This window comes from Castor canadensis, chromosome 16, assembly GCF_047511655.1.
Source record: "Castor canadensis chromosome 16, mCasCan1.hap1v2, whole genome shotgun sequence".
NCBI classification, from domain to species: domain Eukaryota; kingdom Metazoa; phylum Chordata; class Mammalia; order Rodentia; family Castoridae; genus Castor; species Castor canadensis.
The window spans coordinates 69,197,540-69,269,628 of record NC_133401.1 but is presented as its reverse complement, the minus strand read 5'-3'; the positions used below and the strand labels follow the sequence as shown (position 1 = coordinate 69,269,628).

Below are 72,089 nucleotides of genomic sequence, written 5' to 3'. Positions count from 1 at the left end.
CTCCATCATTTACCCTTTACAATACTCAGTTACCTTTATAAAAGGTGAGTTCAGTTCACACTGGACCCTCACCCCTATTTGCGATAATTATTGAATAAAATCCATTCTTACTGCTCTAACAAGTTTTGTACTTTATCCTTGAGAGCTAGAAGTTGGTACTCTATTCCATTCACTCATCCCACATCAATTAGGATGATTAGCTGCTTTAAGTGAGACACTAAGTGATGGTGGTTTAGAGAAGATAGTCTGGAACAGAGGCCCATAATGTCTCTGCAATTCTAAGTTTCAGACTCCTATTATTCTGCTACCCATCCCCTCTGTGCAACTTCCTTCTGGTGGTCCAAGAAAGCTGTCTCAGATCCTGCCATCTGGTCTACATCTCAGTGAACAGAAATTTCCTGAAGGAGTAGGAAGTGGCACATTTTTCTGGGATCACTTACCACCAGCCAGAACTTGTGAATAGTGAAACACTATTCTTGTGTCAAAAGAGGAATGTAAATATCAGAACAGCTAGGTCCCCACCCCCACCTAGTACTTTAGAGGTCTCAGGCATATATGTGGGGAACTTTAGTGGTACTGATGAGAAGTAAAGGTCTAGCGCATTCATGGTGAAGACCTTTCATGGGGAAACCCTTGTGACTGCATCTGAGGATGGGATTTTTCAACCTTGGTATTCTTTTCCTGAAATTAAGAACTGTTTGCTATATATATGTGAAAGAAGAATTGGGATGAGGAGGAGTAAACAAGCCATCTGTGTGAGGAGCTCTTGATATCACCCACGCCTTCATCCAGGCTCCCTTTCTTGAGTAGGAACAATCTTGGCCAGTGGCGGAAGTTATAGCTCTGAGGTGTAACTAATGTTTTTGGCTAAGTCACCTCACTGTTGAGCTTATTCATAAAATGGTCTTCAAACTTCTCTTTAAACAGAGGAATTTTTTTCTTTTTCTTCTTCCTCTCCTTCTCTTCTTCTGAGACGGAGTCTCACTATGTAGTCCAGGCTAGTCTCAAAAAACTCAGTCCTCCTGCCTCAGTCTCCTGAATCCTGGGCTTACAGGTATGCCTCACTACATGTGACTAGAAACTTATTTTCAGATAAAAACTTAGAGGAACACTACTTAGATGAAAGTGAACTTCTCAAGTAGAGTGGGGGAATTAAGTTATTTTCCAGTGGGCCTTACATACTCTCCTGAGTCATTTTAAAAATATTTTTGGCAGTATTGGAGATGGAACTCAAGACTTCCCACTTGAGCTATGCACTACTGTTCCAATCAGTCATAAATGTACACACTAATTTATAAATTGATGTAGGACCCCAACCCCCCAAAATTAGAAATTTTGATTCTATTCCTTTTTCTTCTTATACTTTTTTTCCTGGCACCTTTCTTTCTTCACTCCTCTTTGGCATTCACTTTTATTTGGTGTGCTTAAATGAGTTTTCCCATCATGTCCATGGAGCATCAGTGGCTCACGAACGCAAAGCGTCTACAACTACAGCCAACAGCTAAGCACCAGGATGTGGCAAGACTGCATGACAGCAACTCACTCTGATGAGGAATTTTTTTTCCTGTAGAGATACTGCTAAACCTCAGATGGAAGATACGAAAGACTGAAAGCCATCTGCAAAGAGGAAAAAAAAAAAAAACAAAACAAAAGTGCTCAGTGAATCTTTTTCCAAATTGAAGACTTAATAATAGCTTCCATTTACAAGTCAGCTGGGGGTTGAGGTAAGACACCTCACATGATTTTAAATCTTCACAGAACTGCTCAAAGTAAACATTTTTATCCCATGTTAAAAATTAGGAAACCGGAGTTCAGATGAGTAAGAGACTTTCCCAAGATCATACAGAATTTGAAACCAACTTTGACTATTTTTTTTCTTCCCATGCAGCCCAGCCTCCAGCTTTATATGAAAAGTACAGCAATGAAAACTGGCTTTGGGACTGATGGAATGGTTTAAATGGTACAGTGCCTGCCTAGCAAGCATGAGGCCATGAGTTCAAACTCTAGAACTGCCCTTCCCCCTCAAAATTTCAAACACTGTCTTTAGAGGATGTGATGGTCAGTTTTACATGTTAATTTGGCAGGACTATGGTATCCAGATTCTAGAGGTTTCCATGAGATGTGATTAATATTTAAATTGGTGGATTTCGAGTAATGAAAATTTTCTGAGTTTCTCTGTGACTGGCATAGCTACACACACGGTTGTGGTGTAAGCAAGTCAATGTAATAGCAATGCCTCTCCAAGTTTATAATGGTGGATCTGTGAAACAGTTACTTTCTCTGGATTTCTAGGATTCCTTTTTCCATTCTCCTTTGCAGTGAGAGATGATCATGGGACTGAGTTATGACCAATGAAATTTAGATGAAAGTGATTTAAGCTACTTCTTAGATTGGTCCAGAAAGTCCTCTGTAATCATCCAGTTTTCTCTTTCACTATTCCAGTAACAGTGGAACATATTCAAAATGAGTTGAATAGAAGACAGAAGAGGGTCACCAACACCATATTAGACTGTGCATGAATAAGAAATAAACTTTTGAGCTCACTCAGTCACTAAGACTTGGTATTTATTTGTTACCTACTCTCAGCTATTCTATATTGACTAATAAAATACTTATCTCTGTATTGGTCAGAAGAGGCTAGGTTGGTCTAACAGTTAACAAGACAATGACTTAAAGACAGAATGACCAATTTATTTATTTTATAATTGTTCCTATGTAATTATTTTTACAGGTATCTTAGTTTGTACGATAAATTGTATGGACACTTACTGAAAGAAAAAAGAATTATGTATCTCTCTTGCTCCTGGCAGCTGTCTCTATCAAATTCTTTTAAGTAATTATTGCTCTATCATACTTATAGTTGAAGTTGGGCTGTTGCCATGCCAAGTTATCATCACTGACTTTTTGATATTTTTAGTCCTCTGATTCCCATTCTGGACTATAAACACAAAATGAGGATCCAAGTTTTTATTTTTATAACTGCTTATTTGAGATAATACAGATTCATATGCAAGTAGTTGTGAGAATACAGAAATCCTGCATATGTTTTATCTCAATGATAACATCTTGCTAAACTATAGTTCAGTATCACAACTAGTATATTGACATTGGTACAACCCAAGGATCCTGTATTTCCCCAGTTTTACTTGCACTCCTGGGTGTATGTGTGCCGTGTTTAGTTCTGTGTAATTATCACAGGTAGGTTGTGTAGCCACTACTACATTCAAGATACGCAGAAGCCAAGTTTGTTTATGCTGTCACTTTTCCAAGGCCTAGCACAATGCCTTGCACAAAGGCAGTAAATACCTGTTGAATAAATGAATGAATGAAGTATTAGCTAGGGTTCTAACATACTATTACTGAGATGCAAAAAACCAAAAGTGTAAATCAGATACATTTAACTAACCAGAGGTAGAACTGGTATCTGCAATCCCACCATGTCCCCATATGGTGAGATGGGGAAAGGCATGGTCCAGTCCTGGAGGTTGTACACATCATGTCCTCTTCATATCCTATTGGCTGTAACTTTGTTCCAAGTATAGGTCAAGCTGCAAGGGAGGCTGAGTTTGATTGTATCATTTGCCTGCAATTCTTCCTTCCCTCCTGCCCTTACAAGTTTCACCAAGGTGGGCAGCAATTCCTTACCCTGCTGATGGGCTTTGGCCAGTGAAATATGGGCAGAAGTGACAATATGTCAGTTTTGAGCTGAAACCTTGAGAGGATCCCAAAAATTTCTTTTTGTGTTTCTGCCTGCCCCACTGGAACTGCTGTCACCTTCCATAGGAAGAGCCTCCCATAGGTAGCCATTGATACAGAGGATCAGGAAGAAGCAATACAGCTCTCCATCAGTTTATAGCCTGAATCAGAGCTGCCTGTGCTGACCTGTGAAAAAAATAAATGGCTTTTTATGCTAACCCACTGAGATTTTGGGACTGCTTTTCATGAACTCATCCTTAACTGAGCAATTAGTTTCACTATTAAGGAAGGGAAGAATGAACACTTGTGGACTACATTCTGCAGGTATGAGAAGGGCCCTTCCCAAGATGAAGCAGAGACAACTCCACCTATAGAGAACCCTTTAGTTCAGAGCAGAGCCTAGCCAGCTTGGTGGCATGCATATAATTAAGACATGCCTTCCTGGTACTCTGTCTGGGTGAGGGGGACTAGAGATCAGCTGACCTGGGTCAGCCAGAATGGTGAGCATACAGTGGGAGTGCTTTTGCTTGCAGGCATTTTGGGAATGAGGACAGATTGAGTGGTGGGAGGAATGAAGGTAACAGAAAGTTGGGTCAAAACAAAACATTAACAAAACAGGTTGGGGAGGTTTTCTCAGTGAGTGAAGAGTTGGTACTAATAATAGAAGCCTGAAATGAGTGTGCATTTTACCATATGAAAAACTTAATCCATGTCTTATTGCCAATACAACTGTAGAGAATGATGCTGTTCCTACACAAGATTTGAAATGCATGGAAAAGATGACTGTACCAGATCAATTCAAATTTACCTCCAACAGATAATTACTTCCCTCACTCACAATGTGCTAAATGCAGCTTTCCAAAGGAAGCAGTACTCTGAACTACTTGCTGATTGCTCTGCCAACAAGAATTTGGGTGTGCTTTTTCTACCTGGAAAATTGCTAGAGACATGCAAGAGGTAAAAAGCTTTTGGGAGCACAGCAATTTGGGCTTGAATATCCATTTTGATGTACATTAGTTCAGGATAAATGATTGGCTGCTTACATGAAAATGGCTAAGGAAAATAAAAGTTTAACACATTTCTTCAAACATGAATATATCCTAAATTTTACCTGGTTTTCTTGATATTTATTTTCTTACTTTTTATTATGAAAATTTTCACTTCAATGGAAATATAAGTGCCTAATTTAGATCCCCCAGAAACACATACACACATACCAGTTTTGAAAATAATTTGTAAACAGGATGCCATCCCTAAGTGCTTCAGTATGAACTTTCTAAGAATAAAGGCAATCTCTTGTGTAACCACCATACTATATTACACATAAGAAAGTTAATGATTATTCTATTAATAATCACAATAATCAAATCCATATTTAAAATTTCCTAATTATCCTCTAAAGATTTTTATACAACTTCCCTCCATGATGTAATCAAGGTTTGGGAGTTCCATCTGGAGATGTATCTGAAAACTTCCACTTTTACTTCTATTTGGTTTTGATTTATGACTCCGACTTTTGAAGAGTCTGGACCAGCTGACTTACAGAAAGTTGCACATTTTTTTGTCAGATTGTTTCCTGATGTCCTTTTATGTTTCAGCATGTATTTCCCTGAAAATGAATTATGGGGACTTGATTGGACTTGGATATAACAACTTTTCAAGACTATTTCATAGATATCACATAAGGAGTCTCATACACTGGGTTTTTCCAGTAGGGATGTTTTAGGGTAATGATTTGGTCAGGAAAGTAACTGCCATATCTCCATAGAAAACTGTCTCTGGCTGGAAACTGAGATTGAAGCAAAGTTTACATGCTAATACTTTATGAAGAATACAATCTTATGAAAGCAAGGAGCAGGGAAAAGAACTGGGGCAGAAAAATGGCAGGGCATACAAAATGGTCCACTGCCAAGCATACTTCATAAGCAGCGAAGCTGGTCACTTGGCTAGGTGGGACATCTTCAGAAGTTCTGAGCAACACTGTCTCATCTCAGAGGAGTCCTTCCAAGGGACAAAGTTCACAAGTGTTAATGCACCTGTGCTTCTGAATTCTGTACTAATTGCTTCTGGGAAGTCAATGGGAAAGCCAGGGCAATGGTTCCTGTTGTCTTGAGCCTAGACAGACAAGCTGTTACAGCTCCCACCCTGGCAGGTATAATGGCAGCCTTGCTGTCCTTGTGGGAAGTAAGGTGGAAGTTGGATTTTTATGACCATCGCTTATACCAAGGACATCAAGGTAAGAGGGTCCTCAGGGACAGGGAGGGCCAAATGAATGTGAGGGTGGGCATAAACTGCATCCAGTACAAAAAGAGTATTTTTTTTCTCTTTGAAATTACTGAATGATCTGTGAGGCATACTTCCATCCCTGTATGACTAACCTATTGCCCAATGAATTTTCATGGCTTTAATGTCCATTGATTATTCTTGCTTGTACCAGTTATTACACTGGGACATACAAGATATGAGGACCACTTATGCTCATTGCCACTAAGATGTCATTGCTTGCAGATTTTTTTCAACACTGGGGCTTGAACTCAGGGCCTCACACTTGCTAGGAAGGTGCTCTATCATTTGAGCCACTCAACCAGCCCTGCTTTTAGACTCTTTTAAGTACAGAACTATATTATATGTTATATACACAAACACGCACACACACCTATACATAATGAAATAGCATGACTTCATATTGCTTTTAGAATTTAACATAAGTTTTTCTTAAATTCTCTTTTACATTTTATTTTCTTCTTCTACTGAAAATTTCTGATTCGTAGTAATATTATGTATAGTCAGAACAGTTTGTTCAACTCACCCAAGTTAGCTTTTTCTTTCATTGTTGGTTCAGTGATCAATTTTATTATTTTACTTATTAAAGTTTTTGTGGTCCTGGAGATGCAACCCAGGACCTCACTGCATACTAGGCAAGTGATCTATCACTGGGTTATACCACCAGCAATCAATTTTATAGAGTTAGGCTAAAGTTTGTTCCTTTTAAGGTTCGGTTTTAGGGCATATTCCTTTGTAACTTCCTTTTATTTCTGAATATATAAAACATACAGTTCAAAAATCAAATTTGCATAAAGTAGTTTAACCAGAAATCTACCTATAAGGAAAGATAATAATTTTCATTAGTTTCTGGTTTCTCCTTTCCTGCATTTTCTTTAGCAAATATGTAAACACATCTTAATTTCTCCTTTCTTACAGAAAATGCAGTATACTATCTATTGTTTTGTGTCATTTCTTTCTCCTAATAAATTATATGTAATGTGATTCCATATTAGTTCACTAATACCTTAAATACTAAAATTCATTAACTGTTTACCCTTTACACACATACACACACACACAGGAAAGACAGTATGCTAGGCAAAGCTACAATAAAGGACAAACCAAGCAGCCTACATCTCAGTGCTTTCTTCTCATTTATTTATTTTTTGTTCTCTTTCTTTGACTTTTGCTTTTCCCAGTGGCTTTTCAAATGAAGGTTTTCTTGATCATACAGAGTCCTTTGTGGATTGGGAAAACCTCCTTTGTCTTACAGCCTCATCATCAAGAATATGTATCCACTGTGGTACCCTGCTGGCCACAGCCAATCATATGGACCCAAACCAACTACAAGAGAAGTTGAAAACATCTAAGGAGGAAACTGAAATGGAATTTGGTGAAGAGTAGCACTGTCTCTACCACACTAGGCCTTAACGTTTATTATTTCCTATAAATCCCACAACAGCTCTGTAAGTTAGGAACTTTCAGTATTTCCATTTTACAGCCAAGGATAAATTTTTTCAAAATTATAGTATTCCTCTGTGTCAGTACTTAAATCCAGGAGTATATATCTTCAAAGCCTATACTTGTACTAAATTCTACAGTCAACTTGTATTGCCTACTAAAAAGGCATGGCAAACCCATTTCATCCATGCAGAAATGTAAGATCTCCAATACTGGAGATCAGAGTAACTGATACAGAACAATAAATATTGAGACTTAAAATTCATATATTTCCTATAAAAGTATAATATAAAAATGAAATAACTTGGAACAGAGAAGACACAATGTTTCCGTATAATTGGATGAAACAGTTTTATTTCTAATTTGTGAATCAAGAGCTAATTGTTACATGAAAATTTTAAAGTTCAAAGTGAGACTGTAAAGTAAAAGCATCATATGTTTATTACATGGGAGAGAAGTTATGAACCTTCAAAACCATTTGCAGTAACTCTGAGGAATTATTTCAAACTATCCCAGGATTTAAAAATTGAATCCTTCCCTTTATAGGAAGAAATTAGAAAAAAAGAAATCACCATGGTCACTTGCCTCTCAGTATCACTTACACTGATTGTCTAAGGCTGGATGCAATAATATTAGACCAAAACATATACTTTTAGAAAGCAAAATGAAATGTAACTGGGAACCCTGATTTAAATGAAACATTGACATTTGTATTCAGGAACTGCAGACTCCATAACCAAGAGAAGGTGGTTCTAGAGAGTGATTTTTCCAGAACAAGGCAAAGCTTATCATGACCTGTGACTGTGATATAATCATCCTGGCTGCTGGCCTAACAGTTTTCAAAAATAGTGCCCTGAAAGTCTCAATGTCGTATTAATAGCTTTAACATTTTGATTTTGGTCTGTGACTAATCATTAAGAAATATCGTTAGCTGCAGTGTATGAAAGAGTCACTCACAGGCATACTGAAGTTTTATGGGGGCATGTGCCGGTTGATCATGCCTATAATCCTAGGTACTTGGGAGGCTGAAATTCAAGACTGCAGTTCAAGTCCAGTCAGGCAAAAAGTTCATGATACCCTCGTTGCAACCAATAGGTGGGCATGGTGATATGTGCTTGTCATTCCAAGTTATGCTGAGATCTGGAGGATCACTGTTTCAGGCCAGCCAGGGCAAAAAAGTTTGCAAGACCCAATTTCAACAGAAAAAAGCTGGGTGTAGTGGGCATACCTGTCACCCCAGCTATGTTGGGAAGCATAAAATTGGACTGGTCCAGGCCAGTTTGGGCAAAAAGACCTTATTTCCAAAACAGCCAGAGTAAAAAGGGGTGGAGGCATGGTATTCAAGTGGTAGAGCACCTACTTACCAAGTGCGAAGCCCTGAGTTCAAACCCTAATACTGCCAAAAAAAAAAAAAACATAGTATTTTATGGGACAAATTTAGGCAATACACTCGGATCTTCTACTTCATCCCATCCTCTCCCCAACTTAACTGTATTCTAGCCAAAATGTTGCCTATACCTGGATTCAAACCCTATGAATTGCAATTTGCTGCTGGAAACTCCTGGGTTACTGCTTACTACCTTGGCTTGCCAGTCACACACTTATAGAATATGTACATTTTTTCATTCCACAGCTCCCACAGGAAAGTGGGACTCAGTGCTTGGAAAAGGAATTAGTCATAAATCCCAGAACCTGAAGACACAGCAACATTTGTGGAAGTTGCCACTTCTTCTAAGATGAGGTTCCACCACTTTAAACACATCTTTAAAAATGCCAAGGTTCACTAGGGTTGCTAGATTTAGCAAACAAAAAAGAAAAATCTGGATGCCCAGTTAAATTTGAGTTTCAAATAAACAATGACTTATTTTTACTATGTCCCATGCAGTAACAATTGATTTTTTTTATCTCAAGATCAAATTTAAGTGGGTGTCCTGGTTATTTTCTGGTAATATGACTGATGGCACAGTCTAGCCTTTTACTTTGAAGGTTCTAAATTTCATTGATGGGTCCAGGCTGAAGAGAATGTGGGCACTGCTGCTGGAAGGAAAAAGACATATGGCTTAGTACCTTCTGCTCCTGTTTGCACTGCTGGGCACATGCTTGACAGCCCCATGCAGAGATCCTTCATCTGGCTGGTAGCCCTTGAACACAGGGTTGGTTTGGTTAGGTGGCATAAACCTGGCCTCTGATGGATGTGCTTGACTCATTGGTCCTCCTGGATCCTTGATGTGCCAACTGTTGGGAATGCAGGCTGCTCCACTGCAATCTCTGCTCAGAGGCAAAGGACAGAGTTGTCCTTTTCTTGCTGAACACAACCCCAGCCTCCCTTTCCTGCAAACTTTTGCTCCTACTAACAATCATTTCTATGAGTGAAGGCAACACACAAGAAGGACCAAGAATCCTTTCTCACTTCCCACTCCATTCCTGAAGGGCCTACACTTCCAGCCTCCCTTTTGCTTCCTTCTCTTTCCAATTCTATATACCCAAATTTTTTTATCATTCAATATTTATTAGATCAAACCCCTATTAAACAAAAGCACTATGTTTAATATACGTATTATTCAGACTCAGAGATCTAGCTGCTTAGGGGGCATGATTAAAAAACATCTCAACCACAGCATATCCCATAGAATTCACTGTCCCCTGCCATCAGCCTTTCCTGCTGTCCCTTTCTCCGGCACCTGGTAACTCAATGCTCCCTTTTCCATCATTAATATGTGGTGAGTTATGGTAGTTAATGCAAGGAGTGGTCATATATGACTGTTGCAGGGAAGACTTATGACCCCCAGGCTAGTTATCTCAGGGCACTTCCAGAAAATTGTAGTGCTACACTATTCATGTAATTGTGAGAGGAAGCACACAATGTAGCAGAATGGTTACATATGCAATCTTCGGCAGAGCCTGAGTTTGAGTCCTGGTTCTGTTATTTGCTTGCTATACAATATTGTGAAAGTTATATAAACTATCTGTGACTCAGTTTTCTTATAAATCAACTGGGTAAAACTGTGGCACCTAAATCATTAAGGTTATTGAAGGCATCAAATAAATTAATAAATATAAGTCCCATCATGATTTTTTGAGTGGCTAAGGGCTAGATCATTGTGTCACATGAATCTGAGTTGGAAGACCACTTGAAGCACTTGAACTGAGTGTGAAGAAGGCAGTTCCCCAGGGAGGGATAAGGGTAAGATTACAAAATAAGGTGAAAATAATGTAGGAAGACAAATCAAAAGCAACTCCCCTCTACACATAGGCAATAAGGTAGATGACAGTGTCATTCATCAAGATACTGAGTACAGGAGAAAAAGGCTTTTGGTAGGGAGACATGAATTTGTTTTTGAATACACCGTATTTGAGATAATTGCCTGAAGGCTTTTCAATGAGCAGTCTCACTAGCGACATCTGAGCTGGAGATACAGATGTGGGATCTTCATCACATACACCACATAGGAGGTAGTATATGTCATGGGCATAGATACAATTGATGGGCAATTAAGAGAAGGAGAAAAGTAGAGTGTGGGATAGTGAAGTATGTAAAGGACAAGTAAGTAGGAGAAGCCAGCAGAGACAAGTCAAAAGGCAGGAGTATTCAACCTTAAAAAGATAAGAAATTCTAATATATGCTACAACATGGATGAGTCTTGAGGGCATTATGCCAAGTGAACTAAACTGGTGGCTGAATGTCAAATACCAGAAGATTTCACTTAAATGAGGTACCCAGAGTACCTCATATGCGCAGAGAGAGAATAGAATGGCAAATGGGGAGTTACTGCTCAATGGAAAGATGAAACGAGTTCTGGAGATTGGTTGCAGGATACTGTGAATGTACTTAGCACTACTTTAACTGTACACTTAAAATGGTTCAGATGGTAAATTTTATGTGTATTTTACCAAAATAAAAATGTTCTTGCAATGGTGTCAGAAAGCTAGGAGCTATTAATGTCATGAAGCCAAGAAGGATTTCAGAAGACAGTGATCCTCAAAGTACTTTATACGCATGTATGAAAACAGAATAATGAAACTCATTAAAATTGTTTAAAAGGGGGCAGGGAAATGAGAAAGAATAATAGAGGGGTGGATATATGGAAATACATAGAGGTTTCACAAGGAAATCTCTTTAAACAATTAATATATAAACAGAAGAAAAAAAAAAAAAAGAAAAAGTATGATCCTTAATGTCCAATACAGCAGAGACACCCTGGAAGGAGTGGCTAATGAGATTGGAGTAGAAAAACTAGATTGGACTAGAAAAACTAGACTTCAATGTCTCAAGACTCTGAGTTGTACTAAGAAGCTCAGGAATTTAGACAGCTGATTAGTGAAAGGAAGAACTTGGAAATTAGTTTTCTTCACCCTGCCTTACCATTATGGATAGATTTAAGACCTAGAAATGCAGCTCCAAGCAGCAGTATACTTCCCAGATACAACATAAGGGTAACAGGGGACCCTGAGCTACTTCCAAGTCAGTGAAGCCCCAGTTACTCCTTGTGGCTCATATCCACCAGGCATATAGTTTTGTCACATTCAGGCAGGTGTGAGTTATCTCATCCAGAAAAGGGATATAAGTGGGAACCCAAGGGCTGTCAGAGTGGCTCAAGTGGCAGAGTGCCTACTTAGTAAGCATGAGGTCCTGAGTTCAAACCCCAGTATAAACAAACAAGTGAGGACACAACCCTATTTGGGTTGGATACTTTTCATTTGACATTCCCAAAAGCTTTCTAAGCTAGCTCCTCTTTTACGATCTTCATTTTATAGATGAGGGTCTTTTGGCAAGTTAATGTGCTGAGGTAAGGACCAGAACTCATATCTGCCTGACTCTGGCTTAATAAGAGACTCCACCAGAAAGTACCAGGCAGTTTCTGTTTCCTGAGTATTTCTTTCTAGATCCACACTCTCTTCACCATCATTCCTTCATCCTAGCAGGAGAGAGTACCAAGAAGTGGTTCAACATGCCTCTTCCCTAAACTACTTCTTCTGGTAAAGTGAACCATGGATGGAGAATTACGAAAGCATGGAGATAATCAGAAATTTCCTTCATCCCAGTCCCTTGCCAACCTAAACCAAAACAGATTCTAAAAAAAGATACCCCTATATGCTTTAATTTCCTAATTTTCTCCTAAGAAAATTCTTGATTTTCCATCAAAGTACTCTGTCCCACATAGACCAAGTCTGCCTATCCTCTCTGAATTAGGACCTTTAGACTTAGTTTCCTTTTCTTCACCCTACTATTCCCACCCCCCTCCCCAAGCAAAAATTAGAAGATCAATTATTGTCTGAAACTGCTTATGACTGGCTTAAGGAATTGCTATGAACTCCCCTATCTGTTCAAGCTGTTTCCTTACCTTTAGCTAAAGGAAAAAGTAAATGTCACCTAGTGATCAAGGTTTTTCCAAGTCCCCAGACAGTGAGGCCCTTGTATGTGGATTCTGAAATCTGGGGTTTTGCAGGGCCTCTTCCATGGCCTGGGGAGTGCTGTGTGAGGCTATTGACACATCTGTTCCAACAGGCTATGAGCAGCCTGAGGACAGGGCCTTCTCCCTCTCCTTTGTACCCTGTTGCTTAATGTTCAGCATGGGGTTCCATACGTTTGTGGAATCAACACACAAAGAAGACTCTGCTGCGGCCGGTCAGAGAGAAGCATCTGCAAAGTGTAGGCCAGGGGCCTTGGGGCCCCTTCCTTTTACTTCTACCCAACTGTTTCAGACCTTTCTCCCTCTGACTGCCAAGAGCTAGCTAGTCCTGTTGACCAGGCCATGGTTCCTTCCATACTTCCTCTAAACAAATGGTCAACTGGATCTTTCAAATTTCATTTAATAAAATAACACAGTATGGGACTAGGTGCCAGGACTCATTACTGACAACACCTCCAACTCTCACAATACCACACAGTAACAATTATTATTTTCCCACTTGCACGTAAGGAAATCTGAGCACAGAGAGGGTAAGTTTTTCTGTGGTCACAGCATTGTTGTGTAGCAGTGTTTGAAGCCAAGGCAGCAGGCATGTGAGTGTGCTTGTAACCACTTTCCCATAGCATCTCTCTACACAGGCTAACATCATGCTTATGTACTTTTCAAATTCTACTTCCTTACTTTTTAGTGAGACAAACAATGTCTCATCCTTGGAATGTCTATTTTTCTATTTTCCATTACCCCACAAACTTGGGCCCTTTAGCTCAAACTTGTACGATTCACAACCAAGTTTCTAACATTTTTCTTGGCTGCATCTCTCCTCTAGAGATTTCTTTTTTTTCTCAAACTGGAATCACTAAACTTCCCTCATATTTTAGCCCAACCATTCTACCTCATCCACGGTATCACATTCCTCTTCTCATCTCGAAACTCACTAGATTAAATCTTCAACATTTTATAACTCCTCTTTCTTAATTTTGATTCCACAGTCCCTATGTGAGGATTTCTACACAGTACTCACTAAAAACTGATTTTCTTCTGTGGGTGGTCCTATCTTCCTTATCTCTGGGACCACTCACGCTTCCTTTGAGACCTCTTCAGATACTATGGGTGGTGTGGAACTGAAGATACAGAAAGGAGTGGGACCAGGAATGGCTGTATATAATGAATTCCAATACAAGGCAAGGACAAATCAGTGTTTACTGTGCATTAGGTTTCAAGGAGTGAGTGGCATTTTAAGGTGGTAATAAAATCTGGGAGAAGGAGAGATGATGCCCCAAGCTGAAGGAGGGGAAATGAGTCTGGAGTCTCCATGTCTCACAGGTCAACCATTCTGATCTTCTCCCTAAAATGGACAGCCTGTGGTGTTCCAGATATTGACAAAGCCAGAAAAAGGTAAACCGAGATTTTTTTGTTCTTGGAGTTTTTTCGTTCCATGTTGCAACTGAGCAGCTCTGACCTATTTTATACAATAAAATTTTACTCAACTTTCCACTGAAATTCTAGCTGTTTTTCAACCACTCAAGGCATGTCAGAATGCAAGCAAGGAAGCTTGATGTGCCCACAGTCATGCCCTTAAATGGTTTGGGTTTTTTTTTTTTTTTTTTTAAGTAGGTCAACCATCTGAATCAGCTCTTTTTACAATTCCTAGGAATAAACCACTGGTGACGCATGCAGATGTGATTACCACACAGCAGTGAAACACAGCCGGGAGGTGGCAAGCACAGTGGTAGATCAGTAACTCCCAGAAGCCTGTCCCTCTACCCCGCCATCACCACCATCACCACCACTTGCCTAGAACGGTTTCCAGAGGCTTCCTAATGAGAGGGTGCTGGAGCTGCTGGGCTACCTTTAACTCACATTCTCCCTTTGTTTTGAAGGAGCCTAGAGTTGACTCTAACAGGGGGTCATGTGGAAGACCACACTTTTGTCCTAGAGGAAGATGGCAAAGAGTGTATCACATACCTGGTAAAGATTAGAGAATTGTATTTGAAAGATGAAAGACTGACAGATGTTTCCTCTTGTTTACAAAAATCATTACAAACTTAAAATGTTTTCAGCAATTAGAAATGGTTGTTCTGGTTTAAAAGCCATTTCAAAAAAGATAAAGGAATTACAGGGTTGAACTAAGGCTTGGTGTAATAGTTGCAATTGTTTTTCTCAAAGTACTTTTCTTTTATTTTTTCCTTTTTTTTCTTTTACCAAAGTACTTTTCAACTGCTCCTTCATGAGATGTTTTAGAGAGTCAGAGAAAAGTTAAGGATTTGGTCAGGGTATGTGATGAGCTGTCACTGGAATGAGGACCAGATTCCAAGTTCCTGACACCAGACCCAGTTTAGAATCTAAGGAGCACAACTATTCCAGTTTGAGGCTTATTCTACTTGAAGTAAAGAACGTCCCCCAAACCAGGAGTGTCTCTCTCCTTGTTTCCCTTGAGACCCTGCTGATTACTCACCTCCCCCAGGAGATAGTCCTGATTAATTTTGCATCTCTCTCAACATGTCTGTTCATCAGCACTTAGAACTGACTTCAGTTTTTCACTTATTTCTTTAACTCCTGAGAATGAAGTTTCCCCTCTTCATGTGACTTAAAATCTGCTGAAGGCAAAAAGACGTGTCTATTTCTGACTATGCTTGGTTGATCACTTCCCTCTTCCCTTTTCTCCCTCTGCACCCTTTACCCTCTCCCCACCACTACCCCATACAAGTACAGGCTCAGTACAGGAAACCTCAGCCTGCTGGCATCAGGAATCAAGGTTTCAAATACTCATTATATTACCAGGACAACCCCACTGATGGAGCTGGTCTAAAGAAATAAAGAAATGGGCAAATACTGTTGGTTTAAATGCAAATTCAGATCTAAACAAATCTGGTGATAACCAGAACTTACATTTGTTAAAGATAGGTGTTTAAGAACTGCCTGCCTTCCGCTATGATACAATCACACTTTAGGAATCCTGGGAAAAGAAGAGGTCAGGTGAGAAACAGGAGCAGCTTCCTTAGAGAAAGAATGCTCAGGGCTCTCTGTTCCCAAATGGAGAGGGCATTGTGAGTGCTCCCCGCCTGAAAGCTCCACGCACACTAGCACCCTGGCACTTTTGATTGCTATCTGTGAACTTCTGAACACTAAAGGTATTTACATAGTGCTTTCCAGTTTTAAAAGGGTTCCCACATCCATGGTTTCATTTAATCCTCATGAATACCTTGCCAGGGGTAAAGGACAAGTTTCATTATCCTTGCTAATATAGGGAAACCAAATCTCTGGAACCCACAGAAATCAGAGGAGCCAGGATCTGGGCCTGTACATAAATATTCATTGAGTTGAACAAATATAGAAATATATAAAGGTTTTAAGGTAAACAGTGTCTGCCCTTAAGAAGTTCGTAATCCACTTGAAGAGAAGTGTTTAAAATAAAAATAATTAAAATAACAATATGAGGATTAAATAAGGCAAGACCAGACACAGAATAGTAAACACATCTTTCAGGGTGAAATGAGGCAAGAATGTACTGTGTGTATATATTTGCTTGTGAGAATGGCCTACAAGGGAATACTCTGCAGCTACAGTTAAATATGCCTCCCCTCATGGAACTTAAATTCTAGTAGGGTAAGACAAACAATAAGTAATAACATAGTAAGTATGTTAGGAGGCAAAAGTGTCATGGAAAAAAAAATGGAGCATGGTGAGGGAACCTGGCAGTGCTGTGGATAAAAGGCAGTGTTAAGTGATTGGTCAGGAAAGGACTCAGTGACATGACATTGAGAAAAGTTTTGAGAGGCAAGAGAGTGGATCATGGGAGTATCTAGAAAAACAGCTTTAAAAGCAGAGAGGACTGTCAGTGCAAAGTACCAGAGGCAGGAACAGCAGAGGATAGCATGGTTTGAATAAATAAGTGAAAGGGAGTGAGTCAAAGAAGTTAAGTACTGATATTGGACTCTGTGGGATATTGTAAGTACTTTGACTTTTTATTTCAAGTGAAATGGGGAGCTCTTGTGAAGTTTTGAACAGAGAAAATGCCAAGACACCTTTGACTATATGTGGAAACTTGGCTATGGGGTGGGGCAGACAGACCTGGTTGTTAAGGTGAAGGATGAATGTAGCTGTGGAGATGCTGAGGTGTTGGATCCCCGACATAATCTGAAAGTAGTGCAAACAGGACCTCCAGTTAGACTGGATGTGAGACAGTGGGAGGATGTCCCTCTGGGTTTGACCTGAGTAAATGGAGTTGCAGTTAGTTTAGATGGGAAACACTTTATTTGAATAGGCGTTCTGGGTAGAAAAAGAACTTATTTGTGGACTTGTTATATTTGAGGGTAGTAGTGACATAATTTTGTTTTTTAAAGAATGTTCTTAATAATATGGCGACATTGTTCACCATTTCAAGACTCCTGGTCCACGACTACTAAATTCCCAGTACTGAAAATTTTCACTGAGTTCCTGATCTTGGGAAATAACATGGATGGAAAATATGTCAGAAGCTTGGGATCTAGGTTCCAATTTTCAAAAAAAGGGAAAAGTAGAGGCACCAAATCCATTCACAGTCCTGGCAAAATTCTAAAATATGTCATTAATAGGATGGCATATGAACTCCAAAAAACATGAGTGGCTGTCATTATCAGCTTAGGCAGTTTAAGAACTGGTGTTTAAGTTTAAGTCTGGTGTTTTTGAAAAGACTCTTTCAAGGAGGCAGGTTGCACTTGATAAAAGGCAGCACTGTGTGCAGCGTTACAGATATGGTTAGGCACTGCGACTAGAAGGTTCAATGAAAAATTCAAACGGATACCACAGTATCCCTGCAACCTGGGTCATACCTCTGTCGCTCTGGGGAAGGTATTTAGGATCCCCAGCTGTGGGTATTCAGTATTTGTAAAGCGCTCGGAACAGTGCATACACAGTGAAGGATAACTGCGGGAAGGGGAGAGCTTCCTCCTTCCTTCCCCCTTTTCTCTTTTTAGACTAGGAAGGTCCTGCCTCATTCAGACATGCAGCGGGGAAAAAGTAACCGATGGACAAAGTAACTTTCCGCTTGTCAGCATAGGATCAGGAGGACTAGCATCCGGAAACCGGCCAGGGCATCGGAAATCAGGTCCGATAAATAGCTGCTAAGAAACCCTGGCATTGAGAAACAGGGTGAAGACGCCTGCCGAGTCCGCTCCCGCGGCCCCCAGCCCCGCCCCCTTCCCGCCCAAGTCCCGCCTAGTTAGGCAGTCCGCCCACCAAAGCTCGCGACAGGCTGAGGCCCCCCCAAGACGCATGCGCTCTTCTTCGCGCGCCGCTCCACGTGACGTACGCTCCCATTCTAGGCCGTAGCCTCTGCCCCGCCCCCTCATGTACTGCAACTGGTATGAGCCCTCAGCTTCGTTCTCACCAAGACCTGGTTCTGCCAGCGAGTCATCTTCCATCTTGTGAACAGTGACTGTAGAACAACCTCAAGTCCTGCAGACCCACTTCCCGGGTTCCCGTGGTGGTGGTGGTGATGGGCGGGGGATGGGGGCGACAGAATAGGAAGGATGTGAGAAGACAGCCATGGCCATGAGCCCACTTCCGGGGGACCGGCGGAAGTGGCTGCGGTGGATGGTGGGAGGGGGGAGAGAGAAGTGGGAAGGGAGGGCTGGGCCGCCGCGGGCCGAAGGGGTGGGGTCTGGACCGGCAGTGGGTCTGGGCCTGGGGCCTGGAAATTTATCCTGGGAGATCCGTGGCTCCTAAAAGAGACGGAGTGGGCAGGATCCAGGTAATGACCCAGCGCAGTTAGGGAGAGAGTCGTTCGCGCGGCGGAGGGATGGGGTTCGGAGTACGGTGAGGGTCTGAGTGTTACTCATTTGCCGTGGGAACACAGCACGGATTTCGGAGGGGAAGGGTGGGAGGAGTTAAATTCGGGGGAGGGGGATCATGCGGACGCCACGCCTCTACAGGAAACTAGTGTGTGTGTGCGTGCGTGTGTGTGTGTGTGTGTGTGTGTGTGTGTGTGTGTGTGAGTGTGAGTGAATAAACTTACAGAGGGAGGGACAATAAGGGAGGGCTCCTGGACTGAGAAACTGGAATAATGGGGCTCAGGCAAGCAGGACTCAGGCCTCAGACATTCCTGAGTGTGCTTTCGGGAGTGGCCCTGTGAAGGAGTTTGATGGAGATCTGGAATTACATCCTTGGCACAGTTTTGGAAGCAGGGGGAGGTGAGGGTTGAAGGAAAGGGAGCAAGGAATCCGTGTAGAAGGTGCCAGCATCTCTGTTTGGAAAGGATTTAGTGCAGTTGGAGAGAGCTGGCGATCAAGCACTGAACATCCTAAGAAGCTTGGGAGGTTGGATAATATGTGGTGCTTTAGACGACGGGTGGAGGTTTTCTGTATTTCTTAAAAGATAACCTCCTACACTGTCAAGTGTTTTTGGTACTTTTCTGTACTGAAAATAGGTTCAACTCTTATCCGCAGCCATATGAATGTGCCATAGTGTGACTGTTTTGGGGTACAATATGTGAATGAAGTAGGTACTTGGGAATATATAAGGAAGCGTTTTTGATGATAGACCATAGTAAAGGAATGTAATTTAGTTATGGATGGGGAGAACTAGAAAGTCTTAGAAATCCTTTTGGGATTAGAGTGTCATAATGTTTAAATGTTCTGCAGGCTGACACACAAATCAGCATCGTGGGCCATGCCGGTTTTAAGGCCTGTTTCTTCTCATGATCTCCAGCAGAAGACAGTTGGACCGGTCCTCACAGTGGATGACTTCCCCTGCCTGAGCAAGAGATGGGATAGTACCTGGAATTTGTCCATTACTAGAGTCTGAGCTTAATAGGACAGCTGAATGAAGGGATGTAACAGACCCTTGAGAGAGACTCTAAAGTCTGCAGTGGGGGGGGAGGGGCCTGGACACCCCCCTTCCCCCCCAGACTCCTCCCCCTCAGGGTCCACTCAGCAATGGACTTTGGACCTGGATAAGAGGAGAGAAGCTGCACTTTGTTTGGTGGATCTGATTTGTGATTCTCAGTTTTGGAAATGGGAGTGCTGGATGGGGCTTTAATGATCTCCAGGAAAGTAACTGAAAGAAGAGAAGAAAGGTAAGATTCCTATCTCCTTTCTCACTTATTGCCTTGCTGCCCCTGTGCAGAAATAGTGAGTGGGGAAAGTCAGGGAAAGCTGCCATTCGGGAAGTCAGGGCACCTGAGGTACCTCATGAGAACCCTTATCTTGATGGCACACAGGACGCTTCACCTTTCCTTCACTCTGGGTGCAGACTTGTTCTAATCCTTTCCTTCCTGAGGCTAGAGGAGTACCTTGTAAAAGGTTATGAGTACTTTTGAATATGAGGGTAGGCCAGTGAGGTTAGGCCAAGGAGAACATGAAAGGAATTCAGGCTTCTAAAGGGACATTGGATTAGATTACCTTTAAATGCCTTTCCACCAGCAAGGTAATAGGATTCTAAGTCAGTTTGGGCTAAGACTCTGAAATGGATTACACACACACACAGGGAGACTGCTCTATTTTGGGGAACTAAAGAATAGGACTGTGGGGAGAGATGAGGATAGGAAATGGTCTTGATAATCTCCTAAACTCTTTCTCCTTCCTTGTAAAGGAGCTTAGGCCTTGAAATCTCATGGAAACAACAGAGAAATAGAACACAAGTATGGGAATCATGTTCTAGGATTCATGTTCTAGCTTTGACTTTCATAGACCTTAGATATGTTATTAATCTCCGCCCTATTCTCTTTCTCTTCATTTGCTAGAAGATCAGTCCCCCACAGGCTGTTTCATGGAGAAAATGAAATAATGAAGCATTTTGAAAAGTAGCCAGGGCCATGTAAATGTAAAACAGTAACACTGACATTACTTGATATATCTGTTTGTTACACAGAGAAATTTCTGAATTAGAAGTCCTGTACTTTTATTTGTGTACTGACACAGCCTTTTATAAAAACGTCTTTAATGAAAAGCCTGTCCTAAATTTGTTTCATCTTTTTGCCATTAATACCTGGGATGATCATGTAGAAAAGATGAACAGATTATGGAGAATTTAAACTTGACAGATTATGCTAGATACTGCATTGGCCCTAATGGCTCTCCATTCAGCTTGTCTTCTTGGGGTAGCAAATTAAAGAGGAGTAGAAAGAAGTTTAAGTCTGAAGGGCTAGGTGTCTGGAATTTCATTTCTTAGCATGAGCACTGGGCCTGTCCTTCCTGCATCTTAGTCTAGTCTTTTCTTCTGCTTTTTAAGATGAATTTTTTTTTCAGACTGACATATGTTAGGCATCTATATTTCTGCACGCTGTGTCCCTACCTTCAAGCAAACCTGTTCATAGTTGTCTTCTCACCTCCTGTCTACTCCTTCCTTGAACTCAGTTTACCTGTGCCAAGATGCCTGCTTTTCTGAATGACAACAAACAGCAGAAAGGAGAGATGGTGTTAGGAATTTTCAGAGACAGCTGGGGATGGTAGCCTGGGCCAGGGTCTAGCATTTCTTTGTCTGGGTTTCACATTCATTAGGGACTAGTGCCAATAACTGAAAATCCTGTATTTATAGCTTACTGTGTTTGTTGAGATCATCCCTTTCTCCCCCCAACTCGCTTGTTTCTGTCCTTCCTTGCCATAGAAGACTTTTCCTCCTCCCCAGTGGTCTGAAGGTTAGGCAGGCAGGCCTGAGAGGGGTCATTGATTCAGATCAGTTCTTTCTCCTCTTGTCTGAGCCATGAAGTAACCCCTTGCTGCTATGTGCGTTTCAGGGTGGGTACATTTCATTTCCCAACTTATTCCAGAAAATTCTTGGTGCTAGTCTTTGCTAAGACACAAGGAACACAGTGGTCCGTGAGGGCTGTGTGATCCCAAGATGCCTCCTCCACCATTTCTGTGGTCCAGCACTTTGTGAGAGGGCTTTCCTTATCCTCTCTGTGAGTCTCTACTGTCCTGTAAGTGCTTTCAAGTGCTTGAAGTACCAAGGAATTGTGTTAGATTTGTATAGTGCTCATATTACGGGGAGTGTCAAGTCTGTTGTGTCAGTTTTCTGTCACCACTTCATGTGAGGAAGACAGAGCAGAGATAATTTCCCCAGTTGGAGGGGAAGGTACAGAAGCCCTGAGCAGGGGGCTCCCATAGGGTGAGCTGGAACACTCTGAAATTGCCTGTGTAATGCTGAGCTGCTTTACAGCACTTGATCTGACAAGGCCCTCCTTGGTTCTGCTCTAAACCTCCAGGGAAAGAAACTCCATGACCTTTCTTACAGCATCTCTGGTAAGACATTGCCTGCTTAGAGTGAGCCAGAATTCCTCTCCCCTGTCAAATTATTAGCTCTACCCTCCGCCTGACTTCTCCATAAGACATTCTTCTCAAAATAGTCATTGTCTTCTCATAGGGACACCAGATTGCTTGGGCACCCCAATCTTCGGGGTTAGGCCACTCAGCCAGAACCACTGATAGACTTAACCATACTTCGTGTGTGGGTATTTTGGCTGAATTTATTTATCCTCTTCTTTATTCTTACTCCCTCACCCCACCCCACTGGGGGCTGAACTCAGAGCCTCACACTTGCTAGGCAGGAGCTCTACCACTTGAGCCACTGCCACGTCACCCTTTATTGCAAAAGGATTTGTTGGTGGCTAATAAAAGTTAGATTTCAGAGACATTGCTCAGTTATTCTTGTGATAATTTCTTCTTACTTTGACCTATGAGCTGAGTTTCTGTGTCACCATTGGGGTGCGGTGAGGACATAGATGTTGGGAGGAGGTAGAAAGGAGACTGTAATATTGGTTTAAAACTTTGCTTTAATATCTACTGATAGTTTCAAGCCAGGATCTGTTTTGAATTCAGAGCATAAATTCCAGATTGTAAGCAGTTTTAGGGTATCTTGGATGTAATTTATGGGGCAGGATACAATTTCCTAGAACAGCTTTTATTTTCTTCTCCTTTGTCTGGTTCTCTGGTTCTCTTTTGGTGTTAGTAGGGCAGGCAGGAAAGCTTATTACCCTTATAGTTCTCTCTTACCCTGTAACCCCATCCTCCTATTTCTTCCATTTGCACCTAATCTGATCCCAAGCTCATCCCCAGAATCTAGTCACCTGGCTTCTTATTTCTCCCCTTCTTTCCTGATCATCTCTACTCATGAAATCTCTGTCAAGAGTCCAGGGCCTCTTCCCAGGTCAATTTGGCACTCATCTTCTGGCTTCTTGCCTTTCAGAGCAAATGTTTTCTCTTGATTCCATCAAAGAACTCATTCCATTCTTATTCTCTATTAGGCTCTTTCTTCTTGGGGTAGCCCTCCTGCAGTTGGGGATTTCTATTTATTAGATCTTCCTGTGAGTCTTGGAATTTAGACAAAACACTACAGAGAAGGGAATGTGAGTTATGGTGCACAAACAATCCCCCATCAGTTTCCCATCCCAAGTGTCTTAGATGGATAACCGTCATGGTAAGAGGTGGTGCTGTGACTCTTTTCTACCCCCCCCCCCCCCCGCCACCTTTCAGCACCCTACCATGTCCATCTTTTGTCCAGGAAGATGATTTTATCTTCTTACATTTCAGGTCTTTGACCTAATTTTTTTATACTTCTGGGCAACTTTATTGTTTTCCTTCCCACTTCGACACTGGGTGGGAGTCTGCAGGACCCATATGTTTCCCAACTGCCTTCGTAGGGGAAGTGTGGAGAGAGGACAGAGGTGCAGAGATGCTGGGTTCTGCCTGTCATATGAACATGGACTTGACTTTCCTGCCAGTCTGCTGCTTCTGTCAAGATTTCTCTGCTGCCCTACTATGCTTCTGTCATGCTTGGTCATATACAGCCATCTTTGAGAGCAGTAGTGTGCAAGGATGCATGAGGGAGGGAATGAGTGCCAGGTTTTGAGTAGAAATGCCTGGGTCTAAAACCTGGCCATGGCTCTCACTAACAGTTGTGACTTCAAGCAATATTGGGGCTTAACCTGAGCCTCAGACTCCTCCTCTGAAGAACAGGGATGATGATATACTCTGCAACGCTCCTGGAAGGGTTAACAGAGAGGCCAAGGGAGAGGTCTACCCCATGAAGGCCTCTATGTCTAGTGATGCCTCATAATTTTGTTTTAGCTCCTCACCTCTATGCAGGAGCCTTTTGCATCATTCCTGGCATCATATAGCAGCAAGTTAATGAGTATGTTCACTCAGTAATCATATTTAAGTTTTGGGCTGCTCTGCTCTGAAACACCTTGGGATACAGATAGGGGAGGGTCTGATTGATGTCACTAGAGTGAATTCTGATTAAATGGCAAGAGTCCTCTGGAAAATCACCTACAGAGCAACCAGTGGTTCTTATCTCCCCATCCTAACTTCTTAGTGTCAGATGGTGAGAGGTTGTGTGTGTGTGTGTGGGGGGGAATCTGTGGCTTCTGCAGATGGTCAGGCAAGGGGAGATGGAGGGAGTTTGCAGGAGTGGACAGCAGGGGCTGCCAGGACACCTCTGTGAATTCCAGAGTGGTACATGACAGGTACTGGGTGACCTGTCATGGAATGCAGGGCTCAAGCCTCAGAGAAATTTTTCTGTTTGCTCAGGATCTACTGCTGACCCCTCAGTCATGTCCTCCAGCTCGTGGTCTTCTGCATCTTTCCTCCCTTCTCACACTTTGCTTGTGGCTCTAGTCACAGGTATTTGTCACTAAGCTTTAGCCTCTATTGCATGGCCTGAGTTCTGACTCTCTCCTCCACTTTTCCTTCAGGTTTCTTGCATCCTCCACTCCAAAATACCAAAGAGACACAGACATCAGGCCTCTTCTGGGTGCTGTCCCTGTTCCCTTGCACAGATTCCTTCTCTCCTTAAGTTTGATGATCCTATTCTGTGATCAGGCCTGCCCCACTGCTTCTTCACTCAGCACTAATAGTTCTCATTCCCCACCCCGTAGGAAAAACAAAAATGAAAGAAATTAAACAGCTGGCTCTCACGCGCCTTTGGCAGCAGGTGTTTCCTCCCTGACTTCCCTTTTGGCACGCTAGTTGCTGTTCTTACATTCCTGCCCCACCTGCTCCTCTCAGACTCCAGCTAAGACTCGCAGCCTCGCTTGGGTTGGGGGCAAGAGGTGGCTCCCAGATCCTTGACGTTGGGTTTGGTGAACTCCCTACCTGGCTGACCCGTCTACCTCAGGCAAGGCCTTCAAACCTTATCCCCATCTGGTTGTCTCCATAAACTCCACTGAAGCTGTAGAACCCCGGGTTAGGGAGGGGATGACGTCTGGACTAGAGGGGCTTGAAAGTGTGTGAAGGGGTCAGGTACCACTCTTAGAGTTGCAAGTGGGGACAGAGAAGAGCCCAAAAGAAACAGCTGTTTCTACAACTCCTTTCCGAAGTTGGGGACTGAGGAGAAACGACTTGTTTTTTATCACTAGGGGTGCTCGGGAAGTCTGGGAGAGGAGGCGGGCCCAGGAAGAGGGGCGAGGCGGGGCGGGGGGGGCGGAGTCGCCGGGCGCCGGCCAGGAGGGGCTGGTGGCCCCGCCCCTCGGCCGGCCCCGCCCTGCCCGGGGAAGGGCCACGTTGCCCGCCGGCGGTCAGCCCCGGCGCGCCATAGGAAGGGCCGGCTGGGCGAAAGGGGGCGTCAATTGTGCGAGCGCCTGGGACTGGCCGGGGCACCGGCTAGCTCCGTGCGTCCCGGGCGGGCTAAGGTTCGGGCTGCGAAGTTGGGAGGACCTGGTGAGTAGGCGCCCCTCATCCTGAAGCTTGTCCCCGGAAGGGGACGAAGGTCCAACTGTGGGAGGCCCTGTGAGTGCGGAGTGGGCGCTTCAGGGGAGTCGGGTCCGAGCCCCTCCTGTCGCCCGAAAGCACTGGTGCTGTTGAGAGTCTGTGCGAGAGGGACTTGCCTTGGGAGCTGCCTGGGTCAACCTAGGTAGCGGTTGCGCTGCGGTATCCTCCCTAGCCGGGAAGTCGGAACTCCGCGTTGTGCTTTTGGAATCCCGGCCTCCAGCTGTTGGAGGAGGGCGGGCGGGCTCCGCGGGGTAGAGACTGTTGTGAAACTCGGCCGCAGGGCGTCCGTGGGTGCGGGGCAGGGAGGAGATTGGATCGCTGGAGAGGGATTGGTACCGGAATGGGAAGTGGCCTTTTACCCCATTCCTCACCCAGCGTCCTGTACAAGTTGTTAAGGATTGTTTTTGCTCGGCCATAGGAAAAATTAACTGTTGAAGTATGTAAATTAGCAAGAAAACTTTTTTTTCCCTACCTGTTTGCTAATGTGTGTGGAGTAGGGGTTCCCTAAGACCTGCAGGACCCCCATCTTACAAACTGGGACTGTTGCGAACCCTATCGTATCTCCACGGAAGATTGGCTTAAGGGGGAAGCTTCACTTCGTTTAACCTTGGTTGCTGCAGTATGTTCGTGTTTGCTTTAGAACATCTTTGGTGGATGTTCTAAAGACCACGTAGGCCCTTGATCTTACAGCTCACATCCTCCTGGGTCTTCCTCCCATCTGGAATCAGTATTGTCTGATCTTTCCCATTATGGAGACTCTTGAGTCCACCTGCATTCCTGCTTCTGCGTCTTGTTCTCAGAAGCACTGTAATATATGGCATATGCGACAGGTTAAACTCATTTCCTGTTTGGGGCATTGGGGAAATTGTCATTCTCCTCACCACCCAGATACTAGGGACCTCAGAGTTGACCAGAATCAACCTTGTCACTTAATAGATGAAGGAACTGAAGCATGAGTAGTAACTGGTCAAAAGGTTACCTGACTTGCTGGTGCTGGATTGCCTGAATCACAAGCCTTCGTGCTTTTTGCGGTATTAGCACTGTATTTCTCCTTACCTGTTTTTTTGTTCGGGATGAATAACCTGTATCACTTCCCTCCTAAGTCTTATTCTCTAAGCCCTTGAATTATTTAGTGTATTTTCTCTGACTCCCTTTCAGTTCCTCCTTCCTTCAGAAATTATGGAGCCTGGTACATGATACAAGAGTATAACAATGAACAAGAAAGTAATTCACTTATATCTCCATTATCTGATGTGTTCTGTGTGTTCTGGATTTTTAAAACAGTGCTTTCTAACATACTAAGCAAGGCAGAGATGGAAGGGAAAGTGTCAACATTTAAGAAACACTTTTGCTAGAGAAAGGGGCAAGCTTGGCATCAAAATATTAGAAGCCCCTTGTGATGGTGCACAGCTGTAATCCCAGCACTCAGGAAGCTGAGGCAGGAAAAGTATGAGTTTGAGGCCAGTCTGGGCTACATAGACCCTGACTCCAAGTGGAAAAGGGGCAGGAAGCTGGAGGTGTGGCTGAAATTGTAGAATGTTTGCCTGGCAAGTGAGGTCCTGAATTCAAAATGCAGTACCACCACCCCTTAAAAAAAGTGTTAGGAAGGAATCTGCTCTTAATCTTTTGAATGAAGAAACTGAGGAAGCTCTGTAGGCGTTTGTAGGATATGCCCAGAGTCCCCTGGGATTTGGCTGAATGTTTAATATATTGAAAAGACTCAATTCTCATCTCCTACCTAGTATAGATGTCTTTGTACTTGGTGGTATGGGTCTCACATTCCACTTCCCTAAAGGAGTTCTGCAAACTAGAAAAATTTGAATCTACAAATCTGTAGATTTGAATCTGTACTTTACACGGAAATCTCATAAATAACAACACTAAGAACTATATTCAGAGTACTGCCAAAAAAAGAAAAAGAACTGTACTCAGGATGAACAGTTGCCCTGTTTGAAAAACAAAGATATGGCAGGTTGTATTTTTCTCAAATGGTCTCATCCATAAATATCCCATTCTACATGTTGTTACAATTGGGCATTATCTTCCTCCCATCCAGGGGTGAGGTTTGTGGTTCTCTTTTCTTGAATATGAGTAAATTCCCTTGTGGATGATTCCCTTGGCCAGTGAACCAAGGGTGGATCAGAAAAAAGGTATAACTTCAACTGGCTTGCGCTCTTTTCTTTGGACACTTATTTTGGAACCCAGCTATCACCTTCATAGGAAGCCCAGGCCACATGGAGAAAGCTCGTGGAAGTGTTGTTCCAGCTAATGTCTCGTCTGCTGCCAAAGTCAGCTTACATACATGTGAGAGAATGAGCCTCAGCTTTTGAGTGTTCTAGCCTAGGTCGCAGACATAGTAGAACAGAGAAAGGTCATTCCCTCTGTGCCCCACTTTTTATTTTTATTTATAGTTTATCTTTTTAAAAACTTTTGTGTTCCATGTTTTAATTTTTTTTTTTTTTTGCAGTACTGGGGCTTGAACTCAGGGCCTTTACCTCAAGCCACTTCACCAGCCCTATGTTTTTGAAGGGTTTTTCAAGATAGGGTCTCGCAGAACTATTTGCCTGGAGTAGCTTCGAACCATGGTCCTCCTAATCTCTGCCTCCTGAGTAGCTAGGATTACAGGCATGAGCCACGGGTGCCCAGCTTAAATTTTGTTTTTTAATTTTTAAAATTTTTTAAGGAATAAAGTTTATTTGTAGAGCAGTTTTAGGTCTACAACAAAACTGAGTGAAACTTACAGAGTTCTCATACTTATATCTTTACACATTCACAACACCCCACAGTGATACATTTGCTATTATTGGCAGACTAATTGAAACATCATTATTACACAAGGTCATAGTTTACATTAAGGTTCACTTGGCGTTGTATGTCCTGTTTTTTTTTTTTTCCCCATGGTTTTTGTGTGTGGGGGGGGGACTGGAATTTGGGATTTGAATTCAGAGCTTCATGCAAAGCAGGCACTCTACTGCTTGAGCCATACCTCCAGTCCATTTTGGTCTGGTTATTTTGGAGATGGGATCTTGAGAACTCTGCCCAGATTGGGTTCTAACCATGATCCTCCCAATCTCACCGTCTCAAGTAGTTAGGATTAGAGGAGTAAGCCACACCTCTCTGGTCATTCTATTGTTTTTAATAATGTATAATGAAACATTGTGTGGTTGTAATGATGGGGTCCATCTACCTCCTATTTTACTATCACTGCCTTAAAAATCCTGTGCTCTGCTTACCCATCCTGTTCTCCCCCGCAGTACTGGCAACCATTCATCGTTTTACTGTCTCTATAGTTTTGTCTTTTCCAAAAATGGCATATAATTGGAATCAGACAGTCTGTAGCCTTTTTGACTTTTTTTTTCCACTTAGTAATTTGCACTTGTTTTTTTCCCTTCCTCCAAGTCTATCCATGACTTGATAATTCATAGACCTTCTAAATTTTTTAGCCACTGATACTGTAAGAAGAAATGCATAATTGTTACAGTTTTAAGCCATTAAATTTTGAGGTAATTTATTATTTAGCAATAGAGACCTAATAAGGAAGGGGATAGGAGTAGAGGCCAGGCTTCATAATTTGGACTTAGGGCCTGAGTACATAGGGCAGTGGAGAGCACTTGCCCTGCTTGTCAGAATTACTTAAATCCAGTTTTATTCAGTACTTATGGTTATATAATGATTGCCACAAAAATTAGAATCATAGAATTCTTAAAATCATACAGTTATACAGTTAATAATCTCAGTTACATGATTCTTGCTTGCGGTCTTTCATGCAGTTACAGTCAGATGTAGCTGGGATCCTCTGAAAGGTTTCCTCCTGTGTTTAGTAGTTGATGTTGGCTGTCAGTTGGGACCTTAGTTGAGGCTGTCAACTGAAATACCTTTAGATGTCCTGTCCATCTTAAGAGCACCAGGTGGAAACTGTATTGCCGTTTATGAACTTGTCTTGTTAGTCACATAGCCGCACTTCTCCCAGAGTCATAGGTCTTTTCAGAGTAAAAGGGAGGGAACATGGACCCTCACCTGTGGAGGGAAGAGTGTTACTGTCAATTTTGGAAGAAGAGTAAATGAGGTGGATATATGATAGTTATCTTCGGAAGGTATAATCTTTCACATTCTTGGTGCTGTTTTCATCTTCTTTCTCCCTGATTTAATTAATGCAAATGGTCCTCCATATAGCACTTGAACTTAACATATGTTCCAAGCGCTGTATGTTCCATGGAGGACATAGGGCTTTTTCCTCTCCCTCCACCCCTGGGATTAAAGTGAGAGCCAGAGAATATGCAGCCAGAGAATCTATTACAAGGTGGAGAGATTGCTATGGGAGTGAAGTCATGGGGAGGAGACACTGTCTGGGATGTTACTGGAGGAGTTGTCTGAACTGGGCCTTAAAGAATATGGGAGGTAATATTGTGACCAGGATACTCTTGTTGGGAAGGTTGTTTAGAGGGAAGCCAGCTGGGAAAATACATCAAAGGTTCAGGTTTGAAATTATTTCACAATAAGGAAAGAGTTCAGGTTAAAGGGTTTGAGGGCTTGAAATGGGACACTGACAGTGAATAAGTAACTTTGTCTCTCCCATCTCTCCCATTTTCACAATTCTAAAGTTATTAGGACTAGATATGTTTCAGAATCTAGACTTTTTTAGATTAAAAAAAGATCTGGTGCATTTAATATGTGTTATGAAATTTGAAGTGGTACACCATAATCCACCATGTTTATTTTTACAGCAAAATATATGAGTAGACACACTAAGTGGGGTAAATAAGGCCTATAAATAGCCTCACATTAGATTAGATCAGATTTCGCTGAATAAGGTTGGATGAGATTTTTATTTCCAAATGAGGTTAGAAAATTGTTTTCTAGTGCTTTTTGAATTTGGGAATTGCAGTTGAGGGATTGTGGATATGTGTGGCATCCACACTAAAGCCAGTTTTTAGGTTATAGGCACATCTCCTGAACGTTGAGTGTCATAGCACAGCAGCTGGTGGAGCTGGCTCCTGTCCCTCTGCAGCCAGCCCTTCAGCAGAGAGGATTTGTCAGATGTTGAGCAAGTGGTTGCACTGGTGCTGATTGTGAAGGGAAGGTAGACTTGCATGTCTGAAGGCATCAGGGAAAATGTACTGGCAGATGTGAATTAGGGCTGTCAGATGAAGAATATAGGGAAGAGCAGATTGGGCATATAGGCACATGAGGCCAGCACTTCAGCTAATGGAATTCAGTCTCTTTCTCACATACCTTTATCTAAAGAGTTCCTTCTCAGTCACTTAGGAGGCAGGCAGTTGGGGGATATGGCATTCTAGCTATTAGACTAGAGGGAAAGTTCCAGCATTGAGCACATTCTTAACGGTTGTGAAGAAGAAACTGGAAATCTACATCTCTCAATCCTTCCAGGATACTGGGCCCTGATAAAATAAGTGTGTAATTCCACAGCTAAATGGAATGAACCTGAAATTTCTGAGAAGACTGGTGTTTGGAACTGTGGAGTGGTTGGCTCTGGGAGGTAAACAGGTGGTGTAGATGTGCAGACAGGGACTGGGAGAGTCTCTCTGGGAGGGAAATAGAATTCAGGTCCCTTTTGAGATCTTCCAGGATCAGCCCTTTCATACCAGACCTTTTGGCTTGAGACTATAGGACTGAAGAGATTAGATCTGGGACCCAAAGTTTTTGCTAGGATAGAGAACTGGGATGTGAGGCGGAAGATAACAGGTAGAGCAGTTGGTTTAAGCCAGTTCATGACTAAAGCTTCGGGGTGTCAAGGGTTGAAACCAGAGGCAGGAAGGCCGGGGAGTCATGTAGTTTGGAATGTTTCAAATTCTTCAGTAATAGGGTCTGGCAAAGTATCAAAGTGTGAAAGTTTGATATGCCCATACTTTTTTTTTTTTTTCAGTACTGGGGTTTGAACTCAGGACCTACATCTTGAGCCACTCCACCAGCCCTTTTTTGTGATGGGTTTTTTCGAGATAGGGTCTTGTAGCACTATTTGCCCAGGCTGGCTTTGAACCCAGATCCTCATGATCTCTGTCTCCTAAGTAGGTAGGATTACAGTCATGAGCCACCCGTGCCCAGCTAGGACTATGCCTTTGTCTTGTTGGTTATGTGTCCTGGCTCCTTCTAGGAGTCTGGCAGAGAACATGTTGCCAAGTGATTGAGGAATTCAGGGCAAACAGATAGTCTCAGTTCTCTTTACTGGGTGTGCTTAGCTATTGATGGTTGAAGCTATTCAAAATTGTGGGCCAGGTCACTTTATTTTATTTTTAAGAAACTCTTTTTGGAAATAGTTTTAACCTTAGAACAAATTCATAGGAATAAAAATGGCGTAAGAACATTGATACTCCCTTTATTCAGATATATCTGTTATTAACATTTTGCTACATACACACACACACACACACACATTTTGTTGTTGTTGTTGTTATTGTTCTGAACTATTTGAGGGTATCTATTATGGGCCCTCTACCTCTTTTTTTTGTTTTTTTTTTTTGTGGTACTGGGGCTTGAACTCAGGGCTGCTCACTTGCTAGGCAGGTGCTGTACCACTTGAACTGCTTCACCAACCCATGGTCCTCTACCTCTAAATTCTTCAGCATATATTCCCTAAGAATTATGGTATTCTCTTACATAACTCTCAGTTAACACTGATATATTTATTGTCTATATTCCAATTTTACCACAATAGTGTCTTTTTTAAAAAAAGCTTTATTGGGGTATAATTGGCACAGAGTAAACTGTAGATAATTAAAGGGTACAAGTTCAATTCTGATATGCATGCACTGGTGAAACTATCACCACAGTCAAGATAATAAATATCTACTCTCCCAGAAGTTTCCTGATGCCCTGTTTGTAATACCCTCCATTTCACCCTCAGTCCAAAATTAAGAATGAACCAAGCCTTGTATGCACATATGAATAATAAAAGAAAAATGAAAAAAAAAAAAGAATTTTTATTCTGCAGTAGACATTAAGAGATGAGAACCAGTTTTTAAATTTTGGTAGCTTTGATGAGTGAGAATTGTTATCTCAGGATATTTTTAATTTTCATTTTTCTTATGAGTGAAATTGAACATTTTTTGATATGTCCGTGGACCATTTTATGTGTATTTTCTTTTCTTTCTTACTCTCTCTTTTTTTTGGGTTGGACTTGGGGCTTTGCACTTGCTAGGCAGTACTCTACCACTTGAGCCATGCCTCTAGCCCCTAAGTGTATTTTCTTATGAGTTACCTTTGTCTTTGCTTCATTTTCTGTAAAATATATGATCTTTTCTTCCTCTGCCTTTTAAGTTCTTTGTTAAGGTTATTGTCTTTTTACTTATGATCTAGGTTGCAGAAAATTTCTCCCAGAAGCTTGGCATGGTGTTGTCCACCTGTAATCTCAGCACTAGGGAAGCTGAGGCAGGAGGATTGAGAGTTCAAGGCTAGCCTTCTGTAGAGGCCAGCCTGGGCTACATAGGGAGATTCTGCCTCCAAAAAAAAAAAAAAAATTCCAGTTTCAAATAAGGAAATATATCAGTCTTAATGTATCAGGATTTGGAGTCATACTTAGAAAGTCTTTCCCTATACCCAGGTTCTAGAGAAGTTTATCCATGTTTCCTTTTAGCACTTTTATAGTTTTTCATATTAGAATTCTGATACACTTGGAAATTATCCTTGTGTATGCATCTCATTTTGTTTTTCCAAATGGTATACCTATTATAACCCTATTAATAAGACTATCTTTTCCCAAGTACTTGTAAAAATCTTAAATACCTTTATCATACACTAGATTTCTACATGTAATGGTATCTATTTCTGGAGTTTAAATTCTATTCTGTTGGGTGGACTGAGGACCACAGTTATAAATACAGAGGCCTGTGCTACTTAGTATTTTAATATCTGGCAAAGCAAGTTCCTCTTCGCAACTCATCTTCATTATTTTTCTAAATACTCTTGTGTGTTTACTTTTTCCTGTGAATGCCAGGGTACATGCTGTAAAGTCCTGACTAAGGAAAGGAGATATTTAAGTTTTTGCATGTTTCAGGAATTAAGGTTTGTTCATACAAGTTTTTAATATTTCTTGAGTTTATTTCTAAATATTTTATCATGAATTATTCATGGTTTTTGTAAATAGGGTTTTCCCATACATTATTTCTTCCAATGAGCTGCTATTTGTGGATATAAAGGCTTATATAGATTAATTTTTTATATGTCACTCCTTTGCTGTTCTTTGATTATTTGGATTAGTTTTATCATTGATTGTCTTAGAATTGTCCAGGCATACCATCAGCAAATAGAAGAGTTTTACTTTTTTTCCCTTCTGCCTGTAATTGTTTTCTATAATCTAGTTGCATTGGCTGATCAATAGCTGTTTAGATCATGGGCATGGCTTTAAAAAATTCTAATTATTAATATATATTAATTGTACAAATTAATGGGTTTCACTATGACTGCCATATCGTATATATTGTGTTTTGATCATATCTACCCTCCCTACCATCCTCTTTTGTCCTCCTCTCCTTCCACCGCTTACCCACCAGACCCTTCCCATTCCCTAATAGTCCCTCTTCTACTTTCAGGTCATCTTTTGTTTTGCTTTTTTGTTTACTGTTTCCACAAATTAGCTTATTTTGCTTCTCATGATGACCTCCAGTTCCATTTATTTTCAAGTAAGGAAATGTATCAGTCTTAATGCAAATAACATGATTCATACTTTATGGCTGAAATAATAACTCCATTGTGTGTATATACCGTATTTTCTTTATACATTTATCTGCTGATGAGCATCTAGACTGATTCTATAACTTGGCTGTTGTGAATAGTGCTGCTATAAACGGGTGTGCAGGTTATCTCTATTGTAGGGAACATAGCTTTTCTCCTGACACTTGTGGGAATGCCTCTATTGCTTCCTTATTAGACAAGATATGATATCTGATTTTTAAAATCTGTAATATTAAGGCAGTTTGATTTTAAGAATGGGAGGCGGATTGTCTTACCTTTTATTCTTCCCTGTAAGCTCTGGATGGAAGGTGGGAAGTGAAATGTCAGGTAGGGAAGGGGAGTTGGGATTTTCCTTGTTTTCTCCTTTCTACCAGTAGCTCTCTCTGCTTCCACCTCAAAACATAAATTGCTTTTCTGAGGACTCCTTTGCTCATTTTGGAGTGGTGGCACATAATGTCCTAATCTAAATTAGTGGAAGGACAGCTCTTTTTTGAGAGAGCTCTGAAGTCAACTCCTGGCTTCTCTCTTCCCTCACTTTTTTACTTGTTCCTGTCCCCCACATTCCTCCACCCATGGGGAGTGTGGAACTCCATGTCTCTGTGATGATGATTGTTTTTCTCTTTCCTCTCTTTAGGTGCATGGCTGTTTCCTAATCCCATATCCCAGAGGAAGCAAACCTAGACCTGTGATTGAGCAAGCCAGGCAACCCAAGGGCAGTCTCGAGCCCTCCCCTTGCCTGCCCTCCCCTGTGGGGGCCAGGATGCTGAAGAAGCAGTCTGCAGGGCTTGTGCTGTGGGGTGCTATCCTCTTTGTGGCCTGGAATGCTTTGTTGCTTCTCTTCTTCTGGACACGCCCAGCACCTGGCAGGCTACCCTCAGATAGTGCTCTTGATGATGATCCTGCCAGCCTCACCCGAGAGGTGATCCGCCTGGCCCAGGATGCTGAGGTAGAGTTGGAACGTCAGCGAGGGCTGTTGCAGCAGATCAGGGAGCACCATGCTCTGTGGAGCCAGCGGTGGAGGGTACCCACTGTGGCTCCTCCTGCCCAGCCCCGGGTGCCTGTGACCCCACCTTCAGCTGTGATCCCCATCCTTGTCATCGCCTGTGACCGCAGCACTGTCAGGCGCTGTTTGGACAAGCTGTTGCATTATCGGCCCTCAGCTGAGCACTTCCCCATCATTGTCAGCCAGGACTGTGGGCACGAGGAGACAGCCCAGGTCATTGCTTCCTATGGCAGTGCAGTCACGCACATTCGGCAGCCTGACCTGAGCAACATTGCTGTGCAGCCCGACCACCGCAAGTTCCAGGGCTATTACAAGATTGCCAGGCACTACCACTGGGCTCTGAGTCAGATCTTCCACAAATTCAAGTTCCCAGCAGCTGTGGTGGTGGAAGATGACCTGGAAGTGGCACCAGATTTCTTCGAGTACTTCCAGGCTACCTATCCACTACTGAGGGCTGATCCTTCCCTGTGGTGTGTCTCTGCTTGGAATGATAATGGCAAGGAACAGATGGTAGATTCCAGCAAACCTGAACTGCTGTACCGCACAGACTTTTTTCCTGGCCTGGGCTGGCTGCTGTTGGCTGAGCTGTGGGCTGAGCTGGAGCCTAAGTGGCCCAGGGCCTTCTGGGATGACTGGATGCGTCGGCCTGAACAGCGGAAAGGGCGAGCCTGTGTGCGCCCTGAAATTTCAAGAACGATGACTTTTGGCCGCAAGGGTGTGAGCCACGGGCAGTTCTTTGACCAGCATCTCAAGTTTATCAAGCTAAACCAGCAGTTTGTGCCCTTCACCCAACTGGACCTGTCATACCTGCAGCGGGAGGCATATGACCGGGATTTCCTCTCCCGAGTCTATAGTGCCCCCCAGCTACAGGTGGAGAAAGTGAGGACTAATGATCGGAAGGAGCTGGGGGAGGTGCGAGTGCAGTACACAAGCAGGGACAGCTTCAAGGCTTTTGCCAAGGCTCTGGGTGTCATGGATGACCTCAAGTCAGGTGTCCCCAGGGCTGGCTACCGGGGCATTGTCACCTTCCAGTTCCGGGGTCGTCGTGTCCACCTGGCACCCCCACAGACCTGGGATGGCTATGATCCTAGCTGGAATTAGCAGTACCTGCCTGTCCCTGCTGGGTCCCTTAATCGTTATATCATGAGCTGAGACAGGACTGCAGTCCCTGGCTGTATTATCCTGTCAGTGTTTCCCTCTTGGGTCCATTTTGTTTTTTTTTCTTTTTCCTTTCTTTTTTATTTTTGTGTGTGGCCTTCGAGTGCACAAGTGACAAGATGAGGGTTATTCTCCCGTTCTCAGGGGAGTCAGGTAAAGAGAATCATTCTGGGATATATTGGGAAAGAGAGGTATTAAGCAGGAAACCACTGTGTGGTAGGTAAAGACTAGGGCTTGTTGGGGCCAGGACTGTCTATGTCCTGAGTTTTTCTCTCTCTACAGAGAGGTTTGCAACTTTAGCTAACCTGGCCAGGCCTCTGCTTCCTGACCTGGATCCTCCACAGAGCATGAGCCCTCCTTCTGTACTAACTCCCTTTCCCACTTTCCCCCAGTGTGAGGCTGGGTTATGTGAGAAGGGAACATATTGTGGCCAAAATAAGACAAACCAAAGGGGTTTCACCAACAGGTCAGGGTGGAATTGTTAAGGTTGCTGGAGTTTACTGCCTCCTTTCCTCTGTCTTTATTGCTGACCTCTTCACAGCTCTTCTTTCTCTGTAGCATAGCATCTGTGGTTCTTAGATGAAAAGAAGACGTAAAGAAAGGCAAGACCCTGAGTCATGCCCAGCTGTCAGGGAAAGGTTATGGGAGGAAAGCCCATGCTGGGGCAACCACCCCCTTCTTGCTTCACAGAGACACTATCCCTGACCAACCTCCTTTCTAAGAATCAGTCCCCTCTTTGTTGCTTTAGGAGGGTTCCATGCTGGCTTGGTGGTAGAGAGAATGAGGTCCTGAGTCCCTTTCCCCCCTGGAGTTTGATGCACAGGCTACTCCCTAAGGGCTGTGGCTTCTGCTTGCCTCAGGGTAAGGTAGAGTAGTTGAGACCAGGACAGCTCTGGCTCTGCAGTAGGCTCTGTCTAGCCTCCTGAAGCATTCCCATGTCCTCACATGCCAGGATGCAGATGGCAGGTTGGAGAGGAATTTGTGTGTTTTTGTTTCTTGCCTGACCTCTGTTTCATGGAAGAAAGTGGAATCTACAAAATTATTTTCAAAAATAAAGTAAAGGCTGAATTGTCTGAAAAAAAAAAATGTGTGTGTGTGAGGGTATGTATGTGTACGCATCCTGGGAAAGGAGGTGGCAGATAGGGGAACAAAGGGAAAGAGGGAGAATGAGGCTAAGGGAAAGCTGAACAGGTGAAACAGTACTTTGAAGGAAGGAAGGAAAGCAAGTGACTAGACAAGAAAAACTGGGGGAGGAAAAGCCAAGGCACAGCTGAGGAGGGGATAGGCTTGAAGGTAGCAAGGGCCGGCCTCAGGCTACACTCAGGCTACTGTTAATCTGTAGAGTTTAGCTGTGGGCCCTCAGGAGCATAGTAGGAGGGCAAACATCCAAGGCCTGCTCTGTGAGAGAACATGGGCATCTCAACCTTGCAAGGGCCTGCTTTGTGCTGCCTGCCCTCTGCTGACCCAGATGGCATTTGGTGGTTGCCCTTCACCAGCTGCCTCCAGGATGATGCATAGCAGATACGGGGCAATCTACGCAGTGGTTCTTAAAGACTCCTGATTATGACCCCAGCTGAGAATGCCTTTCCAACAACACAGCACATACACCCCTCACATGTTTCCTGAAATTTTATTTACCCATATTAGAGGCAACACATTCTGAGAACTTTTAGCCTCTGCTAATTCATTTTTCTTCTTTTAAATCACTACTTGGATCCACCAACTTGATTTCATTAGTGGGTTTGAAAATTCTGGAGCTAAGTGACTTTATTAACAAACTACTTTAGATGGTGGCTGAGGTCTCAGAGTAAGCTCTGTCCAGAAGGGAAGGGGTGGCTCAGTGGCCACTGGGAATTCAGCTCTGGCCTCTTTTCTAAGCTCAAGAATTCAGATTGAAACAAGTGAATCAGTGCCACCCATTATTTTTACCTTTAAGATTGTAGTACTTGTTTTCTCTCCCCGTTGTTCTTATTTTTTTTCTCTTACCTCATCTCTCCCCATTCATGAAACAGACCAGGCACAGGGCCTGTGCTGAGGTGTATGTGGGGTAGATTTATGTTGCCTCCTGTTTCAGTGTATGAACACAGCCTGTGGTAAGCACCAGGAGGCCAAAAACCAAATGTTAAGCTGGGCTCAGTGGTGCATTTCTGTAATTACAGCTACTCAGGAGGCACACCTGTTGCTCTTAGATGGATTGTTTAACCTTAATTTTTGTTAAAAAGAGAGATGGTCATTATCCATGATCATAGAAACAGGTCCAAAGAGGAGAGAGACATCATACTGACACATAGGAGCTGGGAGTAGTTTGTCTGCCCAGCCAGACTCTTATGTTCTTAGCACTTAATTTATGTAACAGTTGCTGGCCAAATGGTTTGTTGTGAGTACTCCATGAGTCATACTAACATATTTATCCTCAAAGCAACCCTGGGTGTGAGTATGGTACTTTTTCCATTTACTGGTGAGGAAACACGCACATTAAAGTTAAACTTGCTCAAGGCTGTATCCAGGATGTGAATGGAGTCCATACTATAAACCACTGTGATACTGGACTCTTCCAGCCTAGCCTTCATTGCCTTTCTCCAAGCCTCACTTGTATTATCAGACTCTAGATCAGCATGTGGTGATCCCGTGTCTGGGTAGCAGGTGAGCTAGGGGAGTGTCCAGGAGACAGAGAAAGAGGGGGACCAAAGAAGGGTAAGAGTCAAGGCCCATTAGGGCTAGAACACTTACAAGATAGAGCCTAGTTTCTCCTGAAATGAGTATCTCTTAGGGTCTCTTGGTAGTCTGTTTCTCTTTTGATGCGTGTCCCCAGAGTGGCTGCATTCACCTTGTAGAGGGATCCTTGTCATTCAACTGTGCATAGTTGATGCTTCCTGGGAATCACAGTGCTCTTGTACATACCAAGGCAAGTGGATATGCCAGATGGAACAGTACCATGTCATTAAATGCTGTAGAGTTCTGCCAACCACATCATTCCAAGAAGATCACCTTTTTCTTGATGCTTTCATTCATGGTCCCAAGGGCTTCCAGACAGTTATTTCTATCTTTCACACAGTTTTCCCTCTAAGTCTTGGCCTTTGCCCTCCTCTCTTACATAGGTCACTCTGGTGGGATCTCATTTGTGGAGTGAGTTACCCTCAGTGTAGACAAATATCTTTGGTGGAGGTTCTGGCCAGGTCTCTCCTGCGTCTTCAATGGATGTCTCCATCACAACCCTATCAGGGTTTCATTGCGTTGGGAACTGAGGCAAAACAAGGGCTCCTAAAGGCAGGCCAGGATGGTGAGAGGTAGAAGGCATTTAGAGCATTAGATAAAAATGCCTCTAAAGCATATAATAACTGTCTTTCCCCCTCATTTGTTCATTTTAGGAAATTAAAAACACACAATACCATCCATATTTCCATACTCCTTCATCAGTGTTAACATTTAGGTTGTATCCCACCAGACTTCTTTCTCACATGTATAAATAGAACGCTTGTTTATAATAAACTCATAAAGTTCTGTAAATATTTAGGTTATTTAAGTTTACATAACAAATATATGTAACAAAAGTTCATCCTCTTTTAAAAGTATTTTTAACAAACACTGGATTTCAGGTTTCCTGGTGGAATTCTCATAGAGGTAAGTGGTTTGCCTCTGAGGGCCCTTGAACCTCCATCTGTTCTCTGCCCAACACATGGGCCTAGCTGACTAAGTCACAGGGAGTTTATACTTGGGAGCAGAGTTTAGAGGCCCTTGTAGGTGAGGGACAAGACAGAGACCAGGCCTGGTAGCCGAGGTTACATGGTGTCATGGACTTGAGTGAAACCCTGCACTGGGCCCACTGCTGCCTTTCTGACTCCAGATCAGCCATTTGTCCTGCCAAAGCTTCTTCCTGTGAGGCCAGACAATAGTACTTCTTGAAGTGGCTGTGAAGATTAATATGCATGGAAGCAACACAAAGTGCTATGGAAATCTATGTCTTTGGTACTGTCCTTTTCCTGGTGTTCACCTTGGTTCCCTCATACTTATACTCCATTCCTCCCACCCCCATTTTCTAGAGGGAGCAGAGTGGCAATTCTAGGGGTTACATGGAAAGGGGGAAAGGGTGTACTAAAGCTGGCACACTTTCCCCCACTGCCTCCCTTGGCTTACTAGAAGTCTGGCGCTTTCTACACACCGTAAGACAGTGTGTCACAATTAGATTTAGCTGCATATTGCTGGAAACCCATATCTTAGTGCCTTATAGAAATGAAAGGTAGTTAGTATAGGACTGGTCTCCTGATGTCATAAGGGCCTCAGATGACTTACACACCTGTCTCATTCTCCTTGTCCTAAGGCTTCCATTCTGTCTCACTTCTTGGCTGCAGAAGCTCCAGCTATCACACTTACATTTTAGGCAGGAAGAAGGGCAAAAGGTAAATGTTGCCTGGAAGCCCACAGATGGTGTCTGAACACAGCTCCCTGGGGAGAAGTGGATCATACAGACTTATCTCTAGCCAAAGAGGACAGAAAAAGTAATTCATATACTGAATCAATTCTTATGCAGACTAAGATTCCTGAGTTGATCAGGTGGGTCTGCTAGATACTGGGTCTGTAAGACCAAACTTGTGACAGCAGTAGCGGGGATCTGGAGAGTGTAAGATGATGGGGAGGTTTAAAAGAGTGCATTAGGAACCTGACCTAAAGAAGGGTAAAATTAAGCCTCCTTGGTTCCCTAGCCCTAGTGGGTTGTGTGAGAAACATGTCCAATAGTGCTCAAGATCACATGACAACCAGCATTCTTAAAGGACACACATAAGCCCAGAAATGCTGATTGACAAGAGCAGTTGACCAGGGTACCAGGCTTCAGTTTTTTATTCTACCTTCCTGAACACATGGCTCCCAGCTCACTGACCAAGACAGTGCCCTGGTCTAGCCATCAGAAAGAAGTAAAGGGGAAGAGAGGGCAAACCTCAGTCTTTACAGACTAAAGCCAATGTATGTATCTCCTTCCCCCCAGATTGCATTCACCAGAACTCAGTGTAGTTCCAAAGTTGCAGGGAAAGTGGGAAATAGAGTCTCAGCTTGGCCTCCATGGGTTTAGCTGAAACTGTCTACCACATATGTAATAAGAGGAGAATGATTACTGAAAGGCAGCATTCTCTGAGTATGGGTAATATGGTACCATCTATCAAAATCTTTTTTGGGCCAGGTGTGGTGGTGCACACTCATAATCCCAGCATTCAGGAGGCTGAGACAGGAGGATTGCAAGTTCAAGGTTAGCCTGGGCAACTTAGAACCCTGTCTCAAAATAAGGGCTAGGGTATTGCTCATTGTTGGAGCACTTGTCTAACATGAATGAGCCTGGGTTTAATCCTTACTATTGAGGGGTGAATAAAACCTAGGTGGCAGCACCTCACACCTGTTCCTAAAAGTGGCTTGTGTCTTCATTGGTGAAGTTTATGGTCCCACCCTCACCCTGTCACCTGTGTCAGGCACCCAGGACTTGGCTTGTGACCAGCTAGCTGCTGCCCAGGGTAACAGAATCAAGGCAGAGCTGAAACAGGGCCTGTCCCAGCAGCCATAGGCAAAACCACCATCCTTTGTCCTCAATTTCCATGTTCTTCCTGGACTTCAATTTTGCTACATTGTAACAAAGCCATATGGGACCATTCACTGCCATGCCAATGGGTATGCCATGTTCTGTGAATCTCAAGCAAGAGGTGCCACCTGCCCCTGAATACTTCTGCCACAGACCTGTCAGGAATGCTCATGGCCCAGCTGCAGCCAAACATAAGCTGACAATAATTTTGTGAAGGGGCTGCCTTGCTGGTCTTCCACTGCTGTCCAAGGCCATGTCTGTCAGTGTGGTTGTGAAACTGTAGGACCTTTTTTAAGAAGTCGTGAATTAATAATTTTTAAAAAAATGCTCTCCTTGGAAGTAACGCTTGTTTACAAAATTTCTATTTAGGAGAAAGGAAAAATACCTCAAAATCAGGGGTGAATGATGGTGAGACTGCACTGAGACCCTCCATACATGAGTGTCCCCAAGGAAGCTTCCATACCTCCTTCTCTGAGGAAGGCAACAAAAGCACCCCACTGTGGAAATACCTGCCTCAATCCTGCATGAGTCCAGCAGCAGAAGTAAGGCTGTGAGTACTAGAGAGTTAGGTCATTAGAGGTCAGCTACTCAGCCTCTAGCACTATAACAAAATACTGGACACACACTGGTTCATGATTCTGTAGGTTCAAGTCTAAGATTGGGTTGCTCCATTACTTTGGACCTCTAGAGAAGGTAGCAATTCAGGCAGGAGAGTATGTCACAGTAAGCATTCATGTCTTAAAGCCCAGAAGCAGACAGAGAATGGGCCAGGGTCCTGTAATCCTCTCTGGGGAGCACACTCCTAGAGACTTAAATCCTCCCACAAGGCTTCCACCTCCCACAGGCTCCATCACTTTCCTATAGTGCCACCTCAGGGACTAAAAACTTAAAATAAGCCTTTGGAGGGCATTCAACACCCAACTATAGAAACAGAATGTGACTTATGCCTACTTTGCTGGGATACTCAGCTTGAAGCTGAGTGCTGAAAGAAGCTGCCATGTGACACATCTGACTACCCAGAGACCAACTCACTGAGAGGCTGACTGGAATGGCTGAGCGTACCAGTCAGGTGTTTGATATTCAGTCCTGCGGTGCCTTTAGGTGTTCACAGCCCTAGCCAACATTTGACTGCCACAGTGTGTGAAATTGTAGGCAACAATTGCCCAAATGTTTCTGAATTTCTGATAAATAACAAAGAAAGTGGTTATTTTTAGCTCCTAAGTTTTGAGGTAATTTGATAAGTGACAATGGTAACTGGAATGCCTGCCTATTGTTTCTCTCATTGAAATGTTAGAAGAGCTTATGCAACCAGAATGGACTGTTTAAGCAAACATTTTGAGGATAAGAATGTTTAAACATATCAATACCCAAGGGTGAAGATACTGTTACCCAAGAGACTGGTTTTATTATTTAGTTAGAAGTTGTATTTGAATTAAAGGATGTGAATATCATTTTTATTCTTCCCAAACTTCTTCGGTTACTTTATATTCAAAATATTTTTCAAGCTTTTATTATGAAAGTTTTCAAACCCATAGGCAAATTGAAAGACTAGCACCAAGACCACTGGTATTCCTTACACGGAGATAAAAGAATGAATATTTCACCATATGACACACACACACACACACACACATACTGTACTATACTATAAAAGACTGCAGAAAATAACATCTTTGTAAATCATGTAAGTATATGTTCATTGTGTATTATAAAATGTGGAAAAATACAAAGGAAATGAAATCCACTGTCCAGATGAACTATCTTGATTCTTGTCTTGCTAAGCAGTGTTTGATCAGAATTTGTTCTTCATTAGACAGGCATGCCCTCTGCTGGTGGCTGGGTGAATTGGTCTGTACTGGGATTTTCATTTACATTGTGTCTGCGGGTTTTGGTTGAATTGATTCCTCAAAACTCCTTACTTAATTGGCAAATCATGAAAGTTAGATTTATGAAACTGAAACATAGAACCCGAGAACCTATGCCTAGGGATTTTATAAAGGTCTTGGGTGAAGGCTCACCTAAAACAAGTAACAAGGATGGCCTTGTTACTTGTCCTTCCATATCGTTCCTTTGCGTCAGATTCCAATGGATGCCCATCTGCAGTCCTTGCCCTGGTAGTTCACCCCACCCCAGTTCAATGAAGCACACGTGATTCTCACCCCATCCTAGTTAGATGGCGCACACGTGATTCTTACCCCATCCCAGTTAGATGGCGCACATGTGATTTCACAGCCTTGCTTTGTCAACTGAACTGATGCCAGTAGATTCTTTGTTTTTTAATTTCTCTTCCTTCAGTTCATCCTTCTTGTCCCTTTTTGCAATTACAGCTTCTTTATAATTTACTTCACTCTTAAACTTTTTTCAACCTATCAACTTAGGCTTCCTTGCAAATTAATACATTCAAGGATCCACGTTTGTATAATGAAGCCTCTAAAATATTTATACAAAATATAATTTCTTTTTCTTTCTCTCACAAAACTAGTGGCAATGAAAAAGACTCCAGCCATATCTGGTGGAAGTTATGGTTTAGAATGACATGGGGTAGGAAGTCACACTCTTCCTGCAAGCATAATTCTGACTGCTTCCTCAAAAGATTCAAATAGCGACCACGTTGAGATCATGTTGAATTAGATTGTTGTCTGCCTCCATTCAGTGGTAGACAGGAACAAAAGCAATTTTTCTCTTAAAAATGAGTAAAGTATTTGTAGTCTAGAAATGTCAAGGCTTAATCTCATACTGTCCTTGTTTAGAAGAAGGAGAAGGAGGAATTGATTCTTCTTTGTGCCAAGCATATGGTAAGCCAGAGTGAAGGAGAGAGTAAGATGGAAGCTTTAATCTAGAGTGGGTTGAAGTCCAATAAAGAGACAGAAATGGGTCACTCTCAGGGATTTTTTGACCAAGTCTCTGCCTCACTTTGCCTTACTTCAACAACTCCTTCTCTAGAGGCTACGGAACGTTAAGCTAGAATGGAAAGTCTCAAACCTTCTTCTCATAAGGAGAACCATGATGTGACATACAGAACCATGATGTGCTATTCTAACTGACATTACTAATAGGATTGCTTCCCACTAAAATGCAGTAGTGGTGGTCAGTGGACTCTATTAAGATGAAGGTAGGATACTGTTGAATTGAATAAAAGTTGCAATGCTGACTGGAGCCATGGCTCAAATGATAGAGTGTTTGCCTAGCAAGTACAAGGCCCCAAGTTCAATCCCCTGTACCATAGAAAATGCAACGATAAGAAGTTTGTTGGACGTATATTGGGAATTTTATCTGTGAGATGGAGCTGGATTCTGTCTTCCATATTTATTTATAGTATGCATGTCTAGGTCTAAATGGCAAGTGGTTTAATGCTTTGAAGACCTTTTCTGCTCCAAAACACATTGTAAAAATGTATTAAATAATAAAAGAAATACGAAGACACATCTTTAGTTAAGTCTAACACAAATATATCTGAAACAGCATGAGATAATGAGCAAGACCACAGCCTATGGCATCTGGGACTTGTTTTTCTTATGTGTTAATTGGTCATTATAAGGTTAGTTTCTGAAGGGTAAAATAGTCTTTAATACTATGATTAGATATCTCAAATATCTGATATTACTGCAGAGAGCTAATTTCTACCACCTACATACTTGGGTGGAGGTAGTTAAAAATCTGATTGGCAAGAGATAAAGTGGCGAGGGAGGAAGGAAAGAGGAAAAGGAAGAACCAGGAGAAAAAGAACAGAGAAAACGACAACAAAAAACCCATCATTGAAAATGCATGTGCCAATCAATATTCTAAAACACAAAAAGAAATCTAATGCTAAGACAACCAACAAATTAAGCAATCAGAACATGAACTTACTATAGAGCTAGAGAAAAGACTTTAAAAAGGCTATTAAAGATGTTTTTAAAAGATAAAGGATCACAGCAAAGAAAACTTAGAGAGTGATAGCATCAAATAACAGAGTAGAAGTGATCAGGCTTCTTAACTCTTCACAGGAAACCAGTCACACCTACCCATAGTGGCAAAATTACCACCCTGAATATCACAGAACTTAAAACAGAAACTATGCTGATCCCTTGAATCACGAAGCAGTGAAAAACCATGAGCAACTGGTAAACAAAACAAAATCCAATCTGATTTCTCTAATCACAAATGCTTCTCACTGAAAAAAGTAAGATTGAGTTGAGTAGCAGGTTTCCCCATAATCCTGGATTTATTACAGAAGAGCATTCCTACCTGAGCCCATAGAGAGTGTTGCTAGTGCTTGTAGGGCTGAAACTCCAGAAACCAGCTAAAAACAAGAGTGGTATGAGGCTAATAATGGCCAGTGCCCAGAATGCTGACTACTCTTCACATTCGGCTAGGCCAGAAACCAAATCAGAGGTTGTGTACTACAGTTCTGTGGTGCAAGAGACGTGTTCTACTGGTCCTCTGGGTAGGAATCCCTACTTGGGCTTTTCATACACTTACCTTACTTAGGGTCTCTCAGGCCTATCCTGGTGGGATATTTGGCCAAACTTGAAATCTTTGCAAGGCTCACAGTAAACCTGGCCTTAAGGCACCATCTAGTGCTGACCCTGAGCTAAGGGAAATAAGAAGTCATTTTTTTGTGCAGGATTTCTATACGATATGCCTTAGAAAGACCCATGATGTAAACAAGCTAGTATAAACTGGAATAAATGACTAATTCTTCAATATGAAGACAGATGTGCATCCATAACAAGAACAGGGGACTATGACCATACCAAATAAGTAAAAGGAAGTGCCAGTGATTGACCCTAATCAGATGCTGTTGTGTGGTATCAGAACAGGAATTCAAAATGGTAGATTTTTTAGTGATTACAGGGTTGAGTTTATTCATAAGTAAGATCATAGAACAAAACATCTATAGTTATTCATTATATATTTATGAATATATATAACATAATTAGGTATACATTTGATAATTTGATGAAAAAACTGATCAGCACAATGATAGGCAAATTGCAATAGGTCTAACCAATTGATACCCATGTATCAGAGTTTTCACCAAAGTGCTAATACTTTTTATTTATTACAGTTAACTATAATGCAAAGAAACTTAAAATAGGTAAGAAGCTTCACAGTCTATAAGAACATGAGGAATTTCATCAACCTTGGAAGAAAGAAAAATACCCAGTATTACTATCAAGGGGGAAACAGAAATACTGAATTTAAAAAATGACTTTAAATAAAATTTAGCAAAATCAGAAAATGTATCATCTACATTTATATTAGGATTACCAAATAGATTGAAATGTTTTCTTCATAACCCATATATTTTTAACCCATCACTACTAGAGGTGGTGATGGCAACTAAATGTCAGATCTTTATTCAGATATGTTAATTGTACAAGATAATGGGTTTCCTCATGGCTTTTCATACATATATATACATAACATACTTTGAGAATTCCATCCTACCCCATTACCCTCTGTTGTCCTACTCTCCCTCCCGCTGGTAACTTTTCTTTTCCCAAATAGTCCCCCTTTTACTTGAATGCTTTAAAAAAAATCTAGATTCCACATATGACAGAAAACATGCTATATTTGTCTTTCTGACTCTGGCATTCAGAGTGATGATCTCCAGTTCTGTGCATTTTCTTGAAAATGACACACTTTCATTCCTTTGTGGCTGAAAATACTCCATTGTGTATATATTGATCATATTTTCTTTATCCATTTATTCACTGATAAGAACCCAGACTTCTCAAAATGTTACTGGTATATAGAAAAGTGATTTTAGATGTTGTTTTTGTTATTGTTTTTAAATAAGGTCTCACATTTTTGCCTAGGACCAGTTTGTACCTTAATAATCCTATTTTCACCTCTCATACAGCAGAGATGACAGACATGTAACATCATGCCCAGCTTATTGATTCAAATGGGGTCTCACTAATTTTTTGCCCAGACCATCTTCAAACTGCCATCCTCAAAGTCCCTGCCATGTAAGTAGCTGGGATTATAGATGTGAGCCACCACTCCCAACCTCAAATATTGCATTTGAAAGATTTTGTGGGTTATTTTTAGACAATATCTCAATTTCCTTGCTGAAATTTCTTATTCATGTTGCTGAATTTTGTCTGGGTCTCTATTTTTGTAGTGAAAGTGATAGCAAAGTTTATCAGGAAAGATTTTTTTTTGGTGCTATTGGGGTTATGTTTGCTAGGCAAGTGCTCTAATTGCTTTAGCCACTCTGCCAACCTGAGAAAAGGAGCACATTTTCAATAGATTGAAAGTGGGTCATCTGTAGGGTGAGAATGACAAAAGTATAGTAGCATTTATTAGAACAGAGACACTTTCAGGGGCAAAAGTGGGTTATCACAAAAATAATTTTAAATAACTTATTATAACAATAAGATGCTTTTTAAAAGCCTCATGGCAACCATAAAGCAAAAACTTATAATATACACTTACAAACAAAAAGCAAGGAATCAAAGCTTACTACCATACACTACACATTACTCGGCCACAAAGAAAAACAGTAAGAGAGGAAGAAAGAGCTAAACAATCTACAAAGCAACCAAAAGATAAATATCAAAGTGGCAATAATAAGTGCTTACCTATGATTAATTATCTTAAATGTAAATGGATTAAATTTTCCAACTAAAAGAAAGTGGTCAATTTGCATAAGAAAACAAGACCCAACTGTAGACTGCCTGAAAGAAACTCAACTATACATTGCCTGTAAGGACACATACAGACTGGATACTAGAAAGCAACAGGAGTAGCTGTAGTTATATAAGATAATATACAGTTTAGGTAAAAAAACTAAAAAGAGATAAAGAAGGTCATTAGATAATGATAAAGGGGCAATTCATCAAGAGGATAGGATTATTATAAATATACATGCACTGAACTGAACGTAGTAGACATATCAGTAATCCCAGCACTTGGGAATTGAGGAAAGAGGATCACCAGTTCAAGTCTAATGTGTGCCTCTGCAGAGACCCTGTCTAGAAAAAACCCAAATGAAGCAAAAACAAACAAATGAACTTTCACCTTATATTAGACCACCTAATATAAAGAAAACTTAAGAGATCTAAACAGGTTTTCAGCAATACAATAATACAAGGGGACTTCAGTGCCTCACTTTTTGAGTTAATAGATAACCCACTGAGAAAATCAACAGAGCAATTTCCAAGTTAAACAGCACTCTAGTTTCAAAGAACCTAAAAGACATTCACAGAACATTCTATTCAACATCTGAAGGATTCACATTTTTCTCAAAAACACAGGAAACTTTTCCAGGGCAGATCATATATTGGACCACAACTAAACAAACATCAATATATATTTTTACAACTGAAATATAACAAATTTTTTTTTACTGATCACAGTGAAACAAAGCTAGTAATAAATAACAGATGGAATAAGGGAAACACTAGAAATGCTTGGAAATAAGCAACATGCAACTGAACAACCCACTGGATCAATGAAGAAATTAAAAAAGTAAATTGAAGTTTTCTTGAGACAAATGAAAATGGAAATATAACTTATCCAAAACTATGGGACACACTAAAAACACTATGAAGGATATTTATAGCTATAAATGACTTACATAGGAAAGTAGAAAATGTGACTCAGGTGGTGGTAGAGTGGTCCTGAGACAATCCCCAGTGTCACCAAAAAAAAAGAGGATGTCCTTTGGTTTTTGGGAACATGCCATGAAAGGGGATAATTGTGGGACCTCCACCTCTTTCTCTGTCTTTGCTGGGTGCAGTTGCTCATGCCTATAATTCTAGCTACTTGGGAGGCAGAGATCAAGAGGATTGCCATTTGAGGCCAGCCTGGGCATAAATGTAAGATATATGTCAAAAAAATAACCAAAAAGGCTGGGAGCATGGCTCAAGTGGTAGAGTGCCTGCCTAGCAAGCTCAAGGCCCTGAGTGCACCAGTACTACCAAAAAATATAAAGGTCTCTAATACCAGACTAACATTGCATCTCAAGGAACTAGAAAAATAAGAACAAACTGTGCCTAATACCAATAGAAGAAAACAAATATTAAAAACCAGAATGGGAATAAATGAAATAAAAACTAAGAAAATACAAAATACCAGTGAAACAAATACTTGATTTTTGAAAAATATAAAATTAGCAAACCTGTGGCTAGACTAAGAAAAAGAAGACTTAAAGAAAATCAGAGATGAAAAAGGATACACTAAAACCAATAATATAGAAGTACAAAGAATCATAAAAGATGAGTATAAACAACTATGTGGCAATTAATTAGAAAACTTGGAAGAAATGCCTAAATTTGAAGATACATAAAATCTATTAAAATTTAATCACAAAGGAATAGAAAGCCTGAACAGACCAATAATGAATAATGAAAATGAATCAACAATAAAGCCTCCCATTGAAGAAAAGCCCAAGGCTTTGCTGATGAGTTCTATTAAAGATTTAAAGAACTAATACTAATAATTTCCAAACTATTTCCCAAAAATTAGGAGGAAATTCTTCTAAACTCCTTCTAGAAAGCCAGTGTCACCTTCATACCAAATCCAGACAAGGACACAACAACAAAAAAAGAAAACTACAAGTTAATGCATTTGATGAACAGAGATGCAAAAATTCTCAATAAAGTAGTAGCAAAAAATTCACTAGAACATAAAAAGATGATTCATCCTGATAAAGTGGGCTTTATTCCAGAGATATAAGGGCAGTTCAACATACATAAATCAATAAATGTGATACATCACATTAACTGATCAAGTACAAAAACCACAAGTGGTAGAGCACATGCTTTGTAAGCACGAGGCCCTGAGTTCAAACCCCAGTTCCACCCAAAAACCATATGATCATTTTAATTGATTCAGAATAAGGGTTTGATGACATTGAACTTCCCTCCACGAATACTCAAAAATTAAGTATAGAAGGACTGACCTCAACATTATAAAGCCATGCATGGCAAAACCTCCACTTGCATGATACCAAACAGGGAAAAGCTGAGAGATTTTCTAAGATGTGGAACAAGACAAGGATGCCTACTTTTACTCCTTGCATTTGCATAGCAGTAGAAGTCATAGCCAGAGTAATTAGACAAGAAAAAGAAATAGAGTATTAAATAAGGAGGAAGTCAAATTGTTTTACAAACAACATAGTCATATATATTACAAACCCTAAAAATCCCACCCAAAACTGTTAAAATTAATAAATAAATTCAGTTAAGTTGCAGGATACAAAGTTAATATAAAATCAGGAACATTTCTATATGCTAATAATAAACTGTCTGAAAATTAAACCACAAAAGCAATTCTATTTATAATAACTACAAAAGGTATTCAATATACCTAGTAATAAATTTAACCGTGAAAGTTAATAATAACAAAAACTTAACTTTATCAATAGAAACTTAAATCACTGGCATAAGAAATTAAAGGAAATACAAATAAATGGAAAGACATCCCATGATCATGGATTGGAAAACTTAATATTCTTAAAGTGTTTATACAACCCAAATCAACCTCTGTAGTCAATGCAATCCCTATAACAATAACAATGACATTCTTTGCAGAAACAGAAAAAATATACAAAAATTCATTTAGAACCACAAAAGGCCCTGAATAGTCAAGGCAATCTTGAGCAAAAGTAACAAAGCTGGAGGCAGCAGACAACCCGATCTCAAAATATACTAAAATGCTACATAACCCAAATAGCATAGTATTGGCATGAAAACAGATAGATAAATCAATGAAACAAAATGAAGAGCCCATAAATAAATCCATGCATCTACAGCTACCTGATTTTCAATAAAGATAACTAGAAGATGCATTGGGGAAAAGACAGTCTCTCCAATAAATGGTACTGGAAAATGGAATAAATACATTCAAAATCAATTCAAAACTCATTGAATACTTAAAGTAAGACCTCAAATTATGAAACTAAGAGACGAGAACACAGGAGAAGCACATCAGACATTGAAATGGATGTTGTTTTGGATAAGACCTTAAAGCATGGAAACCAAAAGCAAAAATAGACAAACAGGATTACATGAAACTAAAAGGTTTCTGCACAATAAAAGAAGCTACAAAAAGACAAAGTACAACATTCATAAACTATTCATGAAGTAAACTATTCATATGATAAGGGGTTGACATCCCAGAAAAATAAGGAACTCAAAATACTCTATTGTGAAAAACTAAAATTGGGAAGATCCTAGTTGACATTTCTCAAATATGAAAAATGTTCAGATTACTGATCATCAGGGACATGCAATTCAAAACCAGATGAGATATCATCTCACCTAAAAATAACAAGAGATGCCAAGAAGAAAAAACAAATTCTTGTACATTATTGATGGGAATATAAGTTAGTATAGCCATTATGAAAAACAATGTGGAAATTCCCCAAAAATAATTAAAATAAAACTATGTGGCCCAGAAATTCCACTACTGTTTATATATTCAAAAGAAATGAAGTCAGTATGTTGAAGAAGTACCTGTACCTCCATGTGTTATTGAGGCATTATTCTAAACAGCCACGATATGCAAACAACCTAACCATCCATTACATGGTGAGTAGATTAAGAAATGCAATGAAATAAAAGTGGTCATAAAAAATGAAATCTTGTCATTTGTAGCAACATGGACAAACCTGGAGACCATTATGATAACTGAAAAAATCTAAGTGCAGAAAGACAAAAACTGCAGCATGATTGCAGACATACATGCAATCTGAAGAAGATGATCTCATAAAAGGAGAAAGTAAGATAATGATTAATAGAGGCCAGAGAGGGCAGGGAGGATGGGATGAGGAGAGGTTGACCAATGGGTACAATGATACACTGGATAAGATAAAATAAGGAGCAGTATGTTGTTGAGTTCTATTTCACATAGCAAAGTGACTACAGTCAACAATAATGTATTAATTATTAAAACAGAAAAGTAGATTTTGAATGTTTTTGATTTGATTTGAATACATTTATTGAAATGTCACATTGTGCCCCATAAATGTGTACAATTATTACATGCCAATTAAAAATAAAACACATTCACACACCAAGGATCACACATGAATATACTCAACACCATTAAACTGTACACTTAAAATGGTTGGTGTGTTCTGTGTTCCTTTCCATAATTTAAAAAAAGATAAATCCAAAATAGAGCAAATTATTAGACAAAAAAGTAAAAATGATACAAGAATAGTTGACTACAAAGACATTAAGATATAAAATCTTAGAAATGAGATATATATTTTTTGAAACAAAAATGAAATAGAATAAAGGGATAAATAAATCAAGGACTGCATTAATAATTTCTTCAATTAATAACAACAATTCCCAGAAGTGAGGAAGAGAGTGATAAAAGAAAAATTATAAAAAAAAGAGCAGATAAGAGAAGTAGAGGAGGCAGAAGTTCTAACACCCATACAACCGAAATTCCAGGAGATGAGAATTGAGAGAATAGTGGATCAATACTTAGGAAAAAATTAGTACAAATATCCTCAATGATAGAAAACCAAGTGTGACAGTTTAACTGACAGCAGATCTCTTAGCATGGCAAAGATTCCAAAAGAGAATGGACCTATATCTACAAAAGGCTGGGAGAGTTAACCATTCCTCTTACATTTTACATTCAGTCAAGTTTTCATGTGTAAGTAAAGATTAAAAACATTTCACATATATAAAATCTAAGGGATTTTTTCATCCACAGATCCTCAATAAAGGATATATGGAATAATGTATCTTAGCAAGAAGATAGAGAAGGCATGAGATAAAAAATGGTAAGCACAGTTTCTAATAAACTGAACAAATTTGCTTAGCTAATGCCTGCAAAATTCCTGATTGTTTTGTGCTTAAATAATGAGTGAAGCTAACACTTCTAACAAGAAAAAATGAGATTGAGAAACAGTTAATGAATGAATATAGACCACTAAGGCCCTATTGCAAGGACCATAGTAATAACGAAGAACTGTATTAGAAAAATTGTATAAGTCAGGCAGTGGTGGCTCTACCTGTAATCCCAGCTATGTGGGAGGCTGAGATGGGGAAGATCACAGTTGGAGGCCAACCTGTGCAAATAGTTCATGATATTCCATCTGCAAAAGTAACCACAGCAAAATAGACTGGAGGTGTGGCTCAAGCAGTAGAGCACCTGCTTTGCAAGCAGGAAGTCTTGAGTTCAAACCCATTACCACCAAAAAAAAACTGTATATAATGTATGAACATATGTGTTGAGCATGCCTACTCTGAAAATTCAAAACTGGAAATACTTCAAGATCTAAAACTTTCTATCAACATGATATCACAAATGGAAAATTCCATAGTCAAAATTCACAGTCAAAATGCAAGTACATTAAAATTTTGTATAAAATTACCTTCAGCCTGTGTAACCAGGGTATATGTGAAATAGAAAGGAATTTCATGTTTAGACTTGGGCCTCAACCTCACGGTACCATATTATGTACATGAAAATAGTCCAACCCTCCAATCCAAAATCTAAAACATTTCTGGTTCCATTTCTGATCTTATTTTGGATAAGATAGACTCAAGCTGTAGCAGGTTGAGAGAGCTCAGGGCATATGGAGTGTTACCAGTGAAAGGAAAGGATGAAGTGAACCTTCAGCTTCCCAGTTTCCATGCAAATCACAGGAACTTGAGATCCATGATGAAAAGTATTTTGAAGGGTCTCACTAAAAGGAGAATCTTACAAGGTGCAAGTTGAGTGAGGATTTATTTCAGTAAAACAGGGAAGAGTGGGGAGAAATGAGAATGAGAAGAAGAAACATGCTTCACATGCAGAAGATGGGAGCGAAGAACACTCTAAATGGTGGTTCTTGTCTTTATACTTTCCAGTCCGGGTACTCCATCTTGAATTCCCATCTAGATATATGGTCACTTCACTTAGCAAACCCAAACAATTCTGTTAAGTTTCCAAGCATGGAAACAATGAGTTGTGACTGAAGTGGTAGAGCACCTGCCTAGCAAGGATGAGGCCTGGGTTTGAACCCTCGAGCTGCCAAAAAAACCAAAACAAAAAAATGAGTTTAGAGTGGGTCTACTACCCAATACATGGCTAAAATGAGTCTTATTGCTCCTCAAAACATGAAGACAAGTGACCTAGGCCTACCCAAAGACAAGGAACAACTTAGGATATTCCTTTCTGGTCAGAGAATCCATTCATCAGACATGACCCTTTCTTCTCTGTCTCCCTACCTGTTCAACAACTTTCCAAGTTACTTAACATCTAAAATGAGAAGACAGCCAGGTGTGACAACACACACCTATATGTAATCCCAGCTACTCAAGAGGTAGAGATCTGGAGGATTGAGGTTTGAGACCAGCTTGGGGGAAAGTAAATGAGACCCCATTCAACCCCCTTGACCAGTCAGGTGTGGTGGTATACATGTATAATCCCTGATGCATGGGAGGTGTAGGTAAAAAGATCACAGTCCAAGGCTGGCCGTGGACCCTAACTGAAAAATAACTAAAGCAAATAAAGGGCTAGGGGCATGGCTCAAGTGGTAGAATGCTTGCCTAGCAAGTACAAGGGTATGAGTACCAACCAAAAAAAAAAAAAAAGAAAGAAAAAAGCAGGGTGATGGGAGGCATTCTTCCTGTTTCAGCCTTTATTTCCTGTCTCTTTTAATTCCTGAATCTGGCCATCTGGCCTTTTAAAATATTTTCTATTATTCTTTTTTCTTTTTCATCACTGGGGTTTGAACTCAGGGCCTCACACTTGCTAGGCAGGTGCTCTACCACTTGAGCCACTCTGTCAGCCCTTTTATATTTAATTTTCTTGTCACCTCATCTATGTCTCCTGTCTCATGAGGAGCAAAGCCAGGACCTTAGATGCCCTGTGGCCCTCGCTTTGGCCTGTGTGTTCCCTGTGCTCCTTATTTACACTTCCTGTGGATGTCTCCATCAGGGCTGTGGAATAGCATGTGGAAAGGTTGTGAGGGAAAAGGATCCCCAGCCTGGCGAGGAGAGGAGCACATCAGAGCACCAGGAGGATGGCAAGGTGGGAAGGAGCTCAGCAAGGACCACATCCAGCTAGTGACCTTCAAAGCCAAGATGAGGCTCCCCCTAATCCTGTCCTGAACAGAAATTGCCTATGGTGAGGTCCTGCTACCATGTTCACCCTGCCCCAGATCCCACATCTGATTTGTTTGGATGCTTTTCTGCCCCCCCTGCACCCCACAGCCACTCACATCCTGGACCTGCTGCTCCTTTATGGTCAGACAGCAACTAAGGGACCAGTGAAGAAAAAAGCAGCTTCTGTTGAATGGGGTCCACAAAGGCTTAGGTTTCCAAGAGGAGTGTTGTGAGGCAGTTTGGCATATAGTGGAATGGCTGGGATGGGGTATTACCTTAGGCACCTACATGTCTAGTTCTAGTTTGCACTGGGGAGAACTGAAACATCAACCTGGCTACCTTCACTAGTTTCATCTATCCTTTGAGCTCATTGTTACAGAAATCCTGTTGTCAGCTTAGGAATGAGATGTCCCAGGGAAGGAATGTATTTTTCTGCTGTTGGAAGCAAAGCTGTTTGCCTTGGGACAGGAGGAATGTGTGGCTGCTAATTTGCTTGAAAACAAGCACCATCTTACCCCTTCATCACTGCACATTGCAAAACTCAACCAACTGTCACCTGAGAACCACATTGCTGGACACCTACCTTCCAGGTGTCATGTGGGGTCTCCTTAGAAAAGGCAGGAAATGCAAGCATTTGAAAGGAGCTGGTTCCCTGGAAGCTTTGTTTCAAGTTGAATTGGTTGTGCTGAGTCCTTGAGGCCCAGGGTCCCAACAGTGTTTTTACCATAACAGGAGGCTATAGCACCTTCCAAAGGGGAAAAATAGAACAGATGAACCAATTCGGGGTATAATACATAAATACATGGAAATATTTTTGGAGATTCCAAGATGGCGACAAGAGGGAGGAAGCAGAAAGCATGCTTCCTAAAGTAAAATCTTGGAGAGACACTGGAGAACACCTTGCAGGAAAAACTACCGAGAAGAGGTAAAACTCCAACACCACCACAACTCCAGTCCATGCATAGCATCTCCACTCCACATTAAATGGAGAAACCAGGAGGGCTCCCATGCTGCCAGATGCCAGTGCCTAACCTTCTTGGGAGAAGCAGACCACCAGGTGAGCTAAGCAGCATGTGGTATTCTCACAGACAACCTTGGGCCAGATCAGCATAGCCCCCAGGATAGACTGACTCCCACCCAGGGGAAAAAAAACAAACTGAATAATAAACTAGCAGCTGGAAAGAAAAAAAAAGACACGTAATAAAGAGGGTGGGGCACCCTGAGTGCCAAAGAGGTGGGGAGGGGCAATGCCTCATGGAACTGTAAATAAACAAGCTGGCTGGAGAAGGCAGGAGCAATGGTACCCGTCCAGCAATGAGGAGCGGGAAAGCTTGTAAAAGCAAGAAAGTAGACAGTAACCTCAACTTAGCTACACACAATCAAACCTTCAAACAACTAAGACAACTAAATGACAGGAATCACCACATACCTATCAGTAGTAACACTTAATATTAATGGACTTAATTCACCCATCAAAAGGCACCCTTTGACGAAATGGATTAAAAAGGAAGATCCAACAATTTGTTGCTTACAGGAGACCCATCTCACCGACAGAAATAAGCATAGGCTTAGGATGAATGGCTGGAAGAAGATTTACCAAGCCAATGGCCCCTGAAAACAGGCAGGAGTAGCAATATTTATCTCTGACAAAGTAGACTTCAAACCTACATTAATCAAATGAGGTAAAGAAGGACATTCCATACTAATAAAAAGGGAAATAGACCAAAAGGAAATAACAATTATCAACCTATACACATCCAATGTCAATGCACTCAATTTCATCAAACATACTCTGAAGGAAAGGACCTAAAAGCATATATTAACGTCAACACAGTGGTCGTGGGAGACTTTAACACCCCATTATCATCAATAGATAGGTCATACAAACAAAAAATAAATAAAGAAACCCTAGATCTACAATATACCATAGATCAAATGGACCTAGTTGATGTGTACAGAACGTTCCATCCAACTTCTACACAATATACATTCTTCTCAGCAGCCCATGGAACCTTCTCCAAAATAGATCATATCCTAGGGCACAAAGTGAGCCTCAGCAAATATAAGAAAATAGAAATTATACCATGCATTCTGATCACAATGCAATAAAACAAGAACTCAACAACAAAAGTAAAGACAAAAAACATGCAAACAGCTGGAAACTGAATAACTCATTGCTTAATGAAGAATGGGTCATTGATGAAATTAAAGAGGAAAGTAAAAAGTTCCTGGAAGTCAATGAAAATGAAAACACAACCTACCGGAACCTATGGGACACAGTGAAGGCAATCCCGAGAGGAAAGTTTATAGCCCTGAGTGCATATATTAAAAAGACTGAAAGATCTCAAATCAATGACCTAATGATACATCTCAAACTCCTAGAAAAACAAGAACAAGCAAATCCCAAAACAAATAGAAGGAGAGAAATAAAAAAAAAAAAGAGCTGAAATCAATGAGATAGAAACCAAAAAAAAAAAAAAAACCATACAAAGAATTAATGAAACAAAAAGTTGGTTCTTTGAAAAAATAAACAAGATCAATATACCCCTGGCAAACCTGACTAAAATGAGGAGAGAAAAAACCCGAATTAGTAGAATCAGGAATGCAAAAGGGGAGATAACAACAAACACCATGGAAGTCCATGAAATCATCAGAGACTACTTCGAGAACCTATATTCAAATAAATTTGATAATCTTAAAGAAATGGTCAGATTTTTAGATACATATGCTCATTCAAAACTGAACCAAGAGGATATTAATCACCTGAATAGATCTATAACACAAAATGAAATTGAGGCAGCAATCAAGAGTCTCCCTAAAAAGAAAAGTCCAGGACCTGATAGATTCTCTGCTGAATTCTATCAGACTTTTAAAGAAGAACTGATACCAACCCTCTTTAAACTGTTCCATGAAATAGAAAGGGAAGGAAAACTGCCTAACACATTTTATGAAGCCAGTATTACACTTATCCCAAAACCAGGCAACGATACCTCCCAAAAGGAGAACTATAGGCCAATGTCCTTAATGAACATTGATGTAAAAATCCTCAATAAAATAATGGCAAACCAAATTCAACAATACATCAAAAAGATCATTCACCATGACCAAGTAGGCTTCATCCCAGGAATGCAGGGGTAGTTCAACATAAGAAGATCAATAAACATAATAAACCACATTAACAGAAGCAAAGACAAAAGCCACTTGATCATCTCAATAGATGCAAAAAAAGCCTTTGATAAGATCCAACACCATTTCATGATAAAAGCTCTAAGAAAACTAGGAATAGAAGGAAAGTACCTCAACATTATAAATGCTATATATGACAAACCTACAGCCAGCATTATACTTCACAGCAAAAAACTGAAACCATTCTGTCTAAAATCAGGAACTAGACAAGGATGCCCATTATCTCCACTCCTATTCAACATAGTACTGGAATTCCTAGCCAGAGGAATTAGGCAAGAAGTAGGAATAAAAGGAATACAAATAGGTAAAGAAACTGTCAAAATATCCCTATTTGCAGATGACATGATCCTATACCTTAAAGACCAAAAAAACTCTACTCAGAAGCTCCTGGACACCATCAATAACTATAGCAAGGTAGCAGGATATAAAATCAACATAGAAAAATCATTACCATTTCTATGCACTCATAATGAAGAAATTGAAAAAGAATTTATGAAAACAATTCCATTTACAATAGCCTCAAAAAAAATCAAATACCTAGGTGTAAACTTAACAAAGAATGTGAACAACCTCTACAAGGAAAACTATACACTTCTGAAGAAAGAGATTGAGGAAGACTATAGAAAGTGGAGAGACCTCCCATGCTCATGGATTGGTAGAATCAACATAGTAAAAATGTCGATACTCCCAAAAGTAATCTACATGTTTAATGCAATTCCCATCAAAATTCCAATGACATTCATTAAAGAGATTGAAAAATCTACTGTTAAATTTATATGGATACACAAGAGGCCACGAATAGCCAAGGCAATACTCAGTCAAAAGAACAACGCAGGAGGTATCACAATACCTGACTTCAAACTATATTACAAAGCAATAACAATAAAAACAGCATGGTACTGGCACAAAAACAGACATGAAGACCAGTGGAACAGAATAGAAGATCCAGATATGAAGCCACACAACTATAAGCAACTTATCTTTGACAAAGGAGCTAAAAATATACGATGAAGAAATAGCAGCCTCTTCAACAAAAACTGCTGGGAAAACTGGTTAGCAGTCTGCAAAAAACTGAAACTAGATCCATGTATATCACCCTATACCAAGATTAACTCAAAATGGATCAAGGATCTTAATATCAGACCCCAAACTCTTAAGTTGATACAAGAAAGAGTAGGAAGTACTCTGGAGTTAGTAGGTATAGGTAAGAACTTTCTCAATGAAACCCCAACAGCACAGCAAGTAAGAGATAGCATAGATAAATGGGACCTCATAAAACTAAAAAGCTTCGGTTCATCAAAAGAAATGGTCTCTAAAATGAAGAGAACAGCGACAGAATGGGAGAAAATATTTGCCAACTATACATCAGACAAAGGACTGATAACGAGAATATACAGGGAACTTAAAAAACTAAATTCTCCAAAAACTAATGAACCAATAAAGAGATGGGCACGTGAACTAAACAGAACTTTCTCAAAAGAAGAAATTCAAATGGCCAGAAAACACATGAAAAAATGCTCACCATCTCTAGCAATAAAGGAAATGCAAATTAAAACCACGCTAAGATTCCACCTCACCCCTGTTAGAATAGCCATCATCAGCAGCACCACCAACAACAGGTGTTGGCGAGGATGCCGGGAAAAAGGAACCCTTTTACACTGTTGGTGAGAATGTAAACTAGTACAACCACTCTGGAAAAAAATTTGGAGGCTACTTAAAAAGCTGGACATCAATCTACCATTTGATGCAGCAACACCACTCTTGGGGATATACCCAAAAGACTGACACTCCAGAGGCACCTGCACACCCATGTTTATTGTGGCACTATTCACAATAGCCAAGTTATGGAAACAGCCAAGATGCCCCACCACTGACGAATGGATTAAGAAAATGTGGTATCTATACACAATGGAATTTTATGTAGCCATGAAGAACGAAATGTTATCATTCGCTAGTAAATGTATGGAATTGGAGAACATCATTCTGAGTGAGGTTAGCCTGGCCCAAAAGACCAAAAATCATATGTTCTCCCTCATATGCGGACATTAGATCAAGGGCAAACACAACAAGGGGATTGGACTCTGAGCACATGATAAAAGTGAGAGCACACAGGGAGGGGTGAGGATAGGTAAGACACCTAAAAAACTAGCTAGCATTTGTTGCCCTTAACGCAGAGAAGCTAAAGCAGATACCTTAAAGCAACTGAGGCCAATAGGAAAAGGGGAACAGGTACTAGAGAAAAGGTTAGATCAAAAAGAATTAACCTAGAAGGTAACACCCATGCACAGGAAATCAATGTGAGTCAACTCCCTGTATAGCTATCCTTATCGCAACCAGCAAAAACCCTTGTTACTTCCTATTATTGCTTATACTCTCTCTACAACAAAATTAGAAATAAGGGCAAAATAGTTTCTGCTGGGTATTGAGGGGGGAAGAGGGAGGGGGCGGAGTGGGTGGTAAGGGAGGGGGTGGGGGCAGGGGGGAGAAATGAACCAAGCCTTGTATGCACATATGAATAATAAAAGAAAAATGAAAACAACAACAACAACAACAAAAAAAGAGATCAGTACTTTCAGCTCTCTGAGAAAAAAAAAATTTATATGGTAACACAAGAGGCCACAAATAGCCAAGGCAATACTCAAATGAACAACGCTGGAGGTATCACGATACCCGACTTCAAACTATATTACAAAGCAATAACAATAAAAACAGCATGGTACTGGCACAAAAACAGATATGAAGACCAGTGGAACAGAATAGAGGACCCAGTTATGAAGCCACATTGCTATAACCCACTTGTCTTTGACAAAGGCGCTAAAAATATACGATGATGAAAAGACAGCCTCTTTAACAAAACCTGCTGGGTAAACAGGTTAGCAGTCTGTAAAAAACTGAAACTAGATCCTTGTTTATCACCCTATACCAGCATTAACTCAAAGTGGATCAAGGACCTTAATAGCAGACCCCAAACTCTAAAGTTGGTACAGGAAAGAGTAGGAAATACTCTGGAATTAGTAAGTATAGGCAAGAACTTTCTCAATGGAACCCCAATAGCTCAGCAACTAACAGATAACATAGATAAATGGGACTTCATAAAACTAAAAAGCTTCTGCTCAACAAAAGAAATGGTCTCCAAACTGAAGAGACCACCCACAGAGTGGGAGAAAATATTTGCCAGCTACACATCAGACAAAGGACTGATAACCAGAATATATAGGGAACTCAAAAAACTAAATTCTCCCAAAATTCATGAACCAATAAAGAAATGGGCAAGTGAACTAAACAGAACTTTCTCAAAAGAAGAAATTCAAATGGCCAGAAAACACATGAAAAAATGCTCATCATAAAGGAAATGCAAATTAAAACCACACTAAGATTCTACCTCACCCCTGTTAGAATAGCCATCATCAGCAACACCACCAACAACAGGTGTTGGCGAGGATGTGGGGAAAAAGGAACCCTCTTACACTGCTGGTGGGAATGTAGACTAGTACAACCACTCTGGAAAAAAATTTGGAGGCTACTTAAAAAGCTAAACATTGATCTACCATTTGATCCAGCAATACCACTCTTGGGGATATACCCAAAAGAATGTGACACAGGTTACTCCAGAGGCACCTGCACACCCATGTTTATTGCAGCACTATTCACAATACCTAAGTTACAGAAACAGCCAAGATGCCCCACTACTGATGAATAGATTAAGAAAATGTGGTATCTATACACAATGGAATTTTATGTAGCCATGAAGAAGAACGAAATGTTATCATTCGCAGGTAAATGGATGGAATTGGAGAACATCATACTGAGTGAGGTTAGCCTGGCCCAAAAGACCAAAAATCATATGTTCTCCTTCATATGTGGACATTAGATCAAGGGCAAACACAACAAGGGGATTGGACTTTGATCACATGATAAAAGCGAGAGCACACAAGGGAGGGGTGAGGATAGGTAAGACACCTCAAAAACTAGATAGCATTTGTTGCCCTCAACGCAGAGAAACTAAAGCAGATACTTTAAAGCAACTGAGGTCAATAGGAGAAGGGGACCAGGAACTAGAGAAAAGGTTAGTTCGAGAAGAATTAACTTAGAAGATAACATACATATACAGGAAATCAATGCATGTCAACTCCCTGTATAGTTATTCTTATCTCAACTAGCAAAAACCCTTGGTCCTCCTGTTATTGCTTATACTCTTTCTTCAACAAAATTAGAGATAAGGGCAGAATAGTTTCTGCCTGGTAGCAGGGGTAAGGGAGGGTAAGGGGGTGTAAGGGAGAGGGCGGGGGGAAGGGGGGAGAAATGACCCAAACAATGTATGCACATATGAATAAAATTTTTTTTTAAATACATGGAAATGTCACAATGAAACTCCCTGTATACCTATCTTAAACATACAAAAATGTCTTCCCACCCCACCCCCCACCCAAAATGGAGAACTGGAAGGTAAAACTGATCCTGTCTGGGGGTTGGTACCAGTGGGATGGAGGGAGGATATAAGGAAAGTGTGTTGGAGGTTGAATGTGGTGGATATATTGTGCACTCATGTATGAAAATGGAAAATGAGACCTGTTGAAACTATTCTAAGGATGGGGGGAGGGGAGCATAAAGGAGAATGATGAAGGTGGTGAATACAACTAAGATATATTGTAAGCAATTTTGTAAATGTCACAAGGTACCCCAGTACAACAATATGATGATAATAATAAAAATTAAGTCTAAATTGAAGTAGGACCCCTGACCCCACGTTTTCCTGTAATACGTGCAGTAGGGATTAAAAACTGTGATTCACACTCCTGTATTAGGACACAACCACTGTTAACATTTTGCTGTTTTGCACTACTTCTCTGAAGTATTGAAAGCCACTTATCATTTCTGTACCTTTAGGTTTATGTATTTTTTCATATATTTCTTACGATCATTTCTCCAGCTTATCACATGGGTCATCACGGTTAATACCTGCCCACTGCCTATGAAGTGGAAATACAACGAAGTTTGTTTTTTTAGATAATTTCCTTATCGCTGGACATTTAAATTATTTCTAGTTATTCACGAGTTTAAATACTGCAATGAAGATCACCTTTGCGCTGCTGCCGGGTCTCCGCGGGTCTTCACCACTGTGTCACTCTAGGGAACCAGGATAGTGGCTTTCGCCAGGTCAGAGATGATGCATCCATTGTGTACCTGGCATCCTGCACCCGGGGTAGGAACCATGGTCGCTCTGGACACATTGGCCTCGCTGCCCCTCCCCGCACCGCGCGGCACCAGCTATAAGCGCCTGCAGCCCCCGCGCACCTGCGCCCCTCGCCCCACCTCCTGCGGTTGAACCCGGGGTGCAGAAGCCGCAGGGCTCCAGGGTGAAGTTCAAGTCCAACCAGAGTCGGACCTTCCACTGCCGGACCAAGCGCGGCAGGTGAGTAACAGGTGGTACCAGGAGGAGGAATGGAGCCAGAGCAGGAGCTGGGAGTAGCTGCCTTGTGGAAAGTGGCCTAGGACACAGACCCACGCTTACCGATAACCCTGGGCATATTTCAGAAGCAAGCCTCAAAGCATTTTTACGTTCTTACATTCCTGAAATATAGGAAGATTCTGTTTATTAAGAGAGTGGCTCAAAGTAGAAGATGTAATCGTGTCATAAACCTGTGCATGCATAGTATCTGGAAAAAAAAAAAAAAAACTCTAACGCTGGGTTCTCCCCCAAACACTGGAGATTCCGAGGCTCCTCCCATTGCAGAGAGCCATGCCTAGTTTGTGGCTGCTGCACAGACCTCTGTATTGGTGTCTGGCATAAGAGAACTGGGGAGCCCTCCCTCCCCCACCTGCATTTTATGTCCTTTGCAGACATTAAATGACACACTTGCAAACTGAATTCGCCATGCGGGAACTTCAAAGATGTTGCATGCATTTCAGAAGCTTTCAATTCTTACTTATTTATTTAGACAGTTTTGCTCTCTTGCTCTGTAGCCCAGGTTGACCTCAAACTCATGATACTCCTGCCTTAGTCTCCCAAGTGCCAGTATTGTAGCCCTTCTGCCATACCAGGCTCAAGTTATCTTTTGAAAAGATAGTGTAAAAATATTAAGCGAAGACGTGAAAATTTTTAAATGTTTTAACTGTCTTTTCCCCCTCCCCACGTTATTTTGGATGTCATTTTTTCAGTGATTTCTCAATTTCTGTCCATTTGACATACTGTATGGTTTTCTTTTGTGAGATTAAATTACTTGTGGGTATATTTTCCTCTTAATTGTTTTCATCATTCACAACGTTCACATATTCATTAAATCATTCTGTGGTGGGAATCAATGAAAAATATTCTTGGTTTTAAAGAAATATATCTATCCCAAAATTTGTTTCAGAGGATCACAATCTTAATTCATAAATTGCAGATTGGGGCTATTTATTGTGCATGCTCCAATGACTTTTGACAAAGGACTTCAATTTGCTATTTTCAAGAATTTGTTATCTAATTTGTCTGAATTTTCACAACTGATATTATGTCACTAAGAGTCTGATATAGCTGTTTCCCCTAAAACTCAGTAGTAATTTAATACGAAATATAATCCTACAGAGTTTGTGACTTTTAGGGAAATACTGTTACCAAAATTCATGTAGTGAGTACATCTTATCATGAAAACTATTCATGGAATTTATTTAGGATACTCAGTAGTCAGTTCCTTTTGCCTATAATCCCCCTTTACATGGACTATCTTGACACCATATTTCTCTTGATGTAAATAGCTTTTAAACTGACAACTCTCAGTTGAACTTCTGTGTTTATCAATAAACACAGGATTGGAATCTGACTTTCAATGCCAGTCAGTGATGGCTGCATCCCAGTAAATAAAACGGCCTTCCTGCTGTTCAGCTTTTCAGGCTTAAGATTGTTCAGACATCTTCAAATGCCTCATGTGTTCTAGGTGGTCAACGTAAGTAACTTGGGGGCACTGGAACATATCCAAACTAAGAATTATTTGATCTTATACTTGCCTTTATGCTCACTTGAAATCAGGCATTCCATGTAAAATGCCTAAGTAACCTGGTTTGAAACTCCCTCACTTCCCAACAATGTCTGAAATGGGGTGGGAGGTGGGAAGAGGGAAAGACTTGTTTGACTGATATGTGGGGTGAAGGAGAGTGAAAGATCATTTTTATGCAGATGCTGTTAGCCATTTGTAAATATTGTAACTGATGAGTGCAAAACAGAAAAAAGCATAGTTAACACATTTGCTCTATGAGTTGCTGACTTTTAAAAATATAACTACTGCTGAAAATAGAATCCTTACATTTGTGGGAAATTGGTGTTTTGAAAACGAGATCTTGTGCATAAATGAAGTTGACATAAACATAAGCATTTGTTTATACATTAATGCTGTCAAAGAAATGAGTAAAGTAGAAATAAACCAGTAATATGTCATTCTAAATGCTATACAGTAATCAAACATGATTGCCTAGAATATCACTATTTTTCTTTGAACAGAGCTTATGCATTCTGGGTGGGTTTTGTTTTTGTTTTTGTTTTTTCAAAGAAAACATTTTAAACTCTACACAGGTGATACGCTCCATCAACCACCAATGGACTAAGATTTTTTTCACAGTAATCTCTGAAATTTCTTTAAGTCTTATACTGAATACAATAGAGAAGCTGGATTGCTTCTGAATGTAAGACTTGCTTCTACTTGAAATGCTATCACAAGACTTGGGGGATTTTTCTTATTCATGACACTCTTAGACGTAATAATGCATGAAATTATTTCATAAACTCTTGGCCAATGTTTTGTCCTATAAAATATGTACAGTATTAATGTCAGCCATCTCTTGATGGGCTAATAATTTAGCCCATAAATATTGCTGTATAATTTTCCTTGACTAGAAACATTTTAACTAAGTCAGGATTTTATTCAGTGCCATTTAGCAAACCGACTGTCTTAAGTCTATGCAACTAGCAAAATTTTGCATTAAGCAGCAGAATGCACCACAATTTTCACACTTTTCCACTTCATGAGAGATTCTTCAATACTCTTCTGGAACCCAGACTGGCAAAATTAGAGGAAGCCCTAAGGAGATTTATTCTCTTTAAAAAACCCAACATTTTCAGGCTAAATAGTGGAATGTACTGAAGATAGCAAATAATGTCTACTATCTCAACCCTCCAAACTTTGCAGAGTGCCGAGAGTGTCATTTAACTTATTTGCGGGTAGCTGAACAAAATGGATGGTTAAAATTCTGCAGTTCTATGTGCCTCCTAAACAAAAAAGCAAAACAAGCAGTTAATGTAAACTGACTTGCAGACAAAGTAGAAGCTTCCTGTATGTGGTTGTTGACATTTTCCAACCAAGAACATGCTATCCAATTTTCTGTTGATGACATCATTGCATAAAACAGCAGAACTGGGCAGGAGAAATGATTGTTGTGCACATTGAATCACTTCTCATGGGTGAACTTGAGATAATTGGTGGAAAACAAATGAAAGAACACTGCAATGAATATCGTGTGTAAGTCTTTTCCTGCATTTTGGAGTAAGTAAATGGTAGGAAGAGTAAGTGATTTTCAAAAGTTTCCATGTATACTACCGAGTTCATGCTAAATGTAAGGGGACTGAGAACAGAGGGCTGGAAGAACCTGTTTGCTCATGAAGCCATCTGATCTCTGACCTAGGTGAGCAAAGAGAAGTAGAGGTAAAGAGCACTGATGCAGAACGAATCTGCCTCCAGGCAGGGGGAGGGTCTTGCTCCGCTTCTTAGCTGCCTCCCCTGAAGCAGGTGGGTGAGGGTAGAATTCTTGAGCAGGTGGAGATGCCAGTTGTGGAGGTGCTGGGAGGATGGGGTAGTGGAGGCTTGAGAGAAGGAGGGCTTCCCCTCAGTGTTACTGAACCTAGAAGGGATGTTGAACTGGGCTGCTCTTGCTTCCCTGGGAAGGAATGTAATGGAGACTGTGGGGAAAAAGCTGCTACTTGTGTAAGGAGGAGATTCTGCTTCTGAAAGGATCTGCTCACCTCAGATTCTGGTAACAGGCCCTTGCTGGTGCATCCCTCATTGGCCAGTGCTGCCATCCTGTGGCAGTCTTGAGCATTACCAAGCCTTGCATGGCTCCCTTTGGCTCAACCAGGAACAGCAGACCTTGATGCTTAGAGGACTCTGGTGACGAGTGAGTCTCCAGGATTCCAGAGTTGGGAATCAACAAGCACAGGCGTGCAGAGAAGGGGCAGGGGTGACACATCTTCAATTTGTGTAGTTTGTTGGGGCACCACATTTTCAAAGATGCTACAAATTCAGTTGTTAAAATAAAAAAGATTATTTGTAGAACCTTCTTGTTTTGAAATACGGACAATCCATTTATAAACAATTCTAAGCATGCCAACATAACTGGGTAGTTTGATGCAGTATTTTTCAATTTGTGACCTTCTCCAACTACCCTTCTGATGATATCAGAGATTATGCATTTTTTTTTAGTGATTTAACAACTTGTGGCAAATATTAGGTTCCAGAATTGGTTTCCATGAAAATACTTTTGGGTATCCTGCACATAGGCAGTTTTTAAATTTTATTTTAATTTGCTGGAGTTTGAACGCAGGGCCTTCTGCATACTAGGAAGTGATCCAACGCTAACACTAAGCTATACCACCAGCCCACACAGGCAGGTTTTGTTTTTTTTTAAACAACATAAGGAAAAGATTTGAGGATGGAAAGCCCCCAGAAACAATACCAAAAATTTCCCAAAGGAAATTTTAGCTTTTTAGATATTTTAGAATAACCCTGCTTCTGCTGAGGTACTTTCTACCAGTGTCTGCCTGAAGAACTCCTGTTTTTGGAAACTCATGTTGCTCCCTGCTTCCACTTCCACTATCTGATTGTTCCTCCTTTTAAGTGATTTCATTTCTTACAGTGTGTCTTCACTGAATTTCTGCCTCCAGCAAGTGTATTAATATTCTCTGCTAGACCCTCCTTTCCCCTCAGAATAGGCTGAGATCTGTGACTGCTTGAGTGGCTATCATAGTGCATACTCTCTTGCCTCTCTGAGGGGCACATTAAGTAGCAGGGTTTATGTGGAAATGGGCAAAGACAAGTCAGGGCTGCTGGGATAAACCAAAGCAAGGATGGGGTTTCTTCCCCACTTGCTAATTCACCTTGGAGACATGTAACACTGCTTTAGGATGGTTCAACAGCCACACTTCACTGAAACACATTCCTAAGCAAATGTTCTTCACACAATTTTTCTTGTCCCCCATCACTGTGGGGCTTACCCTGGCCCCATATCCTGTCTGAGCAAGAAAAGAATCACTTCTCTTCCCTAAGCAGCTCAGTGTCCGGTGCTTTTCAACTCTCTGTAGAACCTTTCCTGTGCCTATTGCTGTGTTAGTACAAGTCAGCTGGGCAGTGGCCAGACAGCTTTGTGACTCTGGTCACCTTCCCTAGATCCCAGCCTGGTTTGACTGGAGTGACAGAGTGAGCCCAGGATGAATTATCCTGAAGGGAGGCTGGGCTGCGAGTCAGGCAGCAAGAATGTAGGAACTGCTACCTTGCCTCACTTCTGTTTTTTCACTCCAGGTGGGTCTCTAAGTGCTGGCAGAGCACTGAGCTAGGCAGTGAAGCTGAAGGAAAATGAAGTGAGATTTGGAGGTTGGCAGACTTGAGTTTGGAATACAGCCTGACCACTAACTGAATGACCTTGGGCAAGTCACTTACCCTTTTGGAGCCTTGATATCCTTGTCTGCAAAAAAAGGATAAGAATTTTTGATGTGTTATTGTGAGGATGAAGTAATGTCTATAAAGATTTTTTTTAGCATAGCGCATGGCAACCAGAAGACACTTAATAAGTGCCCAGTTAGCACTCAATATTAGCTGCTTTAATTTTATTGCAGACAGAGGCTCCAATTTCTGCTATGGTTGCATGTACCTTTCGAGAAGGGAATTCAAAGCGATAGCAGTTGTGGCTGAGTGAAAAGAAGGGCTTTTCAGGCCTGGTGGCTGAAGGCTTTGTAAGATTATTTTTAAAAAAGGACTGCTTTTTTGTAAGAACCTACCTGACTGGGGGTTCAGTCACAGACATGCAGTCTGCAAAGTCACAGGTGAGAAGTGGGGAGGAAGGTGTCCAGAATGTTCAAGAGGTCATAATGAAGATGATGGGTCGAGGGCAGAGCCTTGGGCTTGGAAGCAAAAGAACTTGGTGGTTTGGTCATGGCTTCACTCCTCCTGGCCCCTGATTTTCCTGCTGCAAAAAAGGAATGTTAATGTGGCCCCTGAGAAGGTGCAAAGAGTGCAGTTTCGAGTGCTTTAAAGACAGGGAAGTGCTAGATGTGATGACTCAGGAAAGCCTCCCTTTTATCTCATTGGGATAGAAGCCAGTCTACACAATGAAGCACAAATAAATGCTCCTTTGTTCCTTTTATGTACTCAGTCTCTTTTAAAGTGGTTGCTAGATAGAAACTAGCTGACTTGGAAAGTTAGCCTGAAGACAAATGAGTAATTAGTAATTGTTGTATCGTTTTTCATTCTGTTTCAGCAGTGTTGCTGATATACTTAAAAACAGGTGTGTGTGTATGTGTGTTGCTGGTGCTCAAACCTAGGATCTTGTCTAGGCAAGTGCTCTACCACTGAGCCTCATCTCCAGCCCCAGTTTATTCTTGTTGAATTCAATTTGTTAACATTGTTTGAAAAACATACTGAATCTGTATTTATGTATCTCTGTGTGTATGTGTATAACTCTATGTGTGTTTGTGTGCATATCTGTGTATGTCTCTGTGTATCTATGTGTGCATAGAGGTAGATTTGTGTGTACCTCTGGGTCTGTGTGTATGTGCATGCGTGTGTGTGTGTATGTTTATGTCTCAGACAGTTTTAGTGTTTTAGTTCTCGGTAAGATGAAGTGAGCACAATCTACCTTGTGTCTCCCATTGAATTCAACTACACATTGCAGACACAAAACATAAAAGCTAAAATTTGGACTAGGAGCATGCATGGTTCAAGTGGTGGAGTGCTTGACTATCAAGTCTGATACTTTGAGTTCAATTCCCAGCAATGCAAAAAACAAAACAAAAACCAAGCAAACAATTATTATTTGAGTACTCTGAAAAGTAAATAAGCAGATCAGGGAAGAACAGCAAAGTTCTCAGTCCATCAAACCAACAATGAGTTTACCATTTTTTTTGCCTTTTGTATCTTCCTTCCTCAGTGCATGTGGTCTGAAACCCAGAAATGGACACTGGACATACACAGATGCTGCTCCAGGAGAAACCCTCTAGTTCTGCCCCAAGAATGAGGAAGGGGACTCCTTATACTCTTGGAGAATGTGGAGAATCCCATTTTTACTTGTTCCTATTTTCTTGCCACTAAGACTCCAAACAAAACTTTGGTGAAAACAAAGTTCAGTGGAAGCCTGTATCAGAGTCTATAAGTCAGTATCCTGAGAGAGAGGAAATGAATTGTTTTCTCCAGCCTGCAACGCCCTATTGCTTTTTCCCCTTCTGTTTCTCTACCTTCCCTCCTCTTGGTTGCAGATCTGAGTGCAATTTTGGATGTGCATAGTAGAGAATCAACAACAAAGCACAATGTTTCTGTTTGAAGAACCAAGAAGATTTAACAAAATCTTGTTAGTCCTAATAATTGTGTTTTGATACACTGAAATAAATGATTACAAAAGGAAATGGAGAAAAAAGTTCCACTTACCATTGTAACAAAAAGAACAAAATACTCAGAAGTTAACTGACCAAGGAAGTAAAAGAGTAGTACACTGAAATCTATAAATGTTGCCAAAAGAAATTAAAGAAAACATAAATGAAAAGCAATCCCATGGTCATGGATTAGAAGGCTTAATATTGTTAAGATGTCAATATTGTTCCAAAGCAATCTACAGATTTAATGCAATCCCTGCAAAAATGTCAATATCTTTTTTTTTTGCAGAGAAAAATCTATATTAAAGTTCATACAGAAT

General features: G+C 41.0%; 1 protein-coding gene and 1 pseudogene across 4 annotated transcripts; one reads left to right on the top strand and one right to left on the bottom strand.

The window, feature by feature from the left end:
* Positions 1 to 18,416: 18,416 nt before the first annotated feature.
* Mgat1 (alpha-1,3-mannosyl-glycoprotein 2-beta-N-acetylglucosaminyltransferase) lies at positions 18,417 to 43,606 on the top strand. Of its 4 annotated transcripts, none has more exons than XM_074057490.1 (3): positions 18,417 to 18,564; positions 19,454 to 19,887; positions 34,839 to 43,606. In XM_074057490.1, the coding sequence occupies exon 3, from the start codon at positions 34,965 to 34,967 to the stop codon at positions 36,306 to 36,308; it is 1,344 nt and encodes a 447-aa protein (XP_073913591.1). In that variant the 5' UTR covers positions 18,417 to 18,564; positions 19,454 to 19,887; positions 34,839 to 34,964; the 3' UTR covers positions 36,309 to 43,606. The 4 variants fall into 4 exon arrangements, with proteins under 4 accessions (XP_073913591.1, XP_073913592.1, XP_073913593.1 ...); XM_074057491.1 differs by lacking the exon at positions 18,417 to 18,564 and adding an exon at positions 18,814 to 19,003; XM_074057492.1 differs by lacking the exons at positions 18,417 to 18,564; positions 19,454 to 19,887 and adding an exon at positions 24,899 to 24,923.
* LOC141418361 (small nucleolar RNA SNORA51) lies at positions 38,353 to 38,475 on the bottom strand (annotated as a pseudogene).
* Positions 43,607 to 72,089: the final 28,483 nt, after the last annotated feature.

Excerpts from the sequence above, each read along its gene's own strand:
- Mgat1 (XM_074057490.1), top strand. The coding sequence starts at position 34,965 with ATGCTGAAGAAGCAGTCTGCAGGGCTTGTGCTGTGGGGTGCTATCCTC.